Source organism: Eleutherodactylus coqui, chromosome 8 (assembly GCF_035609145.1).
Source record: "Eleutherodactylus coqui strain aEleCoq1 chromosome 8, aEleCoq1.hap1, whole genome shotgun sequence".
Classification (NCBI taxonomy): Eukaryota; Metazoa; Chordata; class Amphibia; order Anura; family Eleutherodactylidae; genus Eleutherodactylus; species Eleutherodactylus coqui.
In genome coordinates, this window is record NC_089844.1 from 188,113,730 (window position 1) to 188,185,818 (window position 72,089).

Below are 72,089 nucleotides of genomic sequence, written 5' to 3' on the forward strand. Positions count from 1 at the left end.
ACTGTTTTCACCGTCCTGTAACTCGGCACCTGAGAGATGTAGACCGTGTTTGAAAAAGCAATAAGCTTGCGCTCCCAGCCTAGAGCATGATTCAGAGCACGATTCGCGTCTAACACAAACTCACTGTTTTCACCGTCCTGTAACTCGGCACTTGAGAGGTGTAGACCGTGTTTGAAAAAGCAATAAGCTTGCGCTCCCAGCCTAAAACATGAATCAGAGCACGATTTGCGTCTAACACAAACTCACTGTTTTCACCGTCCTGTAACTCGGCACCTGAGAGATGTAGACCGTGTTTGAAAAAGCAATAAGCTTGCGCTCCCAGCCTAAAACATGAATCAGAGCACGATTTGCGTCTAACACAAACTCACTGTTTTCACCGTCCTGTAACTCGGCACCTGAGAGATGTAGACCGTGTTTGAAAAAGCAATAAGCTTGAGCTCCCAGCCTAGAGCAGGAATCAGAGCACGATTCGCGTCTAACACAAACTCACTGTTTTCACCGTCCTGTAACTCGGCACCTGAGAGGTGTAGACCGTGTTTGAAAAAGCAATAAGCATGCGCTCCCAGCCTAGAGCATGAATCAGAGCACGATTCGCGTCTAACACAAACTCACTGTTTTCACCGTCCTGTAACTCGGAACCTGAGAGGTGTAGACCGTGTTTGAAAAAGCAATAAGCTTGCGCTCCCAGCCTAGAGCATGAATCAGAGCACGATTCGCGTCTAACACAAACTCACTGTTTTCACTGTCCTGTAACTCGGCACTTGAGAGGTGTAGACCGTGTTTGAAAAAGCAATAAGCTTGCGCTCCCAGCCTAAAACATGAATCAGAGCACGATTCGCGTCTAACACAAACTCACTGTTTTCACCGTCCTGTACCTCGGCACATGAGAGGTGTAGACCGTGTTTTGAAAAAGCATTACGCTTGCGCTCCCAGCCTAGAGCATGAATCCCAGCATGATTCGCGTCTAACACAAACTCACTGTTTTCACCGTCCTGTAACTCGGCACTTGAGAGGTGTAGACCGTGTTTGAAAAAGCAAGAAGCTTGCGCTCCCAGCCTAGAACATGAATCAGAGCACGATTCGCGTCTAACACAATCTCACTGTTTTCACCGTCCTGTAACTCGGCACCTGAGAGATGTAGACCGTGTTTGAAAAAGCAATAAGCTTGCGCTCCCAGCCTAGAGCATGAATCAGAGCACGATTCGCGTCTAACACAAACTCACTGTTTTCACCGTCCTGTAACTCGGCACCTGAGAGATGTAGACCGTGTTTGAAAAAGCAATAAGCTTGCGCTCCCAGCCTAGAGCATGAATCAGAGCACGATTCGCGTCTAACACAAACTCACTGTTTTCACCGTCCTGTAACTCGGCACCTGAGAGGTGTAGACCGTGTTTGAAAAAGCAATAAGCTTGCGCTCCCAGCCTAGAGCATGAATCAGAGCACGATTCGCGTCTAACACAAACTCACTGTTTTCACCGTCCTGTAACTCGGAACCTGAGAGGTGTAGACCGTGTTTGAAAAAGCAATAAGCTTGAGCTCCCAGCCTAGAACATGAATCAGAGCACGATTCGCGTCTAACACAAACTCACTGTTTTCACCGTCCTGTAACTCGGCAGCTGAGAGATGTAGACCGTGTTTGAAAAAGCAATAAGCTTGCGCTCCCAGCCTAGAGCATGACTCAGAGCACGATTCGCGTCTAACACAAACTCACTGTTTTCACCGTCCTGTAACTCGGCACTTGAGAGGTGTAGACCGTGTTTGAAAAAGCAATAAGCTTGCACTCCCAGTCTAAAACATGAATCAGAGCACGATTTGCGTCTAACACAAACTCACTGTTTTCACCGTCCTGTAACTCGGCACCTGAGAGATGTAGACCGTGTTTGAAAAAGCAATAAGCTTGAGCTCCCAGCCTAAAGCATGAATCAGAGCACGATTCGCGTCTAACACAAACTCACTGTTTTCACCGTCCTGTACCTCGGCACCTGAGAGGTGTAGACCGTGTTTGAAAAAGCAAAAAGCTTGAACTCCCAGCCTAGAGCATGAATCAGAGCACGATTCGCGTCTAACACAAACTCACTGTTTTCACCGTCCTGTAACTCAGCACCTGAGAGATGTAGACCGTGATTGAAAAAGCAATAAGCTTGCGCTCCCAGCCTAGAGCATGAATCATATCACGATTCGCGTCTAACTCAAACTCACTGTTTTCACCGTCCTGTACCTCGGCACCTGAGAGGTGTAGACCGTGTTTGAAAAAGCAATAAGCATGCGCTCCCAGCCTAGAGCAGGAATCAGAGCACGATTCGCGTCTAACACAAACTCACCGTTTTCACCGTCCTGTAACTCGGCACCTGAGAGGTGTAGACCGTGTTTGAAAAAGCAATAAGCTTGCGCTCCCAGCCTAGAGCATGAATCAGAGCACGATTCGCGTCTAACACAAACTCACTGTTTTCACCGTCCTGTAACTCGGAACCTGAGAGGTGTAGACCGTGTTTGAAAAAGCAATAAGCTTGCTCTCCCAGCCTAGAGCATGAATCAGAGCACGATTCGCGTCTAACACAAACTCACTGTTTTCACTGTCCTGTAACTCGGCACTTGAGAGGTGTAGACCGTGTTTGAAAAAGCAATAAGCTTGCACTCCCAGCCTAAAACATGAATCAGAGCACGATTCGCGTCTAACACAAACTCACTGTTTTCACCGTCCTGTACCTCGGCACATGAGAGGTGTAGACCGTGTTTGAAAAAGCATTACGCTTGCGCTCCCAGCCTAGAGCATGAATCCCAGCACGATTCGCGTCTAACACAAACTCACTGTTTTCACCGTCCTGTAACTCGGCACTTGAGAGGTGTAGACCGTGTTTGAAAAAGCAAGAAGCTTGCGTTCCTAGCCTAGAGCATGAATCAGAGCACGATTCGCGTCTAACACAATCTCACTGTTTTCACCGTCCTGTAACTCGGCACCTGAGAGATGTAGACCGTGTTTGAAAAAGCAATAAGCTTGCGCTCCCAGCCTAGAGCATGAATCAGAGCACGATTCGCGTCTAACACAAACTCACTGTTTTCACCGTCCTGTAACTCGGCACCTGAGAGATGTAGACCGTGTTTGAAAAAGCAATAAGCTTGCGCTCCCAGCCTAGAGCATGAATCAGAGCACGATTCGCGTCTAACACAAACTCACTGTTTTCACCGTCCTGTAACTCGGCACCTGAGAGGTGTAGACCGTGTTTGAAAAAGCAATAAGCTTGCGCTCCCAGCCTAGAGCATGAATCAGAGCACGATTCGCGTCTAACACAAACTCACTGTTTTCACCGTCCTGTAACTCGGCACTTGAGAGGTGTAGACCGTGTTTGAAAAAGCAATAAGCTTGCGCTCCCAGCCTAGAACATGAATCAGAGCACGATTCGCGTCTAACACAATCTCACTGTTTTCACCGTCCTGTAACTCGGCACCTGAGAGATGTAGACCGTGTTTGAAAAAGCAATAAGCTTGCGCTCCCAGCCTAGAGCATGAATCAGAGCACGATTCGCGTCTAACACAAACTCACTGTTTTCACCGTCCTGTAACTCGGCACTTGAGAGGTGTAGACCGTGTTTGAAAAAGCAATAAGCTTGCGCTCCCAGCCTAAAACATGAATCAGAGCACGATTTGCGTCTAACACAAACTCACTGTTTTCACCGTCCTGTAACTCGGAACCTGAGAGGTGTAGACCGTGTTTGAAAAAGCAATAAGCTTGAGCTCCCAGCCTAGAACATGAATCAGAGCACGATTCGCGTCTAACACAAACTCACTGTTTTCACCGTCCTGTAACTCGGCAGCTGAGAGATGTAGACCGTGTTTGAAAAAGCAATAAGCTTGCGCTCCCAGCCTAGAGCATGACTCAGAGCACGATTCGCGTCTAACACAAACTCACTGTTTTCACCGTCCTGTAACTCGGCACTTGAGAGGTGTAGACCGTGTTTGAAAAAGCAATAAGCTTGCGCTCCCAGCCTAAAACATGAATCAGAGCACGATTTGCGTCTAACACAAACTCACTGTTTTCACCGTCCTGTAACTCGGCACCTGAGAGATGTAGACCGTGTTTGAAAAAGCAATAAGCTTGAGCTCCCAGCCTAAAGCATGAATCAGAGCACGATTCGCGTCTAACACAAACTCACTGTTTTCACTGTCCTGTACCTCGGCACCTGAGAGGTGTAGACCGTGTTTGAAAAAGCAAAAAGCTTGAACTCCCAGCCTAGAGCATGAATCAGAGCACGATTCGCGTCTAACACAAACTCACTGTTTTCACCGTCCTGTAACTCAGCACCTGAGAAATGTAGACCGTGATTGAAAAAGCAATAAGCTTGCGCTCCCAGCCTAGAGCATGAATCATATCACGATTCGCGTCTAACTCAAACTCACTGTTTTCACCGTCCTGTACCTCGGCACCTGAGAGGTGTAGACCGTGTTTGAAAAAGCAATAAGCATGCGCTCCCAGCCTAGAGCAGGAATCAGAGCACGATTCGCGTCTAACACAAACTCACTCTTTTCACCGTCCTGTAACTCGGCACCTGAGAGGTGTAGACCGTGTTTGAAAAAGCAATAAGCTTGCGCTCCCAGCCTAGAGCATGAATCAGAGCACGATTCGCGTCTAACACAAACTCACTGTTTTCACCGTCCTGTAACTCGGAACCTGAGAGGTGTAGACCGTGTTTGAAAAAGCAATAAGCTTGCTCTCCCAGCCTAGAGCATGAATCAGAGCACGATTCGCGTCTAACACAAACTCACTGTTTTCACTGTCCTGTAACTCGGCACTTGAGAGGTGTAGACCGTGTTTGAAAAAGCAATAAGCTTGCACTCCCAGCCTAAAACATGAATCAGAGCACGATTCGCGTCTAACACAAACTCACTGTTTTCACCGTCCTGTACCTCGGCACATGAGAGGTGTAGACCGTGTTTGAAAAAGCATTACGCTTGCGCTCCCAGCCTAGAGCATGAATCCCAGCACGATTCGCGTCTAACACAAACTCACTGTTTTCACCGTCCTGTAACTCGGCACTTGAGAGGTGTAGACCGTGTTTGAAAAAGCAAGAAGCTTGCGCTCCTAGCCTAGAACATGAATCAGAGCACGATTCGCGTCTAACACAATCTCACTGTTTTCACCGTCCTGTAACTCGGCACCTGAGAGATGTAGACCGTGTTTGAAAAAGCAATAAGCTTGCGCTCCCAGCCTAGAGCATGAATCAGAGCACGATTCGCGTCTAACACAAACTCACTGTTTTCACCGTCCTGTAACTCGGCACCTGAGAGATGTAGACCGTGTTTGAAAAAGCAATAAGCTTGCGCTCCCAGCCTAGAGCATGAATCAGAGCACGATTCGCGTCTAACACAAACTCACTGTTTTCACCGTCCTGTAACTCGGCACCTGAGAGGTGTAGACCGTGTTTGAAAAAGCAATAAGCTTGCGCTCCCAGCCTAGAGCATGAATCAGAGCACGATTCGCGTCTAACACAAACTCACTGTTTTCACCGTCCTGTAACTCGGCACTTGAGAGGTGTAGACCGTGTTTGAAAAAGCAATAAGCTTGCGCTCCCAGCCTAGAACATGAATCAGAGCACGATTCGCGTCTAACACAATCTCACTGTTTTCACCGTCCTGTAACTCGGCACCTGAGAGATGTAGACCGTGTTTGAAAAAGCAATAAGCTTGCGCTCCCAGCCTAGAGCATGAATCAGAGCACGATTCGCGTCTAACACAAACTCACTGTTTTCACCGTCCTGTAACTCGGAACCTGAGAGGTGTAGACCGTGTTTGAAAAAGCAATAAGCTTGAGCTCCCAGCCTAGAACATGAATCAGAGCACGATTCGCGTCTAACACAAACTCACTGTTTTCACCGTCCTGTAACTCGGCAGCTGAGAGATGTAGACCGTGTTTGAAAAAGCAATAAGCTTGCGCTCCCAGCCTAGAGCATGACTCAGAGCACGATTCGCGTCTAACACAAACTCACTGTTTTCACCGTCCTGTAACTCGGCACTTGAGAGGTGTAGACCGTGTTTGAAAAAGCAATAAGCTTGCGCTCCCAGCCTAAAACATGAATCAGAGCACGATTTGCGTCTAACACAAACTCACTGTTTTCACCGTCCTGTAACTCGGCACCTGAGAGATGTAGACCGTGTTTGAAAAAGCAATAAGCTTGAGCTCCCAGCCTAAAGCATGAATCAGAGCACGATTCGCGTCTAACACAAACTCACTGTTTTCACCGTCCTGTACCTCGGCACCTGAGAGGTGTAGACCGTGTTTGAAAAAGCAAAAAGCTTGAACTCCCAGCCTAGAGCATGAATCAGAGCACGATTCGCGTCTAACACAAACTCACTGTTTTCACCGTCCTGTAACTCAGCACCTGAGAGATGTAGACCGTGATTGAAAAAGCAATAAGCTTGCGCTCCCAGCCTAGAGCATGAATCATATCACGATTCGCGTCTAACTCAAACTCACTGTTTTCACCGTCCTGTACCTCGGCACCTGAGAGGTGTAGACCGTGTTTGAAAAAGCAATAAGCATGCGCTCCCAGCCTAGAGCAGGAATCAGAGCACGATTCGCGTCTAACACAAACTCACTCTTTTCACCGTCCTGTAACTCGGCACCTGAGAGGTGTACACCGTGTTTGAAAAAGCAATAAGCTTGCGCTCCCAGCCTAGAGCATGAATCAGAGCACGATTCGCGTCTAACACAAACTCACTGTTTTCACCGTCCTGTAACTCGGAACCTGAGAGGTGTAGACCGTGTTTGAAAAAGCAATAAGCTTGCTCTCCCAGCCTAGAGCATGAATCAGAGCACGATTCGCGTCTAACACAAACTCACTGTTTTCACTGTCCTGTAACTCGGCACTTGAGAGGTGTAGACCGTGTTTGAAAAAGCAATAAGCTTGCACTCCCAGCCTAAAACATGAATCAGAGCACGATTCGCGTCTAACACAAACTCACTGTTTTCACCGTCCTGTACCTCGGCACATGAGAGGTGTAGACCGTGTTTGAAAAAGCATTACGCTTGCGCTCCCAGCCTAGAGCATGAATCCCAGCACGATTCGCGTCTAACACAAACTCACTGTTTTCACCGTCCTGTAACTCGGCACTTGAGAGGTGTAGACCGTGTTTGAAAAAGCAAGAAGCTTGCGCTCCTAGCCTAGAACATGAATCAGAGCACGATTCGCGTCTAACACAATCTCACTGTTTTCACCGTCCTGTAACTCGGCACCTGAGAGATGTAGACCGTGTTTGAAAAAGCAATAAGCTTGCGCTCCCAGCCTAGAGCATGAATCAGAGCACGATTCGCGTCTAACACAAACTCACTGTTTTCACCGTCCTGTAACTCGGCACCTGAGAGATGTAGACCGTGTTTGAAAAAGCAATAAGCTTGCGCTCCCAGCCTAGAGCATGAATCAGAGCACGATTCGCGTCTAACACAAACTCACTGTTTTCACCGTCCTGTAACTCGGCACCTGAGAGGTGTAGACCGTGTTTGAAAAAGCAATAAGCTTGCGCTCCCAGCCTAGAGCATGAATCAGAGCACGATTCGCGTCTAACACAAACTCACTGTTTTCACCGTCCTGTAACTCGGCACTTGAGAGGTGTAGACCGTGTTTGAAAAAGCAATAAGCTTGCGCTCCCAGCCTAGAACATGAATCAGAGCACGATTCGCGTCTAACACAATCTCACTGTTTTCACCGTCCTGTAACTCGGCACCTGAGAGATGTAGACCGTGTTTGAAAAAGCAATAAGCTTGCGCTCCCAGCCTAGAGCATGAATCAGAGCACGATTCGCGTCTAACACAAACTCACTGTTTTCACCGTCCTGTAACTCGGCACCTGAGAGATGTAGACCGTGTTTGAAAAAGCAATAAGCTTGCGCTCCCAGCCTAGAGCATGAATCAGAGCACGATTCGCGTCTAACACAAACTCACTGTTTTCACCGTCCTGTAACTCGGAACCTGAGAGGTGTAGACCGTGTTTGAAAAAGCAATAAGCATGCGCTCCCAGCCTAGAGCAGGAATCAGAGCACGATTCGCGTCTAACACAAACTCACTGTTTTCACCGTCCTGTAACTCGGCACCTGAGAGATGTAGACCGTGTTTGAAAAAGCAATAAGCTTGCGCTCCCAGCCTAGAGCATGATTCAAAGCACGATTCGCGTCTAACACAAACTCACTGTTTTCACCGTCCTGTAACTCGGCACTTGAGAGGTGTAGACCGTGTTTGAAAAAGCAATAAGCTTGCGCTCCCAGCCTAAAACATGAATCAGAGCACGATTTGCGTCTAACACAAACTCACTGTTTTCACCGTCCTGTAACTCGGCACCTGAGAGATGTAGACCGTGTTTGAAAAAGCAATAAGCTTGAGCTCCCAGCCTAGAGCATGAATCAGAGCACGATTCGCGTCTAACACAAACTCACTGTTTTCACCGTCCTGTACTTCGGCACCTGAGAGGTGTAGACCGTGTTTGAAAAAGCAATAAGCTTGAACTCCCAGCCTAGAGCATGAATCATATCACGATTCGCGTCTAACACAAACTCACTGTTTTCACCGTCCTGTACCTCGGCACCTGAGAGGTGTAGACCGTGTTTGAAAAAGCAATAAGCATGCGCTCCCAGCCTAGAGCAGGAATCAGAGCACGATTCGCGTCTAACACAAACTCACTGTTTTCACCGTCCTGTAACTCGGCACCTGAGAGGTGTAGACCGTGTTTGAAAAAGCAATAAGCTTGCGCTCCCAGCCTAGAGCATGAATCAGAGCACGATTCGCGTCTAACACAAACTCACTGTTTTCACCGTCCTGTAACTCGGAACCTGAGAGGTGTAGACCGTGTTTGAAAAAGCAATAAGCTTGCGCTCCCAGCCTAGAGCATGAATCAGAGCACGATTCGCGTCTAACACAAACTCACTGTTTTCACTGTCCTGTAACTCGGCACTTGAGAGGTGTAGACCGAGTTTGAAAAAGCAATAAGCTTGCGCTCCCAGCCTAAAACATGAATCAGAGCACGATTCGCGTCTAACACAAACTCACTGTTTTCACCGTCCTGTACCTCGGCACATGAGAGGTGTAGACCGTGTTTGAAAAAGCATTACGCTTGCGCTCCCAGCCTAGAGCATGAATCCCAGCACGATTCGCGTCTAACACAAACTCACTGTTTTCACCGTCCTGTAACTCGGCACTTGAGAGGTGTAGACCGTGTTTAAAAAAGCAAGAAGCTTGCGCTCCCAGCCTAGAACATGAATCAGAGCACGATTCGCGTCTAACACAATCTCACTGTTTTCACCGTCCTGTAACTCGGCACCTGAGAGATGTAGACCGTGTTTGAAAAAGCAATAAGCTTGCGCTCCCAGCCTAGAGCATGAATCAGAGCACGATTCGCGTCTAACACAAACTCACTGTTTTCACCGTCCTGTAACTCGGCACCTGAGAGATGTAGACCGTGTTTGAAAAAGCAATAAGCTTGCGCTCCCAGCCTAGAGCATGAATCAGAGCACGATTCGCGTCTAACACAAACTCACTGTTTTCACCGTCCTGTAACTCGGCACCTGAGAGGTGTAGACCGTGTTTGAAAAAGCAATAAGCTTGCGCTCCCAGCCTAGAGCATGAATCAGAGCACGATTCGCGTCTAACACAAACTCACTGTTTTCACCGTCCTGTAACTCGGCACCTGAGAGATGTAGACCGTGTTTGAAAAAGCAATAAGCTTGCGCTCCCAGCCTAGAGCATGAATCAGAGCACGATTCGCGTCTAACACAAACTCACTGTTTTCACCGTCCTGTAACTCGGCACCTGAGAAGTGTAGACCGTGTTTGAAAAAGCAACAAGCTTTAGCTCCCAGCCTAGAGCATGAATCAGAGCACGATTCGCGTCTAACACAAACTCACTGTTTTCACCGTCCTGTAACTCGGCACCTGAGAGATGTAGACCGTGTTTGAAAAAGCAATAAGCTTGCGCTCCCAGCCTAGAGCATGAATCAGAGCACGATTCGCGTCTAACACAAACTCACTGTTTTCACCGTCCTGTAACTCGGCACCTGAGAGGTGTAGACCGTGTTTGAAAAAGCAATAAGCTTGCGCTCCCAGCCTAGAGCATGAATCATAGCACGATTCGCGTCTAACACAAACTCACTGTTTTCACCGTCCTGTAACTCGGCACCTGAGAGGTGTAGACCGTGTTTAAAAAAGCAATAAGCTTGCGCTCCCAGCCTAGAGCATGAATCAGAGCACGATTCGCGTCTAACACAAACTCACTGTTTTCACCGTCCTGTAACTCGGCACCTGAGAGATGTAGACCGTGTTTGAAAAAGCAATAAGCTTGCGCTCCCAGCCTAAAACATGAATCAGAGCACGATTTGCGTCTAACACAAACTCACTGTTTTCACCGTCCTGTAACTCGGCACCTGAGAGATGTAGACCGTGTTTGAAAAAGCAATAAGCTTGAGCTCCCAGCCTAGAGCAGGAATCAGAGCACGATTCGCGTCTAACACAAACTCACTGTTTTCACCGTCCTGTAACTCGGCACCTGAGAGGTGTAGACCGTGTTTGAAAAAGCAATAAGCTTGCGCTCCCAGCCTAGAGCATGAATCAGAGCACGATTTGCGTCTAACACAAACTCACTGTTTTCACCGTCCTGTAACTCGGCACCTGAGAGATGTAGACCGTGTTTGAAAAAGTAATAAGCTTGAGCTCCCAGCCTAGAGCATGAATCAGAGCACGATTCGCGTCTAACACAAACTCACTGTTTTCACCGTCCTGTACTTCGGCACCTGAGAGGTGTAGACCGTGTTTGAAAAAGCAATAAGCTTGAACTCCCAGCCTAGAGCATGAATCATATCACGATTCGCGTCTAACACAAACTCACTGTTTTCACCGTCCTGTACCTCGGCACCTGAGAGGTGTAGACCGTGTTTGAAAAAGCAATAAGCATGCGCTCCCAGCCTAGAGCAGGAATCAGAGCACGATTCGCGTCTAACACAAACTCACTGTTTTCACCGTCCTGTAACTCGGCACCTGAGAGGTGTAGACCGTGTTTGAAAAAGCAATAAGCTTGCGCTCCCAGCCTAGAGCATGAATCAGAGCACGATTCGCGTCTAACACAAACTCACTGTTTTCACCGTCCTGTAACTCGGAACCTGAGAGGTGTAGACCGTGTTTGAAAAAGCAATAAGCTTGCGCTCCCAGCCTAGAGCATGAATCAGAGCACGATTCGCGTCTAACACAAACTCACTGTTTTCACTGTCCTGTAACTCGGCACTTGAGAGGTGTAGACCGTGTTTGAAAAAGCAATAAGCTTGCGCTCCCAGCCTAAAACATGAATCAGAGCACGATTCGCGTCTAACACAAACTCACTGTTTTCACCGTCCTGTACCTCGGCACATGAGAGGTGTAGACCGTGTTTGAAAAAGCATTACGCTTGCGCTCCCAGCCTAGAGCATGAATCCCAGCACGATTCGCGTCTAACACAAACTCACTGTTTTCACCGTCCTGTAACTCGGCACTTGAGAGGTGTAGACCGTGTTTAAAAAAGCAAGAAGCTTGCGCTCCCAGCCTAGAACATGAATCAGAGCACGATTCGCGTCTAACACAATCTCACTGTTTTCACCGTCCTGTAACTCGGCACCTGAGAGATGTAGACCGTGTTTGAAAAAGCAATAAGCTTGCGCTCCCAGCCTAGAGCATGAATCAGAGCACGATTCGCGTCTAACACAAACTCACTGTTTTCACCGTCCTGTAACTCGGCACCTGAGAGATGTAGACCGTGTTTGAAAAAGCAACAAGCTTTAGCTCCCAGCCTAGAGCATGAATCAGAGCACGATTCGCGTCTAACACAAACTCACTGTTTTCACCGTCCTGTAACTCGGCACCTGAGAGATGTAGACCGTGTTTGAAAAAGCAATAAGCTTGCGCTCCCAGCCTAGAGCATGAATCAGAGCACGATTCGCGTCTAACACAAACTCACTGTTTTCACCGTCCTGTAACTCGGCACCTGAGAGGTGTAGACCGTGTTTGAAAAAGCAATAAGCTTGCGCTCCCAGCCTAGAGCATGAATCATAGCACGATTCGCGTCTAACACAAACTCACTGTTTTCACCGTCCTGTAACTCGGCACCTGAGAGGTGTAGACCGTGTTTAAAAAAGCAATAAGCTTGCGCTCCCAGCCTAGAGCATGAATCAGAGCACGATTCGCGTCTAACACAAACTCACTGTTTTCACCGTCCTGTAACTCGGCACCTGAGAGATGTAGACCGTGTTTGAAAAAGCAATAAGCTTGCGCTCCCAGCCTAAAACATGAATCAGAGCACGATTTGCGTCTAACACAAACTCACTGTTTTCACCGTCCTGTAACTCGGCACCTGAGAGATGTAGACCGTGTTTGAAAAAGCAATAAGCTTGAGCTCCCAGCCTAGAGCAGGAATCAGAGCACGATTCGCGTCTAACACAAACTCACTGTTTTCACCGTCCTGTAACTCGGCACCTGAGAGGTGTAGACCGTGTTTGAAAAAGCAATAAGCTTGCGCTCCCAGCCTAGAGCATGAATCAGAGCACGATTCGCGTCTAACACAAACTCACTGTTTTCACCGTCCTGTAACTCGGAACCTGAGAGGTGTAGACCGTGTTTGAAAAAGCAATAAGCTTGCGCTCCCAGCCTAGAGCATGAATCAGAGCACGATTCGCGTCTAACACAAACTCACTGTTTTCACTGTCCTGTAACTCGGCACTTGAGAGGTGTAGACCGTGTTTGAAAAAGCAATAAGCTTGCGCTCCCAGCCTAAAACATGAATCAGAGCACGATTCGCGTCTAACACAAACTCACTGTTTTCACCGTCCTGTACCTCGGCACATGAGAGGTGTAGACCGTGTTTGAAAAAGCATTACGCTTGCGCTCCCAGCCTAGAGCATGAATCCCAGCACGATTCGCGTCTAACACAAACTCACTGTTTTCACCGTCCTGTAACTCGGCACTTGAGAGGTGTAGACCGTGTTTGAAAAAGCAAGAAGCTTGCGCTCCCAGCCTAGAACATGAATCAGAGCACGATTCGCGTCTAACACAATCTCACTGTTTTCACCGTCCTGTAACTCGGCACCTGAGAGATGTAGACCGTGTTTGAAAAAGCAATAAGCTTGCGCTCCCAGCCTAGAGCATGAATCAGAGCACGATTCGCGTCTAACACAAACTCACTGTTTTCACCGTCCTGTAACTCGGCACCTGAGAGATGTAGACCGTGTTTGAAAAAGCAATAAGCTTGCGCTCCCAGCCTAGAGCATGAATCAGAGCACGATTCGCGTCTAACACAAACTCACTGTTTTCACCGTCCTGTAACTCGGCACCTGAGAGGTGTAGACCGTGTTTGAAAAAGCAATAAGCTTGCGCTCCCAGCCTAGAGCATGAATCAGAGCACGATTCGCGTCTAACACAAACTCACTGTTTCACCGTCCTGTAACTCGGCACCTGAGAGATGTAGACCGTGTTTGAAAAAGCAATAAGCTTGCGCTCCCAGCCTAGAGCATGAATCAGAGCACGATTCGCGTCTAACACAAACTCACTGTTTTCACCGTCCTGTAACTCGGCACCTGAGAGGTGTAGACCGTGTTTGAAAAAGCAATAAGCTTGCGCTCCCAGCCTAGAGCATGAATCAGAGCACGATTCGCGTCTAACACAAACTCACTGTTTTCACCGTCCTGTAACTCGGCACCTGAGAGGTGTAGACCGTGTTTGAAAAAGCAATAAGCTTGCGCTCCCAGCCTAGAGCATGAATCAGAGCACGATTCGCGTCTAACACAAACTCACTGTTTTCACCGTCCTGTAACTCGGCACCTGAGAGGTGTAGACCGTGTTTGAAAAAGCAATAAGCTTTAGCTCCCAGCCTAGAGCATGAATCAGAGCACGATTCGCGTCTAACACAAACTCACTGTTTTCACCGTCCTGTAACTCGGCACCTGAGAGATGTAGACCGTGTTTGAAAAAGCAATAAGCTTGAGCTCCCAGCCTAGAGCATGAATCAGAGCACGATTCGCGTCTAACACAAACTCACTGTTTTCACCGTCCTGTAACTCGGCACCTGAGAGATGTAGACCGTGTTTGAAAAAGCAATAAGCTTGCGCTCCCAGCCTAGAGCATGAATCAGAGCACGATTCGCGTCTAACACAAACTCACTGTTTTCACCGTCCTGTAACTCAGCACCTGAGAGATGTAGACCGTGTTTGAAAAAGCAATAAGCTTGCGCTCCCAGCCTAGAGCATGAATCATATCACGATTCGCGTCTAACACAAACTCACTGTTTTCACCGTCCTGTAACTAGGCACCTGAGAGGTGTAGACCGTGTTTGAAAAAGCAATAAGCATGCGCTCCCAGCCTAGAGCAGGAATCAGAGCACGATTCGCGTCTAACACAAACTCACTGTTTTCACCGTCCTGTAACTCGGCACCTGAGAGGTGTAGACCGTGTTTGAAAAAGCAATAAGCATGCGCTCCCAGCCTAGAGCATGAATCAGAGCACGATTCGCGTCTAATAAAAACTCACTGTTTTCACCGTCCTGTAACTCGGAACCTGAGAGGTGTAGACCGTGTTTGAAAAAGCAATAAGCTTGAGCTCCCAGCCTAGAACATGAATCAGAGCACGATTCGCGTCTAACACAAACTCACTGTTTTCACCGTCCTGTAACTCGGCACCTGAGAGATGTAGACCGTGTTTGAAAAAGCAATAAGCTTGCGCTCCCAGCCTAGAGCATGATTCAGCGCACGATTCGCGTCTAACACAAACTCACTGTTTTCACCGTCCTGTAACTCGGCACTTGAGAGGTGTAGACCGTGTTTGAAATAGCAATAAGCTTGCGCTCCCAGCCTAAAACATGAATCAGAGCACGATTTGCGTCTAACACAAACTCACTGTTTTCACCGTCCTGTAACTCGGCACCTGAGAGATGTAGACCGTGTTTGAAAAAGCAATAAGCTTGAGCTCCCAGCCTAGAGCATGAATCAGAGCACGATTCGCGTCTAACACAAACTCACTGTTTTCACCGTCCTGTACCTCGGCACCTGAGAGGTGTAGACCGTGTTTGAAAAAGCAATAAGCTTGAACTCCCAGCCTAGAGCATGAATCAGAGCACGATTCGCGTCTAACACAAACTCACTGTTTTCACCGTCCTGTAACTCGGCACCTGAGATGTGTAGACCGTGTTTGAAAAAGCAATAAGCTTGCGCTCCCAGCCTATAGCATGAATCAGAGCACGATTCGCGTCTAACACAAACTCACTGTTTTCACCGTCCTGTAACTCGGCACCTGAGAGATGTAGACCGTGTTTGAAAAAGCAATAAGCTTGCGCTCCCAGCCTAGAACAAGAATCAGAGCACGATTCGCGTCTAACACAAACTCACTGTTTTCACGGTCCTGTAACTCGGCACCTGAGAGGTGTAGACCGTGTTTGAAAAAGCAATAAGCTTGCGCTCCCAGCCTAGAGCATGAATCATATCACGATTCGCGTCTAACACAAACTCACTGTTTTCACCGTCCTGTACCTCGGCACCTGAGAGGTGTAGACCGTGTTTGAAAAAGCAATAAGCATGAGCTCCCAGCCTAGAGCAGGAATCAGAGCACGATTCGCGTCTAACACAAACTCACTGTTTTCACTGTCCTGTAACTCGGCACCTGAGAGGTGTAGACCGTGTTTGAAAAAGCAATAAGCTTGCGCTCCCAGCCTAGAGCATGAATCAGAGCACGATTCGCGTCTAACACAAACTCACTGTTTTCACCGTCCTGTAACTCGGCACCTGAGAGGTGTAGACCGTGTTTGAAAAAGCAATAAGCTTGCGCTCCCAGCCTAGAGCATGAATTGGAGCACGATTCGCGTCTAACACAAACTCACTGTTTTCACCGTCCTGTAACTCGGCACCTGAGAGATGTAGACCGTGTTTGAAAAAGCAATAAGCTTGCGCTCCCAGCCTAAAGCATGATTCAAAGCACGATTCGCGTCTAACACAAACTCACTGTTTTCACCGTCCTGTAACTCGGCACTTGAGAGGTGTAGACCGTGTTTGAAAAAGCAATAAGCTTGCGCTCCCAGCCTAAAACATGAATCAGAGCACGATTTGCGTCTAACACAAACTCACTGTTTTCACCGTCCTGTAACTCGGCACCTGAGAGATGTAGACCGTGTTTGAAAAAGTAATAAGCTTGAGCTCCCAGCCTGGAGCATGAATCAGAGCACGATTCGCGTCTAACACAAACTCACTGTTTTCACCGTCCTGTACTTCGGCACCTGAGAGGTGTAGACCGTGTTTGAAAAAGCAATAAGCTTGAACTCCCAGCCTAGAGCATGAATCAGAGCACGATTCGCGTCTAACACAAACTCACTGTTTTCACTGTCCTGTAACTCGGCACCTGAGAGGTGTAGACCGTGTTTGAAAAAGCAATAAGCTTGCGCTCCCAGCCTAGAACAAGAATCAGAGCACGATTCGCGTCTAACACAAACTCACTGTTTTCACCGTCCTGTAACTCGGCACCTGAGAGGTGTAGACCGTGTTTGAAAAAGCAATAAGCTTGCGCTCCCAGCCTAGAGCATGAATCAGAGCACGATTTGCGTCTAACACAAACTCACTGTTTTCACCGTCCTGTAACTCGGCACCTGAGAGGTGTAGACCGTGTTTGAAAAAGCAATAAGCTTTAGCTCCCAGCCTAGAGCATGAATCAGAGCACGATTCGCGTCTAACACAAACTCACTGTTTTCACCGTCCTGTAACTCGGCACCTGAGAGATGTAGACCGTGTTTGAAAAAGCATTACGCTTGCGCTCCCAGCCTAGAGCATGAATCCCAGCACGATTCGCGTCTAACAAAAACTCACTGTTTTCACCGTCCTGTAACTCGGCACTTGAGAGGTGTAGACCGTGTTTGAAAAAGCATTACGCTTGCGCTCCCAGCCTAGAATATGAATCAGAGCACGATTCGCGTCTAACACAATCTCACTGTATTCACCGTCCTGTAACTCGGCACCTGAGAGATGTAGACCGTGTTTGAAAAAGCAATAAGCTTGCGCTCCCAGCCTAGAGCATGAATCAGAGCACGATTCGCGTCTAACACAAACTCACTGTTTTCACCGTCCTGTAACTCGGCACCTGAGAGGTGTAGACCGTGTTTGAAAAAGCAATAAGCTTGCGCTCCCAGCCTAGAGCATGAATCAGAGCACGATTCGCGTCTAACACAAACTCACTGTTTTCACCGTCCTGTAACTCGGCACTTGAGAGGTGTAGACCGTGTTTGAAAAAGCAATAAGCTTGCGCTCCCAGCCTAGAACATGAATCAGAGCACGATTCGCGTCTAACACAATCTCACTGTTTTCACCGTCCTGTAACTCGGCACCTGAGAGATGTAGACCGTGTTTGAAAAAGCAATAAGCTTGCGCTCCCAGCCTAGAGCATGAATCAGAGCACGATTCGCGTCTAACACAAACTCACTGTTTTCACCGTCCTGTAACTCGGCAGCTGAGAGATGTAGACCGTGTTTGAAAAAGCAATAAGCTTGCGCTCCCAGCCTAGAGCATGACTCAGAGCACGATTCGCGTCTAACACAAACTCACTGTTTTCACCGTCCTGTAACTCGGCACTTGAGAGGTGTAGACCGTGTTTGAAAAAGCAATAAGCTTGCGCTCCCAGCCTAAAACATGAATCAGAGCACGATTTGCGTCTAACACAAACTCACTGTTTTCACCGTCCTGTAACTCGGCACCTGAGAGATGTAGACCGTGTTTGAAAAAGCAAGAAGCTTGCGCTCCTAGCCTAGAACATGAATCAGAGCACGATTCGCGTCTAACACAATCTCACTGTTTTCACCGTCCTGTAACTCGGCACCTGAGAGATGTAGACCGTGTTTGAAAAAGCAATAAGCTTGCGCTCCCAGCCTAGAGCATGAATCAGAGCACGATTCGCGTCTAACACAAACTCACTGTTTTCACCGTCCTGTAACTCGGCACCTGAGAGATGTAGACCGTGTTTGAAAAAGCAATAAGCTTGCGCTCCCAGCCTAGAGCATGAATCAGAGCACGATTCGCGTCTAACACAAACTCACTGTTTTCACCGTCCTGTAACTCGGCACCTGAGAGGTGTAGACCGTGTTTGAAAAAGCAATAAGCTTGCGCTCCCAGCCTAGAGCATGAATCAGAGCACGATTCGCGTCTAACACAAACTCACTGTTTTCACCGTCCTGTAACTCGGCACTTGAGAGGTGTAGACCGTGTTTGAAAAAGCAATAAGCTTGCGCTCCCAGCCTAGAACATGAATCAGAGCACGATTCGCGTCTAACACAATCTCACTGTTTTCACCGTCCTGTAACTCGGCACCTGAGAGATGTAGACCGTGTTTGAAAAAGCAATAAGCTTGCGCTCCCAGCCTAAAGCATGAATCAGAGCACGATTCGCGTCTAACACAAACTCACTGTTTTCACCGTCCTGTACCTCGGCACCTGAGAGGTGTAGACCGTGTTTGAAAAAGCAAAAAGCTTGAACTCCCAGCCTAGAGCATGAATCAGAGCACGATTCGCGTCTAACACAAACTCACTGTTTTCACCGTCCTGTAACTCAGCACCTGAGAGATGTAGACCGTGATTGAAAAAGCAATAAGCTTGCGCTCCCAGCCTAGAGCATGAATCATATCACGATTCGCGTCTAACTCAAACTCACTGTTTTCACCGTCCTGTACCTCGGCACCTGAGAGGTGTAGACCGTGTTTGAAAAAGCAATAAGCATGCGCTCCCAGCCTAGAGCAGGAATCAGAGCACGATTCGCGTCTAACACAAACTCACTCTTTTCACCGTCCTGTAACTCGGCACCTGAGAGGTGTAGACCGTGTTTGAAAAAGCAATAAGCTTGCGCTCCCAGCCTAGAGCATGAATCAGAGCACGATTCGCGTCTAACACAAACTCACTGTTTTCACCGTCCTGTAACTCGGAACCTGAGAGGTGTAGACCGTGTTTGAAAAAGCAATAAGCTTGCACTCCCAGCCTAGAGCATGAATCAGAGCACGATTCGCGTCTAACACAAACTCACTGTTTTCACTGTCCTGTAACTCGGCACTTGAGAGGTGTAGACCGTGTTTGAAAAAGCAATAAGCTTGCACTCCCAGCCTAAAACATGAATCAGAGCACGATTCGCGTCTAACACAAACTCACTGTTTTCACCGTCCTGTACCTCGGCACATGAGAGGTGTAGACCGTGTTTGAAAAAGCATTACGCTTGCGCTCCCAGCCTAGAGCATGAATCCCAGCACGATTCGCGTCTAACACAAACTCACTGTTTTCACCGTCCTGTAACTCGGCACTTGAGAGGTGTAGACCGTGTTTGAAAAAGCAATAAGCTTGCGCTCCCAGCCTAGAGCATGAATCAGAGCACGATTCGCGTCTAACACAAACTCACTGTTTTCACCGTCCTGTAACTCGGCACCTGAGAGATGTAGACCGTGTTTGAAAAAGCAATAAGCTTGCGCTCCCAGCCTAGAGCATGAATCAGAGCACGATTCGCGTCTAACACAAACTCACTGTTTTCACCGTCCTGTAACTCGGCACCTGAGAAGTGTAGACCGTGTTTGAAAAAGCAACAAGCTTTAGCTCCCAGCCTAGAGCATGAATCAGAGCACGATTCGCGTCTAACACAAACTCACTGTTTTCACCGTCCTGTAACTCGGCACCTGAGAGATGTAGACCGTGTTTGAAAAAGCAATAAGCTTGCGCTCCCAGCCTAGAGCATGAATCAGAGCACGATTCGCGTCTAACACAAACTCACTGTTTTCACCGTCCTGTAACTCGGCACCTGAGAGGTGTAGACCGTGTTTGAAAAAGCAATAAGCTTGCGCTCCCAGCCTAGAGCATGAATCATAGCACGATTCGCGTCTAACACAAACTCACTGTTTTCACCGTCCTGTAACTCGGCACCTGAGAGGTGTAGACCGTGTTTAAAAAAGCAATAAGCTTGCGCTCCCAGCCTAGAGCATGAATCAGAGCACGATTCGCGTCTAACACAAACTCACTGTTTTCACCGTCCTGTAACTCGGCACCTGAGAGATGTAGACCGTGTTTGAAAAAGCAATAAGCTTGCGCTCCCAGCCTAAAACATGAATCAGAGCACGATTTGCGTCTAACACAAACTCACTGTTTTCACCGTCCTGTAACTCGGCACCTGAGAGATGTAGACCGTGTTTGAAAAAGCAATAAGCTTGAGCTCCCAGCCTAGAGCAGGAATCAGAGCACGATTCGCGTCTAACACAAACTCACTGTTTTCACCGTCCTGTAACTCGGCACCTGAGAGGTGTAGACCGTGTTTGAAAAAGCAATAAGCTTGCGCTCCCAGCCTAGAGCATGAATCAGAGCACGATTCGCGTCTAACACAAACTCACTGTTTTCACCGTCCTGTAACTCGGAACCTGAGAGGTGTAGACCGTGTTTGAAAAAGCAATAAGCTTGCGCTCCCAGCCTAGAGCATGAATCAGAGCACGATTCGCGTCTAACACAAACTCACTGTTTTCACTGTCCTGTAACTCGGCACTTGAGAGGTGTAGACCGTGTTTGAAAAAGCAATAAGCTTGCGCTCCCAGCCTAAAACATGAATCAGAGCACGATTCGCGTCTAACACAAACTCACTGTTTTCACCGTCCTGTACCTCGGCACATGAGAGGTGTAGACCGTGTTTGAAAAAGCATTACGCTTGCGCTCCCAGCCTAGAGCATGAATCCCAGCACGATTCGCGTCTAACACAAACTCACTGTTTTCACCGTCCTGTAACTCGGCACTTGAGAGGTGTAGACCGTGTTTGAAAAAGCAAGAAGCTTGCGCTCCCAGCCTAGAACATGAATCAGAGCACGATTCGCGTCTAACACAATCTCACTGTTTTCACCGTCCTGTAACTCGGCACCTGAGAGATGTAGACCGTGTTTGAAAAAGCAATAAGCTTGCGCTCCCAGCCTAGAGCATGAATCAGAGCACGATTCGCGTCTAACACAAACTCACTGTTTTCACCGTCCTGTAACTCGGCACCTGAGAGATGTAGACCGTGTTTGAAAAAGCAATAAGCTTGCGCTCCCAGCCTAGAGCATGAATCAGAGCACGATTCGCGTCTAACACAAACTCACTGTTTTCACCGTCCTGTAACTCGGCACCTGAGAGGTGTAGACCGTGTTTGAAAAAGCAATAAGCTTGCGCTCCCAGCCTAGAGCATGAATCAGAGCACGATTCGCGTCTAACACAAACTCACTGTTTTCACCGTCCTGTAACTCGGCACCTGAGAGATGTAGACCGTGTTTGAAAAAGCAATAAGCTTGCGCTCCCAGCCTAGAGCATGAATCAGAGCACGATTCGCGTCTAACACAAACTCACTGTTTTCACCGTCCTGTAACTCGGTACCTGAGAGGTGTAGACCGTGTTTGAAAAAGCAATAAGCTTGCGCTCCCAGCCTAGAGCATGAATCAGAGCACGATTCGCGTCTAACACAAACTCACTGTTTTCACCGTCCTGTAACTCGGCACCTGAGAGGTGTAGACCGTGTTTGAAAAAGCAATAAGCTTGCGCTCCCAGCCTAGAGCATGAATCAGAGCACGATTCGCGTCTAACACAAACTCACTGTTTTCACCGTCCTGTAACTCGGCACCTGAGAGGTGTAGACCGTGTTTGAAAAAGCAATAAGCTTTAGCTCCCAGCCTAGAGCATGAATCAGAGCACGATTCGCGTCTAACACAAACTCACTGTTTTCACCGTCCTGTAACTCGGCACCTGAGAGATGTAGACCGTGTTTGAAAAAGCAATAAGCTTGAGCTCCCAGCCTAGAGCATGAATCAGAGCACGATTCGCGTCTAACACAAACTCACTGTTTTCACCGTCCTGTAACTCGGCACCTGAGAGATGTAGACCGTGTTTGAAAAAGCAATAAGCTTGCGCTCCCAGCCTAGAGCATGAATCAGAGCACGATTCGCGTCTAACACAAACTCACTGTTTTCACCGTCCTGTAACTCAGCACCTGAGAGATGTAGACCGTGTTTGAAAAAGCAATAAGCTTGCGCTCCCAGCCTAGAGCATGAATCATATCACGATTCGCGTCTAACACAAACTCACTGTTTTCACCGTCCTGTAACTAGGCACCTGAGAGGTGTAGACCGTGTTTGAAAAAGCAATAAGCATGCGCTCCCAGCCTAGAGCAGGAATCAGAGCACGATTCGCGTCTAACACAAACTCACTGTTTTCACCGTCCTGTAACTCGGCACCTGAGAGGTGTAGACCGTGTTTGAAAAAGCAATAAGCATGCGCTCCCAGCCTAGAGCATGAATCAGAGCACGATTCGCGTCTAATAAAAACTCACTGTTTTCACCGTCCTGTAACTCGGAACCTGAGAGGTGTAGACCGTGTTTGAAAAAGCAATAAGCTTGAGCTCCCAGCCTAGAACATGAATCAGAGCACGATTCGCGTCTAACACAAACTCACTGTTTTCACCGTCCTGTAACTCGGCACCTGAGAGATGTAGACCGTGTTTGAAAAAGCAATAAGCTTGCGCTCCCAGCCTAGAGCATGATTCAGCGCACGATTCGCGTCTAACACAAACTCACTGTTTTCACCGTCCTGTAACTCGGCACTTGAGAGGTGTAGACCGTGTTTGAAATAGCAATAAGCTTGCGCTCCCAGCCTAAAACATGAATCAGAGCACGATTTGCGTCTAACACAAACTCACTGTTTTCACCGTCCTGTAACTCGGCACCTGAGAGATGTAGACCGTGTTTGAAAAAGCAATAAGCTTGAGCTCCCAGCCTAGAGCATGAATCAGAGCACGATTCGCGTCTAACACAAACTCACTGTTTTCACCGTCCTGTACCTCGGCACCTGAGAGGTGTAGACCGTGTTTGAAAAAGCAATAAGCTTGAACTCCCAGCCTAGAGCATGAATCAGAGCACGATTCGCGTCTAACACAAACTCACTGTTTTCACCGTCCTGTAACTCGGCACCTGAGATGTGTAGACCGTGTTTGAAAAAGCAATAAGCTTGCGCTCCCAGCCTATAGCATGAATCAGAGCACGATTCGCGTCTAACACAAACTCACTGTTTTCACCGTCCTGTAACTCGGCACCTGAGAGATGTAGACCGTGTTTGAAAAAGCAATAAGCTTGCGCTCCCAGCCTAGAACAAGAATCAGAGCACGATTCGCGTCTAACACAAACTCACTGTTTTCACGGTCCTGTAACTCGGCACCTGAGAGGTGTAGACCGTGTTTGAAAAAGCAATAAGCTTGCGCTCCCAGCCTAGAGCATGAATCATATCACGATTCGCGTCTAACACAAACTCACTGTTTTCACCGTCCTGTACCTCGGCACCTGAGAGGTGTAGACCGTGTTTGAAAAAGCAATAAGCATGAGCTCCCAGCCTAGAGCAGGAATCAGAGCACGATTCGCGTCTAACACAAACTCACTGTTTTCACTGTCCTGTAACTCGGCACCTGAGAGGTGTAGACCGTGTTTGAAAAAGCAATAAGCTTGCGCTCCCAGCCTAGAGCATGAATCAGAGCACGATTCGCGTCTAACACAAACTCACTGTTTTCACCGTCCTGTAACTCGGCACCTGAGAGGTGTAGACCGTGTTTGAAAAAGCAATAAGCTTGCGCTCCCAGCCTAGAGCATGAATTGGAGCACGATTCGCGTCTAACACAAACTCACTGTTTTCACCGTCCTGTAACTCGGCACCTGAGAGATGTAGACCGTGTTTGAAAAAGCAATAAGCTTGCGCTCCCAGCCTAAAGCATGATTCAAAGCACGATTCGCGTCTAACACAAACTCACTGTTTTCACCGTCCTGTAACTCGGCACTTGAGAGGTGTAGACCGTGTTTGAAAAAGCAATAAGCTTGCGCTCCCAGCCTAAAACATGAATCAGAGCACGATTTGCGTCTAACACAAACTCACTGTTTTCACCGTCCTGTAACTCGGCACCTGAGAGATGTAGACCGTGTTTGAAAAAGTAATAAGCTTGAGCTCCCAGCCTGGAGCATGAATCAGAGCACGATTCGCGTCTAACACAAACTCACTGTTTTCACCGTCCTGTACTTCGGCACCTGAGAGGTGTAGACCGTGTTTGAAAAAGCAATAAGCTTGAACTCCCAGCCTAGAGCATGAATCAGAGCACGATTCGCGTCTAACACAAACTCACTGTTTTCACTGTCCTGTAACTCGGCACCTGAGAGGTGTAGACCGTGTTTGAAAAAGCAATAAGCTTGCGCTCCCAGCCTAGAACAAGAATCAGAGCACGATTCGCGTCTAACACAAACTCACTGTTTTCACCGTCCTGTAACTCGGCACCTGAGAGGTGTAGACCGTGTTTGAAAAAGCAATAAGCTTGCGCTCCCAGCCTAGAGCATGAATCAGAGCACGATTTGCGTCTAACACAAACTCACTGTTTTCACCGTCCTGTAACTCGGCACCTGAGAGGTGTAGACCGTGTTTGAAAAAGCAATAAGCTTTAGCTCCCAGCCTAGAGCATGAATCAGAGCACGATTCGCGTCTAACACAAACTCACTGTTTTCACCGTCCTGTAACTCGGCACCTGAGAGATGTAGACCGTGTTTGAAAAAGCATTACGCTTGCGCTCCCAGCCTAGAGCATGAATCCCAGCACGATTCGCGTCTAACAAAAACTCACTGTTTTCACCGTCCTGTAACTCGGCACTTGAGAGGTGTAGACCGTGTTTGAAAAAGCATTACGCTTGCGCTCCCAGCCTAGAATATGAATCAGAGCACGATTCGCGTCTAACACAATCTCACTGTATTCACCGTCCTGTAACTCGGCACCTGAGAGATGTAGACCGTGTTTGAAAAAGCAATAAGCTTGCGCTCCCAGCCTAGAGCATGAATCAGAGCACGATTCGCGTCTAACACAAACTCACTGTTTTCACCGTCCTGTAACTCGGCACCTGAGAGGTGTAGACCGTGTTTGAAAAAGCAATAAGCTTGCGCTCCCAGCCTAGAGCATGAATCAGAGCACGATTCGCGTCTAACACAAACTCACTGTTTTCACCGTCCTGTAACTCGGCACCTGAGAGATGTAGACCGTGTTTGAAAAAGCAATAAGCTTGCGCTCCCAGCCTAGAGCATGAATCAGAGCACGATTCGCGTCTAACACAAACTCACTGTTTTCACCGTCCTGTAACTCGGCACCTGAGAGGTGTAGACCGTGTTTGAAAAAGCAATAAGCTTGCGCTCCCAGCCTAGAGCATGAATCAGAGCACGATTCGCGTCTAACACAAACTCACTGTTTTCACCGTCCTGTAACTCGGCACCTGAGAGGTGTAGACCGTGTTTGAAAAAGCAATAAGCTTGCGCTCCCAGCCTAGAGCATGAATCAGAGCACGATTCGCGTCTAACACAAACTCACTGTTTTCACCGTCCTGTAACTCGGCACCTGAGAGGTGTAGACCGTGTTTGAAAAAGCAATAAGCTTTAGCTCCCAGCCTAGAGCATGAATCAGAGCACGATTCGCGTCTAACACAAACTCACTGTTTTCACCGTCCTGTAACTCGGCACCTGAGAGATGTAGACCGTGTTTGAAAAAGCAATAAGCTTGAGCTCCCAGCCTAGAGCATGAATCAGAGCACGATTCGCGTCTAACACAAACTCACTGTTTTCACCGTCCTGTAACTCGGCACCTGAGAGATGTAGACCGTGTTTGAAAAAGCAATAAGCTTGCGCTCCCAGCCTAGAGCATGAATCAGAGCACGATTCGCGTCTAACACAAACTCACTGTTTTCACCGTCCTGTAACTCAGCACCTGAGAGATGTAGACCGTGTTTGAAAAAGCAATAAGCTTGCGCTCCCAGCCTAGAGCATGAATCATATCACGATTCGCGTCTAACACAAACTCACTGTTTTCACCGTCCTGTAACTAGGCACCTGAGAGGTGTAGACCGTGTTTGAAAAAGCAATAAGCATGCGCTCCCAGCCTAGAGCAGGAATCAGAGCACGATTCGCGTCTAACACAAACTCACTGTTTTCACCGTCCTGTAACTCGGCACCTGAGAGGTGTAGACCGTGTTTGAAAAAGCAATAAGCATGCGCTCCCAGCCTAGAGCATGAATCAGAGCACGATTCGCGTCTAATAAAAACTCACTGTTTTCACCGTCCTGTAACTCGGAACCTGAGAGGTGTAGACCGTGTTTGAAAAAGCAATAAGCTTGAGCTCCCAGCCTAGAACATGAATCAGAGCACGATTCGCGTCTAACACAAACTCACTGTTTTCACCGTCCTGTAACTCGGCACCTGAGAGATGTAGACCGTGTTTGAAAAAGCAATAAGCTTGCGCTCCCAGCCTAGAGCATGATTCAGCGCACGATTCGCGTCTAACACAAACTCACTGTTTTCACCGTCCTGTAACTCGGCACTTGAGAGGTGTAGACCGTGTTTGAAATAGCAATAAGCTTGCGCTCCCAGCCTAAAACATGAATCAGAGCACGATTTGCGTCTAACACAAACTCACTGTTTTCACCGTCCTGTAACTCGGCACCTGAGAGATGTAGACCGTGTTTGAAAAAGCAATAAGCTTGAGCTCCCAGCCTAGAGCATGAATCAGAGCACGATTCGCGTCTAACACAAACTCACTGTTTTCACCGTCCTGTACCTCGGCACCTGAGAGGTGTAGACCGTGTTTGAAAAAGCAATAAGCTTGAACTCCCAGCCTAGAGCATGAATCAGAGCACGATTCGCGTCTAACACAAACTCACTGTTTTCACCGTCCTGTAACTCGGCACCTGAGATGTGTAGACCGTGTTTGAAAAAGCAATAAGCTTGCGCTCCCAGCCTATAGCATGAATCAGAGCACGATTCGCGTCTAACACAAACTCACTGTTTTCACCGTCCTGTAACTCGGCACCTGAGAGATGTAGACCGTGTTTGAAAAAGCAATAAGCTTGCGCTCCCAGCCTAGAACAAGAATCAGAGCACGATTCGCGTCTAACACAAACTCACTGTTTTCACGGTCCTGTAACTCGGCACCTGAGAGGTGTAGACCGTGTTTGAAAAAGCAATAAGCTTGCGCTCCCAGCCTAGAGCATGAATCATATCACGATTCGCGTCTAACACAAACTCACTGTTTTCACCGTCCTGTACCTCGGCACCTGAGAGGTGTAGACCGTGTTTGAAAAAGCAATAAGCATGAGCTCCCAGCCTAGAGCAGGAATCAGAGCACGATTCGCGTCTAACACAAACTCACTGTTTTCACTGTCCTGTAACTCGGCACCTGAGAGGTGTAGACCGTGTTTGAAAAAGCAATAAGCTTGCGCTCCCAGCCTAGAGCATGAATCAGAGCACGATTCGCGTCTAACACAAACTCACTGTTTTCACCGTCCTGTAACTCGGCACCTGAGAGGTGTAGACCGTGTTTGAAAAAGCAATAAGCTTGCGCTCCCAGCCTAGAGCATGAATTGGAGCACGATTCGCGTCTAACACAAACTCACTGTTTTCACCGTCCTGTAACTCGGCACCTGAGAGATGTAGACCGTGTTTGAAAAAGCAATAAGCTTGCGCTCCCAGCCTAAAGCATGATTCAAAGCACGATTCGCGTCTAACACAAACTCACTGTTTTCACCGTCCTGTAACTCGGCACTTGAGAGGTGTAGACCGTGTTTGAAAAAGCAATAAGCTTGCGCTCCCAGCCTAAAACATGAATCAGAGCACGATTTGCGTCTAACACAAACTCACTGTTTTCACCGTCCTGTAACTCGGCACCTGAGAGATGTAGACCGTGTTTGAAAAAGTAATAAGCTTGAGCTCCCAGCCTGGAGCATGAATCAGAGCACGATTCGCGTCTAACACAAACTCACTGTTTTCACCGTCCTGTACTTCGGCACCTGAGAGGTGTAGACCGTGTTTGAAAAAGCAATAAGCTTGAACTCCCAGCCTAGAGCATGAATCAGAGCACGATTCGCGTCTAACACAAACTCACTGTTTTCACTGTCCTGTAACTCGGCACCTGAGAGGTGTAGACCGTGTTTGAAAAAGCAATAAGCTTGCGCTCCCAGCCTAGAACAAGAATCAGAGCACGATTCGCGTCTAACACAAACTCACTGTTTTCACCGTCCTGTAACTCGGCACCTGAGAGGTGTAGACCGTGTTTGAAAAAGCAATAAGCTTGCGCTCCCAGCCTAGAGCATGAATCAGAGCACGATTTGCGTCTAACACAAACTCACTGTTTTCACCGTCCTGTAACTCGGCACCTGAGAGGTGTAGACCGTGTTTGAAAAAGCAATAAGCTTTAGCTCCCAGCCTAGAGCATGAATCAGAGCACGATTCGCGTCTAACACAAACTCACTGTTTTCACCGTCCTGTAACTCGGCACCTGAGAGATGTAGACCGTGTTTGAAAAAGCATTACGCTTGCGCTCCCAGCCTAGAGCATGAATCCCAGCACGATTCGCGTCTAACAAAAACTCACTGTTTTCACCGTCCTGTAACTCGGCACTTGAGAGGTGTAGACCGTGTTTGAAAAAGCATTACGCTTGCGCTCCCAGCCTAGAATATGAATCAGAGCACGATTCGCGTCTAACACAATCTCACTGTATTCACCGTCCTGTAACTCGGCACCTGAGAGATGTAGACCGTGTTTGAAAAAGCAATAAGCTTGCGCTCCCAGCCTAGAGCATGAATCAGAGCACGATTCGCGTCTAACACAAACTCACTGTTTTCACCGTCCTGTAACTCGGCACCTGAGAGGTGTAGACCGTGTTTGAAAAAGCAATAAGCTTGCGCTCCCAGCCTAGAGCATGAATCAGAGCACGATTCGCGTCTAACACAAACTCACTGTTTTCACCGTCCTGTAACTCGGCACTTGAGAGGTGTAGACCGTGTTTGAAAAAGCAATAAGCTTGCGCTCCCAGCCTAGAACATGAATCAGAGCACGATTCGCGTCTAACACAATCTCACTGTTTTCACCGTCCTGTAACTCGGCACCTGAGAGATGTAGACCGTGTTTGAAAAAGCAATAAGCTTGCGCTCCCAGCCTAGAGCATGAATCAGAGCACGATTCGCGTCTAACACAAACTCACTGTTTTCACCGTCCTGTAACTCGGCAGCTGAGAGATGTAGACCGTGTTTGAAAAAGCAATAAGCTTGCGCTCCCAGCCTAGAGCATGACTCAGAGCACGATTCGCGTCTAACACAAACTCACTGTTTTCACCGTCCTGTAACTCGGCACTTGAGAGGTGTAGACCGTGTTTGAAAAAGCAATAAGCTTGCGCTCCCAGCCTAAAACATGAATCAGAGCACGATTTGCGTCTAACACAAACTCACTGTTTTCACCGTCCTGTAACTCGGCACCTGAGAGATGTAGACCGTGTTTGAAAAAGCAAGAAGCTTGCGCTCCTAGCCTAGAACATGAATCAGAGCACGATTCGCGTCTAACACAATCTCACTGTTTTCACCGTCCTGTAACTCGGCACCTGAGAGATGTAGACCGTGTTTGAAAAAGCAATAAGCTTGCGCTCCCAGCCTAGAGCATGAATCAGAGCACGATTCGCGTCTAACACAAACTCACTGTTTTCACCGTCCTGTAACTCGGCACCTGAGAGATGTAGACCGTGTTTGAAAAAGCAATAAGCTTGCGCTCCCAGCCTAGAGCATGAATCAGAGCACGATTCGCGTCTAACACAAACTCACTGTTTTCACCGTCCTGTAACTCGGCACCTGAGAGGTGTAGACCGTGTTTGAAAAAGCAATAAGCTTGCGCTCCCAGCCTAGAGCATGAATCAGAGCACGATTCGCGTCTAACACAAACTCACTGTTTTCACCGTCCTGTAACTCGGCACTTGAGAGGTGTAGACCGTGTTTGAAAAAGCAATAAGCTTGCGCTCCCAGCCTAGAACATGAATCAGAGCACGATTCGCGTCTAACACAATCTCACTGTTTTCACCGTCCTGTAACTCGGCACCTGAGAGATGTAGACCGTGTTTGAAAAAGCAATAAGCTTGCGCTCCCAGCCTAGAGCATGAATCAGAGCACGATTCGCGTCTAACACAAACTCACTGTTTTCACCGTCCTGTAACTCGGCAGCTGAGAGATGTAGACCGTGTTTGAAAAAGCAATAAGCTTGCGCTCCCAGCCTAGAGCATGACTCAGAGCACGATTCGCGTCTAACACAAACTCACTGTTTTCACCGTCCTGTAACTCGGCACTTGAGAGGTGTAGACCGTGTTTGAAAAAGCAATAAGCTTGCGCTCCCAGCCTAAAACATGAATCAGAGCACGATTTGCGTCTAACACAAACTCACTGTTTTCACCGTCCTGTAACTCGGCACCTGAGAGATGTAGACCGTGTTTGAAAAAGCAATAAGCTTGAGCTCCCAGCCTAAAGCATGAATCAGAGCACGATTCGCGTCTAACACAAACTCACTGTTTTCACCGTCCTGTACCTCGGCACCTGAGAGGTGTAGACCGTGTTTGAAAAAGCAAAAAGCTTGAACTCCCAGCCTAGAGCATGAATCAGAGCACGATTCGCGTCTAACACAAACTCACTGTTTTCACCGTCCTGTAACTCAGCACCTGAGAGATGTAGACCGTGATTGAAAAAGCAATAAGCTTGCGCTCCCAGCCTAGAGCATGAATCATATCACGATTCGCGTCTAACTCAAACTCACTGTTTTCACCGTCCTGTACCTCGGCACCTGAGAGGTGTAGACCGTGTTTGAAAAAGCAATAAGCATGCGCTCCCAGCCTAGAGCAGGAATCAGAGCACGATTCGCGTCTAACACAAACTCACTCTTTTCACCGTCCTGTAACTCGGCACCTGAGAGGTGTAGACCGTGTTTGAAAAAGCAATAAGCTTGCGCTCCCAGCCTAGAGCATGAATCAGAGCACGATTCGCGTCTAACACAAACTCACTGTTTTCACCGTCCTGTAACTCGGAACCTGAGAGGTGTAGACCGTGTTTGAAAAAGCAATAAGCTTGCACTCCCAGCCTAGAGCATGAATCAGAGCACGATTCGCGTCTAACACAAACTCACTGTTTTCACTGTCCTGTAACTCGGCACTTGAGAGGTGTAGACCGTGTTTGAAAAAGCAATAAGCTTGCACTCCCAGCCTAAAACATGAATCAGAGCACGATTCGCGTCTAACACAAACTCACTGTTTTCACCGTCCTGTACCTCGGCACATGAGAGGTGTAGACCGTGTTTGAAAAAGCATTACGCTTGCGCTCCCAGCCTAGAGCATGAATCCCAGCACGATTCGCGTCTAACACAAACTCACTGTTTTCACCGTCCTGTAACTCGGCACTTGAGAGGTGTAGACCGTGTTTGAAAAAGCAAGAAGCTTGCGCTCCTAGCCTAGAACATGAATCAGAGCACGATTCGCGTCTAACACAATCTCACTGTTTTCACCGTCCTGTAACTCGGCACCTGAGAGATGTAGACCGTGTTTGAAAAAGCAATAAGCTTGCGCTCCCAGCCTAGAGCATGAATCAGAGCACGATTCGCGTCTAACACAAACTCACTGTTTTCACCGTCCTGTAACTCGGCACCTGAGAGATGTAGACCGTGTTTGAAAAAGCAATAAGCTTGCGCTCCCAGCCTAGAGCATGAATCAGAGCACGATTCGCGTCTAACACAAACTCACTGTTTTCACCGTCCTGTAACTCGGCACCTGAGAGGTGTAGACCGTGTTTGAAAAAGCAATAAGCTTGAACTCCCAGCCTAGAGCATGAATCATATCACGATTCGCGTCTAACACAAACTCACTGTTTTCACCGTCCTGTACCTCGGCACCTGAGAGGTGTAGACCGTGTTTGAAAAAGCATTACGCTTGCGCTCCCAGCCTAGAGCATCAATCCCAGCACGATTCGCGTCTAACACAAACTCACTGTTTTGACCGTCCTGTACCTCGGCACCTGAGAGGTGTAGACCGTGTTTGAAAAAGCAATAAGCATGCGCTCCCAGCCTAGAGCATGAATCAGAGCACGATTCGCGTCTAACACAAACTCACTGTTTTCACCGTCCTGTAACTCGGCACCTGAGAGATGTAGACCGTGTTTGAAAAAGCAATAAGCTTGCGCTCCCAGCCTAGAGCATGAATCAGAGCACGATTCGCGTCTAACACAAACTCACTGTTTTCACTGTCCTGTAACTCGGCACTTGAGAGGTGTAGACCGTGTTTGAAAAAGCAATAAGCTTGCACTCCCAGCCTAAAACATGAATCAGAGCACGATTCGCGTCTAACACAAACTCACTGTTTTCACCGTCCTGTACCTCGGCACATGAGAGGTGTAGACCGTGTTTGAAAAAGCATTACGCTTGCGCTCCCAGCCTAGAGCATGAATCCCAGCACGATTCGCGTCTAACACAAACTCACTGTTTTCACCGTCCTGTAACTCGGCACTTGAGAGGTGTAGACCGTGTTTGAAAAAGCAAGAAGCTTGCGCTCCTAGCCTAGAACATGAATCAGAGCACGATTCGCGTCTAACACAATCTCACTGTTTTCACCGTCCTGTAACTCGGCACCTGAGAGATGTAGACCGTGTTTGAAAAAGCAATAAGCTTGCGCTCCCAGCCTAGAGCATGAATCAGAGCACGATTCGCGTCTAACACAAACTCACTGTTTTCACCGTCCTGTAACTCGGCACCTGAGAGATGTAGACCGTGTTTGAAAAAGCAATAAGCTTGCGCTCCCAGCCTAGAGCATGAATCAGAGCACGATTCGCGTCTAACACAAACTCACTGTTTTCACCGTCCTGTAACTCGGCACCTGAGAGGTGTAGACCGTGTTTGAAAAAGCAATAAGCTTGCGCTCCCAGCCTAGAACATGAATCAGAGCACGATTCGCGTCTAACACAATCTCACTGTTTTCACCGTCCTGTAACTCGGCACCTGAGAGATGTAGACCGTGTTTGAAAAAGCAATAAGCTTGCGCTCCCAGCCTAGAGCATGAATCAGAGCACGATTCGCGTCTAACACAAACTCACTGTTTTCACCGTCCTGTAACTCGGCACCTGAGAGATGTAGACCGTGTTTGAAAAAGCAATAAGCTTGCGCTCCCAGCCTAGAGCATGAATCAGAGCACGATTCGCGTCTAACACAAACTCACTGTTTTCACCGTCCTGTAACTCGGCACCTGAGAGATGTAGACCGTGTTTGAAAAAGCAATAAGCTTGCGCTCCCAGCCTAGAGCATGAATCAGAGCACGATTCGCGTCTAACACAAACTCACTGTTTTCACCGTCCTGTAACTCGGCACCTGAGAAGTGTAGACCGTGTTTGAAAAAGCAACAAGCTTTAGCTCCCAGCCTAGAGCATGAATCAGAGCACGATTCGCGTCTAACACAAACTCACTGTTTTCACCGTCCTGTAACTCGGCACCTGAGAGATGTAGACCGTGTTTGAAAAAGCAATAAGCTTGCGCTCCCAGCCTAGAGCATGAATCAGAGCACGATTCGCGTCTAACACAAACTCACTGTTTTCACCGTCCTGTAACTCGGCACCTGAGAGATGTAGACCGTGTTTGAAAAAGCAATAAGCTTGCGCTCCCAGCCTAGAGCATGATTCAGAGCACGATTCGCGTCTAACACAAACTCACTGTTTTCACCGTCCTGTAACTCGGCACTTGAGAGGTGTAGACCGTGTTTGAAAAAGCAATACGCTTGCGCTCCCAGCCTAGAGCATGAATCATAGCACGATTCGCGTCTAACACAAACTCACTGTTTTCACCGTCCTGTAACTCGGCACCTGAGAGGTGTAGACCGTGTTTAAAAAAGCAATAAGCTTGCGCTCCCAGCCTAGAGCATGAATCAGAGCACGATTCGCGTCTAACACAAACTCACTGTTTTCACCGTCCTGTACCTCGGCACCTGAGAGATGTAGACCGTGTTTGAAAAAGCATTACGCTTGCGCTCCCAGCCTAGAGCATCAATCCCAGCACGATTCGCGTCTAACACAAACTCACTGTTTTGACCGTCCTGTACCTCGGCACCTGAGAGGTGTAGACCGTGTTTGAAAAAGCAATAAGCATGCGCTCCCAGCCTAGAGCATGAATCAGAACACGATTCGCGTCTAACACAAACTCACTGTTTTGACCGTCCTGTACCTCGGCACCTGAGAGGTGTAGACCGTGTTTGAAAAAGCAATAAGCATGCGCTCCCAGCCTAGAGCATGAATCAGAACACGATTCGCGTCTAACACAAACTCACTGTTTTCACCGTCCTGTAACTCGGCACTTGAGAGGTGTAGACCGTGTTTGAAAAAGCAAGAAGCTTGCGCTCCTAGCCTAGAACATGAATCAGAGCACGATTCGCGTCTAACACAATCTCACTGTTTTCACCGTCCTGTAACTCGGCACCTGAGAGATGTAGACCGTGTTTGAAAAAGCAATAAGCTTGCGCTCCCAGCCTAGAGCATGAATCAGAGCACGATTCGCGTCTAACACAAACTCACTGTTTTCACCGTCCTGTAACTCGGCACCTGAGAGATGTAGACCGTGTTTGAAAAAGCAATAAGCTTGCGCTCCCAGCCTAGAGCATGAATCAGAGCACGATTCGCGTCTAACACAAACTCACTGTTTTCACCGTCCTGTAACTCGGCACCTGAGAGGTGTAGACCGTGTTTGAAAAAGCAATAAGCTTGCGCTCCCAGCCTAGAACATGAATCAGAGCACGATTCGCGTCTAACACAATCTCACTGTTTTCACCGTCCTGTAACTCGGCACCTGAGAGATGTAGACCGTGTTTGAAAAAGCAATAAGCTTGCGCTCCCAGCCTAGAGCATGAATCAGAGCACGATTCGCGTCTAACACAAACTCACTGTTTTCACCGTCCTGTACCTCGGCACCTGAGAGATGTAGACCGTGTTTGAAAAAGCATTACGCTTGCGCTCCCAGCCTAGAGCATCAATCCCAGCACGATTCGCGTCTAACACAAACTCACTGTTTTGACCGTCCTGTACCTCGGCACCTGAGAGGTGTAGACCGTGTTTGAAAAAGCAATAAGCATGCGCTCCCAGCCTAGAGCATGAATCAGAGCACGATTCGCGTCTAACACAAACTCACTGTTTTCACCGTCCTGTAACTCGGCACCTGAGAGATGTAGACCGTGTTTGAAAAAGCAATAAGCTTGCGCTCCCAGCCTAAAACATGAATCAGAGCACGATTTGCGTCTAACACAAACTCACTGTTTTCACCGTCCTGTAACTCGGCACCTGAGAGATGTAGACCGTGTTTGAAAAAGCAACAAGCTTTAGCTCCCAGCCTAGAGCATGAATCAGAGCACGATTCGCGTCTAACACAAACTCACTGTTTTCACCGTCCTGTAACTCGGCACCTGAGAGATGTAGACCGTGTTTGAAAAAGCAATAAGCTTGCGCTCCCAGCCTAGAGCATGAATCAGAGCACGATTCGCGTCTAACACAAACTCACTGTTTTCACCGTCCTGTAACTCGGCACCTGAGAGGTGTAGACCGTGTTTGAAAAAGCAATAAGCTTGCGCTCCCAGCCTAGAGCATGAATCAGAGCACGATTCGCGTCTAACACAAACTCACTGTTTTCACCGTCCTGTAACTCGGAACCTGAGAGGTGTAGACCGTGTTTGAAAAAGCAATAAGCTTGCGCTCCCAGCCTAGAGCATGAATCAGAGCACGATTCGCGTCTAACACAAACTCACTGTTTTCACTGTCCTGTAACTCGGCACTTGAGAGGTGTAGACCGTGTTTGAAAAAGCAATAAGCATGCGCTCCCAGCCTAGAGCAGGAATCAGAGCACGATTCGCGTCTAACACAAACTCACTGTTTTCACCGTCCTGTAACTCGGCACCTGAGAGGTGTAGACCGTGTTTGAAAAAGCAATAAGCATGCGCTCCCAGCCTAGAGCATGAATCAGAGCACGATTCGCGTCTAATAAAAACTCACTGTTTTCACCGTCCTGTAACTCGGAACCTGAGAGGTGTAGACCGTGTTTGAAAAAGCAATAAGCTTGAGCTCCCAGCCTAGAACATGAATCAGAGCACGATTCGCGTCTAACACAAACTCACTGTTTTCACCGTCCTGTAACTCGGCACCTGAGAGATGTAGACCGTGTTTGAAAAAGCAATAAGCTTGCGCTCCCAGCCTAGAGCATGATTCAGCGCACGATTCGCGTCTAACACAAACTCACTGTTTTCACCGTCCTGTAACTCGGCACTTGAGAGGTGTAGACCGTGTTTGAAATAGCAATAAGCTTGCGCTCCCAGCCTAAAACATGAATCAGAGCACGATTTGCGTCTAACACAAACTCACTGTTTTCACCGTCCTGTAACTCGGCACCTGAGAGATGTAGACCGTGTTTGAAAAAGCAATAAGCTTGAGCTCCCAGCCTAGAGCATGAATCAGAGCACGATTCGCGTCTAACACAAACTCACTGTTTTCACCGTCCTGTACCTCGGCACCTGAGAGGTGTAGACCGTGTTTGAAAAAGCAATAAGCTTGAACTCCCAGCCTAGAGCATGAATCAGAGCACGATTCGCGTCTAACACAAACTCACTGTTTTCACCGTCCTGTAACTCGGCACCTGAGATGTGTAGACCGTGTTTGAAAAAGCAATAAGCTTGCGCTCCCAGCCTATAGCATGAATCAGAGCACGATTCGCGTCTAACACAAACTCACTGTTTTCACCGTCCTGTAACTCGGCACCTGAGAGATGTAGACCGTGTTTGAAAAAGCAATAAGCTTGCGCTCCCAGCCTAGAACAAGAATCAGAGCACGATTCGCGTCTAACACAAACTCACTGTTTTCACGGTCCTGTAACTCGGCACCTGAGAGGTGTAGACCGTGTTTGAAAAAGCAATAAGCTTGCGCTCCCAGCCTAGAGCATGAATCATATCACGATTCGCGTCTAACACAAACTCACTGTTTTCACCGTCCTGTACCTCGGCACCTGAGAGGTGTAGACCGTGTTTGAAAAAGCAATAAGCATGAGCTCCCAGCCTAGAGCAGGAATCAGAGCACGATTCGCGTCTAACACAAACTCACTGTTTTCACTGTCCTGTAACTCGGCACCTGAGAGGTGTAGACCGTGTTTGAAAAAGCAATAAGCTTGCGCTCCCAGCCTAGAGCATGAATCAGAGCACGATTCGCGTCTAACACAAACTCACTGTTTTCACCGTCCTGTAACTCGGCACCTGAGAGGTGTAGACCGTGTTTGAAAAAGCAATAAGCTTGCGCTCCCAGCCTAGAGCATGAATTGGAGCACGATTCGCGTCTAACACAAACTCACTGTTTTCACCGTCCTGTAACTCGGCACCTGAGAGATGTAGACCGTGTTTGAAAAAGCAATAAGCTTGCGCTCCCAGCCTAAAGCATGATTCAAAGCACGATTCGCGTCTAACACAAACTCACTGTTTTCACCGTCCTGTAACTCGGCACTTGAGAGGTGTAGACCGTGTTTGAAAAAGCAATAAGCTTGCGCTCCCAGCCTAAAACATGAATCAGAGCACGATTTGCGTCTAACACAAACTCACTGTTTTCACCGTCCTGTAACTCGGCACCTGAGAGATGTAGACCGTGTTTGAAAAAGTAATAAGCTTGAGCTCCCAGCCTGGAGCATGAATCAGAGCACGATTCGCGTCTAACACAAACTCACTGTTTTCACCGTCCTGTACTTCGGCACCTGAGAGGTGTAGACCGTGTTTGAAAAAGCAATAAGCTTGAACTCCCAGCCTAGAGCATGAATCAGAGCACGATTCGCGTCTAACACAAACTCACTGTTTTCACTGTCCTGTAACTCGGCACCTGAGAGGTGTAGACCGTGTTTGAAAAAGCAATAAGCTTGCGCTCCCAGCCTAGAACAAGAATCAGAGCACGATTCGCGTCTAACACAAACTCACTGTTTTCACCGTCCTGTAACTCGGCACCTGAGAGGTGTAGACCGTGTTTGAAAAAGCAATAAGCTTGCGCTCCCAGCCTAGAGCATGAATCAGAGCACGATTTGCGTCTAACACAAACTCACTGTTTTCACCGTCCTGTAACTCGGCACCTGAGAGGTGTAGACCGTGTTTGAAAAAGCAATAAGCTTTAGCTCCCAGCCTAGAGCATGAATCAGAGCACGATTCGCGTCTAACACAAACTCACTGTTTTCACCGTCCTGTAACTCGGCACCTGAGAGATGTAGACCGTGTTTGAAAAAGCATTACGCTTGCGCTCCCAGCCTAGAGGATGAATCCCAGCACGATTCGCGTCTAACAAAAACTCACTGTTTTCACCGTCCTGTAACTCGGCACTTGAGAGGTGTAGACCGTGTTTGAAAAAGCATTACGCTTGCGCTCCCAGCCTAGAATATGAATCAGAGCACGATTCGCGTCTAACACAATCTCACTGTATTCACCGTCCTGTAACTCGGCACCTGAGAGATGTAGACCGTGTTTGAAAAAGCAATAAGCTTGCGCTCCCAGCCTAGAGCATGAATCAGAGCACGATTCGCGTCTAACACAAACTCACTGTTTTCACCGTCCTGTAACTCGGCACCTGAGAGGTGTAGACCGTGTTTGAAAAAGCAATAAGCTTGCGCTCCCAGCCTAGAGCATGAATCAGAGCACGATTCTCGTCTAACACAAACTCACTGTTTTCACCGTCCTGTAACTCGGCACCTGAGAGATGTAGACCGTGTTTGAAAAAGCAATAAGCTTGCGCTCCCAGCCTAGAGCATGAATCAGAGCACGATTCGCGTCTAACACAAACTCACTGTTTTCACCGTCCTGTAACTCGGCACCTGAGAGGTGTAGACCGTGTTTGAAAAAGCAATAAGCTTGCGCTCCCAGCCTAGAGCATGAATCAGAGCACGATTCGCGTCTAACACAAACTCACTGTTTTCACCGTCCTGTAACTCGGCACCTGAGAGGTGTAGACCGTGTTTGAAAAAGCAATAAGCTTGCGCTCCCAGCCTAGAGCATGAATCAGAGCACGATTCGCGTCTAACACAAACTCACTGTTTTCACCGTCCTGTAACTCGGCACCTGAGAGGTGTAGACCGTGTTTGAAAAAGCAATAAGCTTTAGCTCCCAGCCTAGAGCATGAATCAGAGCACGATTCGCGTCTAACACAAACTCACTGTTTTCACCGTCCTGTAACTCGGCACCTGAGAGATGTAGACCGTGTTTGAAAAAGCAATAAGCTTGAGCTCCCAGCCTAGAGCATGAATCAGAGCACGATTCGCGTCTAACACAAACTCACTGTTTTCACCGTCCTGTAACTCGGCACCTGAGAGATGTAGACCGTGTTTGAAAAAGCAATAAGCTTGCGCTCCCAGCCTAGAGCATGAATCAGAGCACGATTCGCGTCTAACACAAACTCACTGTTTTCACCGTCCTGTAACTCAGCACCTGAGAGATGTAGACCGTGTTTGAAAAAGCAATAAGCTTGCGCTCCCAGCCTAGAGCATGAATCATATCACGATTCGCGTCTAACACAAACTCACTGTTTTCACCGTCCTGTAACTAGGCACCTGAGAGGTGTAGACCGTGTTTGAAAAAGCAATAAGCATGCGCTCCCAGCCTAGAGCAGGAATCAGAGCACGATTCGCGTCTAACACAAACTCACTGTTTTCACCGTCCTGTAACTCGGCACCTGAGAGGTGTAGACCGTGTTTGAAAAAGCAATAAGCATGCGCTCCCAGCCTAGAGCATGAATCAGAGCACGATTCGCGTCTAATAAAAACTCACTGTTTTCACCGTCCTGTAACTCGGAACCTGAGAGGTGTAGACCGTGTTTGAAAAAGCAATAAGCTTGAGCTCCCAGCCTAGAACATGAATCAGAGCACGATTCGCGTCTAACACAAACTCACTGTTTTCACCGTCCTGTAACTCGGCACCTGAGAGATGTAGACCGTGTTTGAAAAAGCAATAAGCTTGCGCTCCCAGCCTAGAGCATGATTCAGCGCACGATTCGCGTCTAACACAAACTCACTGTTTTCACCGTCCTGTAACTCGGCACTTGAGAGGTGTAGACCGTGTTTGAAATAGCAATAAGCTTGCGCTCCCAGCCTAAAACATGAATCAGAGCACGATTTGCGTCTAACACAAACTCACTGTTTTCACCGTCCTGTAACTCGGCACCTGAGAGATGTAGACCGTGTTTGAAAAAGCAATAAGCTTGAGCTCCCAGCCTAGAGCATGAATCAGAGCACGATTCGCGTCTAACACAAACTCACTGTTTTCACCGTCCTGTACCTCGGCACCTGAGAGGTGTAGACCGTGTTTGAAAAAGCAATAAGCTTGAACTCCCAGCCTAGAGCATGAATCAGAGCACGATTCGCGTCTAACACAAACTCACTGTTTTCACCGTCCTGTAACTCGGCACCTGAGATGTGTAGACCGTGTTTGAAAAAGCAATAAGCTTGCGCTCCCAGCCTATAGCATGAATCAGAGCACGATTCGCGTCTAACACAAACTCACTGTTTTCACCGTCCTGTAACTCGGCACCTGAGAGATGTAGACCGTGTTTGAAAAAGCAATAAGCTTGCGCTCCCAGCCTAGAACAAGAATCAGAGCACGATTCGCGTCTAACACAAACTCACTGTTTTCACGGTCCTGTAACTCGGCACCTGAGAGGTGTAGACCGTGTTTGAAAAAGCAATAAGCTTGCGCTCCCAGCCTAGAGCATGAATCATATCACGATTCGCGTCTAACACAAACTCACTGTTTTCACCGTCCTGTACCTCGGCACCTGAGAGGTGTAGACCGTGTTTGAAAAAGCAATAAGCATGAGCTCCCAGCCTAGAGCAGGAATCAGAGCACGATTCGCGTCTAACACAAACTCACTGTTTTCACTGTCCTGTAACTCGGCACCTGAGAGGTGTAGACCGTGTTTGAAAAAGCAATAAGCTTGCGCTCCCAGCCTAGAGCATGAATCAGAGCACGATTCGCGTCTAACACAAACTCACTGTTTTCACCGTCCTGTAACTCGGCACCTGAGAGGTGTAGACCGTGTTTGAAAAAGCAATAAGCTTGCGCTCCCAGCCTAGAGCATGAATTGGAGCACGATTCGCGTCTAACACAAACTCACTGTTTTCACCGTCCTGTAACTCGGCACCTGAGAGATGTAGACCGTGTTTGAAAAAGCAATAAGCTTGCGCTCCCAGCCTAAAGCATGATTCAAAGCACGATTCGCGTCTAACACAAACTCACTGTTTTCACCGTCCTGTAACTCGGCACTTGAGAGGTGTAGACCGTGTTTGAAAAAGCAATAAGCTTGCGCTCCCAGCCTAAAACATGAATCAGAGCACGATTTGCGTCTAACACAAACTCACTGTTTTCACCGTCCTGTAACTCGGCACCTGAGAGATGTAGACCGTGTTTGAAAAAGTAATAAGCTTGAGCTCCCAGCCTGGAGCATGAATCAGAGCACGATTCGCGTCTAACAAACTCACTGTTTTCACCGTCCTGTACTTCGGCACCTGAGAGGTGTAGACCGTGTTTGAAAAAGCAATAAGCTTGAACTCCCAGCCTAGAGCATGAATCAGAGCACGATTCGCGTCTAACACAAACTCACTGTTTTCACTGTCCTGTAACTCGGCACCTGAGAGGTGTAGACCGTGTTTGAAAAAGCAATAAGCTTGCGCTCCCAGCCTAGAACAAGAATCAGAGCACGATTCGCGTCTAACACAAACTCACTGTTTTCACCGTCCTGTAACTCGGCACCTGAGAGGTGTAGACCGTGTTTGAAAAAGCAATAAGCTTGCGCTCCCAGCCTAGAGCATGAATCAGAGCACGATTTGCGTCTAACACAAACTCACTGTTTTCACCGTCCTGTAACTCGGCACCTGAGAGGTGTAGACCGTGTTTGAAAAAGCAATAAGCTTTAGCTCCCAGCCTAGAGCATGAATCAGAGCACGATTCGCGTCTAACACAAACTCACTGTTTTCACCGTCCTGTAACTCGGCACCTGAGAGATGTAGACCGTGTTTGAAAAAGCATTACGCTTGCGCTCCCAGCCTAGAGCATGAATCCCAGCACGATTCGCGTCTAACAAAAACTCACTGTTTTCACCGTCCTGTAACTCGGCACTTGAGAGGTGTAGACCGTGTTTGAAAAAGCATTACGCTTGCGCTCCCAGCCTAGAATATGAATCAGAGCACGATTCGCGTCTAACACAATCTCACTGTATTCACCGTCCTGTAACTCGGCACCTGAGAGATGTAGACCGTGTTTGAAAAAGCAATAAGCTTGCGCTCCCAGCCTAGAGCATGAATCAGAGCACGATTCGCGTCTAACACAAACTCACTGTTTTCACCGTCCTGTAACTCGGCACCTGAGAGGTGTAGACCGTGTTTGAAAAAGCAATAAGCTTGCACTCCCAGCCTAGAGCATGAATCAGAGCACGATTCGCGTCTAACACAAACTCACTGTTTTCACCGTCCTGTAACTCGGCACTTGAGAGGTGTAGACCGTGTTTGAAAAAGCAATAAGCTTGCGCTCCCAGCCTAGAACATGAATCAGAGCACGATTCGCGTCTAACACAATCTCACTGTTTTCACCGTCCTGTAACTCGGCACCTGAGAGATGTAGACCGTGTTTGAAAAAGCAATAAGCTTGCGCTCCCAGCCTAGAGCATGAATCAGAGCACGATTCGCGTCTAACACAAACTCACTGTTTTCACCGTCCTGTAACTCGGCAGCTGAGAGATGTAGACCGTGTTTGAAAAAGCAATAAGCTTGCGCTCCCAGCCTAGAGCATGACTCAGAGCACGATTCGCGTCTAACACAAACTCACTGTTTTCACCGTCCTGTAACTCGGCACTTGAGAGGTGTAGACCGTGTTTGAAAAAGCAATAAGCTTGCGCTCCCAGCCTAAAACATGAATCAGAGCACGATTTGCGTCTAACACAAACTCACTGTTTTCACCGTCCTGTAACTCGGCACCTGAGAGATGTAGACCGTGTTTGAAAAAGCAAGAAGCTTGCGCTCCTAGCCTAGAACATGAATCAGAGCACGATTCGCGTCTAACACAATCTCACTGTTTTCACCGTCCTGTAACTCGGCACCTGAGAGATGTAGACCGTGTTTGAAAAAGCAATAAGCTTGCGCTCCCAGCCTAGAGCATGAATCAGAGCACGATTCGCGTCTAACACAAACTCACTGTTTTCACCGTCCTGTAACTCGGCACCTGAGAGATGTAGACCGTGTTTGAAAAAGCAATAAGCTTGCGCTCCCAGCCTAGAGCATGAATCAGAGCACGATTCGCGTCTAACACAAACTCACTGTTTTCACCGTCCTGTAACTCGGCACCTGAGAGGTGTAGACCGTGTTTGAAAAAGCAATAAGCTTGCGCTCCCAGCCTAGAGCATGAATCAGAGCACGATTCGCGTCTAACACAAACTCACTGTTTTCACCGTCCTGTAACTCGGCACTTGAGAGGTGTAGACCGTGTTTGAAAAAGCAATAAGCTTGCGCTCCCAGCCTAGAACATGAATCAGAGCACGATTCGCGTCTAACACAATCTCACTGTTTTCACCGTCCTGTAACTCGGCACCTGAGAGATGTAGACCGTGTTTGAAAAAGCAATAAGCTTGCGCTCCCAGCCTAGAGCATGAATCAGAGCACGATTCGCGTCTAACACAAACTCACTGTTTTCACCGTCCTGTAACTCGGCAGCTGAGAGATGTAGACCGTGTTTGAAAAAGCAATAAGCTTGCGCTCCCAGCCTAGAGCATGACTCAGAGCACGATTCGCGTCTAACACAAACTCACTGTTTTCACCGTCCTGTAACTCGGCACTTGAGAGGTGTAGACCGTGTTTGAAAAAGCAATAAGCTTGCGCTCCCAGCCTAAAACATGAATCAGAGCACGATTTGCGTCTAACACAAACTCACTGTTTTCACCGTCCTGTAACTCGGCACCTGAGAGATGTAGACCGTGTTTGAAAAAGCAATAAGCTTGAGCTCCCAGCCTAAAGCATGAATCAGAGCACGATTCGCGTCTAACACAAACTCACTGTTTTCACCGTCCTGTACCTCGGCACCTGAGAGGTGTAGACCGTGTTTGAAAAAGCAAAAAGCTTGAACTCCCAGCCTAGAGCATGAATCAGAGCACGATTCGCGTCTAACACAAACTCACTGTTTTCACCGTCCTGTAACTCAGCACCTGAGAGATGTAGACCGTGATTGAAAAAGCAATAAGCTTGCGCTCCCAGCCTAGAGCATGAATCATATCACGATTCGCGTCTAACTCAAACTCACTGTTTTCACCGTCCTGTACCTCGGCACCTGAGAGGTGTAGACCGTGTTTGAAAAAGCAATAAGCATGCGCTCCCAGCCTAGAGCAGGAATCAGAGCACGATTCGCGTCTAACACAAACTCACTCTTTTCACCGTCCTGTAACTCGGCACCTGAGAGGTGTAGACCGTGTTTGAAAAAGCAATAAGCTTGCGCTCCCAGCCTAGAGCATGAATCAGAGCACGATTCGCGTCTAACACAAACTCACTGTTTTCACCGTCCTGTAACTCGGAACCTGAGAGGTGTAGACCGTGTTTGAAAAAGCAATAAGCTTGCACTCCCAGCCTAGAGCATGAATCAGAGCACGATTCGCGTCTAACACAAACTCACTGTTTTCACTGTCCTGTAACTCGGCACTTGAGAGGTGTAGACCGTGTTTGAAAAAGCAATAAGCTTGCACTCCCAGCCTAAAACATGAATCAGAGCACGATTCGCGTCTAACACAAACTCACTGTTTTCACCGTCCTGTACCTCGGCACATGAGAGGTGTAGACCGTGTTTGAAAAAGCATTACGCTTGCGCTCCCAGCCTAGAGCATGAATCCCAGCACGATTCGCGTCTAACACAAACTCACTGTTTTCACCGTCCTGTAACTCGGCACTTGAGAGGTGTAGACCGTGTTTGAAAAAGCAAGAAGCTTGCGCTCCTAGCCTAGAACATGAATCAGAGCACGATTCGCGTCTAACACAATCTCACTGTTTTCACCGTCCTGTAACTCGGCACCTGAGAGATGTAGACCGTGTTTGAAAAAGCAATAAGCTTGCGCTCCCAGCCTAGAGCATGAATCAGAGCACGATTCGCGTCTAACACAAACTCACTGTTTTCACCGTCCTGTAACTCGGCACCTGAGAGATGTAGACCGTGTTTGAAAAAGCAATAAGCTTGCGCTCCCAGCCTAGAGCATGAATCAGAGCACGATTCGCGTCTAACACAAACTCACTGTTTTCACCGTCCTGTAACTCGGCACCTGAGAGGTGTAGACCGTGTTTGAAAAAGCAATAAGCTTGAACTCCCAGCCTAGAGCATGAATCATATCACGATTCGCGTCTAACACAAACTCACTGTTTTCACCGTCCTGTACCTCGGCACCTGAGAGGTGTAGACCGTGTTTGAAAAAGCATTACGCTTGCGCTCCCAGCCTAGAGCATCAATCCCAGCACGATTCGCGTCTAACACAAACTCACTGTTTTGACCGTCCTGTACCTCGGCACCTGAGAGGTGTAGACCGTGTTTGAAAAAGCAATAAGCATGCGCTCCCAGCCTAGAGCATGAATCAGAGCACGATTCGCGTCTAACACAAACTCACTGTTTTCACCGTCCTGTAACTCGGCACCTGAGAGATGTAGACCGTGTTTGAAAAAGCAATAAGCTTGCGCTCCCAGCCTAGAGCATGAATCAGAGCACGATTCGCGTCTAACACAAACTCACTGTTTTCACTGTCCTGTAACTCGGCACTTGAGAGGTGTAGACCGTGTTTGAAAAAGCAATAAGCTTGCACTCCCAGCCTAAAACATGAATCAGAGCACGATTCGCGTCTAACACAAACTCACTGTTTTCACCGTCCTGTACCTCGGCACATGAGAGGTGTAGACCGTGTTTGAAAAAGCATTACGCTTGCGCTCCCAGCCTAGAGCATGAATCCCAGCACGATTCGCGTCTAACACAAACTCACTGTTTTCACCGTCCTGTAACTCGGCACTTGAGAGGTGTAGACCGTGTTTGAAAAAGCAAGAAGCTTGCGCTCCTAGCCTAGAACATGAATCAGAGCACGATTCGCGTCTAACACAATCTCACTGTTTTCACCGTCCTGTAACTCGGCACCTGAGAGATGTAGACCGTGTTTGAAAAAGCAATAAGCTTGCGCTCCCAGCCTAGAGCATGAATCAGAGCACGATTCGCGTCTAACACAAACTCACTGTTTTCACCGTCCTGTAACTCGGCACCTGAGAGATGTAGACCGTGTTTGAAAAAGCAATAAGCTTGCGCTCCCAGCCTAGAGCATGAATCAGAGCACGATTCGCGTCTAACACAAACTCACTGTTTTCACCGTCCTGTAACTCGGCACCTGAGAGGTGTAGACCGTGTTTGAAAAAGCAATAAGCTTGCGCTCCCAGCCTAGAACATGAATCAGAGCACGATTCGCGTCTAACACAATCTCACTGTTTTCACCGTCCTGTAACTCGGCACCTGAGAGATGTAGACCGTGTTTGAAAAAGCAATAAGCTTGCGCTCCCAGCCTAGAGCATGAATCAGAGCACGATTCGCGTCTAACACAAACTCACTGTTTTCACCGTCCTGTAACTCGGCACCTGAGAGATGTAGACCGTGTTTGAAAAAGCAATAAGCTTGCGCTCCCAGCCTAGAGCATGAATCAGAGCACGATTCGCGTCTAACACAAACTCACTGTTTTCACCGTCCTGTAACTCGGCACCTGAGAGATGTAGACCGTGTTTGAAAAAGCAATAAGCTTGCGCTCCCAGCCTAGAGCATGAATCAGAGCACGATTCGCGTCTAACACAAACTCACTGTTTTCACCGTCCTGTAACTCGGCACCTGAGAAGTGTAGACCGTGTTTGAAAAAGCAACAAGCTTTAGCTCCCAGCCTAGAGCATGAATCAGAGCACGATTCGCGTCTAACACAAACTCACTGTTTTCACCGTCCTGTAACTCGGCACCTGAGAGATGTAGACCGTGTTTGAAAAAGCAATAAGCTTGCGCTCCCAGCCTAGAGCATGAATCAGAGCACGATTCGCGTCTAACACAAACTCACTGTTTTCACCGTCCTGTAACTCGGCACCTGAGAGATGTAGACCGTGTTTGAAAAAGCAATAAGCTTGCGCTCCCAGCCTAGAGCATGATTCAGAGCACGATTCGCGTCTAACACAAACTCACTGTTTTCACCGTACTGTAACTCGGCACTTGAGAGGTGTAGACCGTGTTTGAAAAAGCAATACGCTTGCGCTCCCAGCCTAGAGCATGAATCATAGCACGATTCGCGTCTAACACAAACTCACTGTTTTCACCGTCCTGTAACTCGGCACCTGAGAGGTGTAGACCGTGTTTAAAAAAGCAATAAGCTTGCGCTCCCAGCCTAGAGCATGAATCAGAGCACGATTCGCGTCTAACACAAACTCACTGTTTTCACCGTCCTGTACCTCGGCACCTGAGAGATGTAGACCGTGTTTGAAAAAGCATTACGCTTGCGCTCCCAGCCTAGAGCATCAATCCCAGCACGATTCGCGTCTAACACAAACTCACTGTTTTGACCGTCCTGTACCTCGGCACCTGAGAGGTGTAGACCGTGTTTGAAAAAGCAATAAGCATGCGCTCCCAGCCTAGAGCATGAATCAGAGCACGATTCGCGTCTAACACAAACTCACTGTTTTCACCGTCCTGTAACTCGGCACCTGAGAGATGTAGACCGTGTTTGAAAAAGCAATAAGCTTGCGCTCCCAGCCTAGAGCATGAATCAGAGCACGATTTGCGTCTAACACAAACTCACTGTTTTCACTGTCCTGTAACTCGGCACTTGAGAGGTGTAGACCGTGTTTGAAAAAGCAATAAGCTTGCACTCCCAGCCTAAAACATGAATCAGAGCACGATTCGCGTCTAACACAAACTCACTGTTTTCACCGTCCTGTACCTCGGCACATGAGAGGTGTAGACCGTGTTTGAAAAAGCATTACGCTTGCGCTCCCAGCCTAGAGCATGAATCCCAGCACGATTCGCGTCTAACACAAACTCACTGTTTTCACCGTCCTGTAACTCGGCACTTGAGAGGTGTAGACCGTGTTTGAAAAAGCAAGAAGCTTGCGCTCCTAGCCTAGAACATGAATCAGAGCACGATTCGCGTCTAACACAATCTCACTGTTTTCACCGTCCTGTAACTCGGCACCTGAGAGATGTAGACCGTGTTTGAAAAAGCAATAAGCTTGCGCTCCCAGCCTAGAGCATGAATCAGAGCACGATTCGCGTCTAACACAAACTCACTGTTTTCACCGTCCTGTAACTCGGCACCTGAGAGATGTAGACCGTGTTTGAAAAAGCAATAAGCTTGCGCTCCCAGCCTAGAGCATGAATCAGAGCACGATTCGCGTCTAACACAAACTCACTGTTTTCACCGTCCTGTAACTCGGCACCTGAGAGGTGTAGACCGTGTTTGAAAAAGCAATAAGCTTGCGCTCCCAGCCTAGAACATGAATCAGAGCACGATTCGCGTCTAACACAATCTCACTGTTTTCACCGTCCTGTAACTCGGCACCTGAGAGATGTAGACCGTGTTTGAAAAAGCAATAAGCTTGCGCTCCCAGCCTAGAGCATGAATCAGAGCACGATTCGCGTCTAACACAAACTCACTGTTTTCACCGTCCTGTACCTCGGCACCTGAGAGATGTAGACCGTGTTTGAAAAAGCATTACGCTTGCGCTCCCAGCCTAGAGCATCAATCCCAGCACGATTCGCGTCTAACACAAACTCACTGTTTTGACCGTCCTGTACCTCGGCACCTGAGAGGTGTAGACCGTGTTTGAAAAAGCAATAAGCATGCGCTCCCAGCCTAGAGCATGAATCAGAGCACGATTCGCGTCTAACACAAACTCACTGTTTTCACCGTCCTGTAACTCGGCACCTGAGAGATGTAGACCGTGTTTGAAAAAGCAATAAGCTTGCGCTCCCAGCCTAAAACATGAATCAGAGCACGATTTGCGTCTAACACAAACTCACTGTTTTCACCGTCCTGTAACTCGGCACCTGAGAGATGTAGACCGTGTTTGAAAAAGCAACAAGCTTTAGCTCCCAGCCTAGAGCATGAATCAGAGCACGATTCGCGTCTAACACAAACTCACTGTTTTCACCGTCCTGTAACTCGGCACCTGAGAGATGTAGACCGTGTTTGAAAAAGCAATAAGCTTGCGCTCCCAGCCTAGAGCATGAATCAGAGCACGATTCGCGTCTAACACAAACTCACTGTTTTCACCGTCCTGTAACTCGGCACCTGAGAGGTGTAGACCGTGTTTGAAAAAGCAATAAGCTTGCGCTCCCAGCCTAGAGCATGAATCAGAGCACGATTCGCGTCTAACACAAACTCACTGTTTTCACCGTCCTGTAACTCGGAACCTGAGAGGTGTAGACCGTGTTTGAAAAAGCAATAAGCTTGCGCTCCCAGCCTAGAGCATGAATCAGAGCACGATTCGCGTCTAACACAAACTCACTGTTTTCACTGTCCTGTAACTCGGCACTTGAGAGGTGTAGACCGTGTTTGAAAAAGCAATAAGCTTGCGCTCCCAGCCTAAAACATGAATCAGAGCACGATTCGCGTCTAACACAAACTCACTGTTTTCACCGTCCTGTACCTCGGCACATGAGAGGTGTAGACCGTGTTTTGAAAAAGCATTACGCTTGCGCTCCCAGCCTAGAGCATGAATCCCAGCACGATTCGCGTCTAACACAAACTCACTGTTTTCACCGTCCTGTAACTCGGCACTTGAGAGGTGTAGACCGTGTTTGAAAAAGCAAGAAGCTTGCGCTCCCAGCCTAGAACATGAATCAGAGCACGATTCGCGTCTAACACAATCTCACTGTTTTCACCGTCCTGTAACTCGGCACCTGAGAGATGTAGACCGTGTTTGAAAAAGCAATAAGCTTGCGCTCCCAGCCTAGAGCATGAATCAGAGCACGATTCGCGTCTAACACAAACTCACTGTTTTCACCGTCCTGTAACTCGGCACCTGAGAGATGTAGACCGTGTTTGAAAAAGCAATAAGCTTGCGCTCCCAGCCTAGAGCATGAATCAGAGCACGATTCGCGTCTAACACAAACTCACTGTTTTCACCGTCCTGTAACTCGGCACCTGAGAGGTGTAGACCGTGTTTGAAAAAGCAATAAGCTTGCGCTCCCAGCCTAGAGCATGAATCAGAGCACGATTCGCGTCTAACACAAACTCACTGTTTTCACCGTCCTGTAACTCGGAACCTGAGAGGTGTAGACCGTGTTTGAAAAAGCAATAAGCTTGAGCTCCCAGCCTAGAACATGAATCAGAGCACGATTCGCGTCTAACACAAACTCACTGTTTTCACCGTCCTGTAACTCGGCAGCTGAGAGATGTAGACCGTGTTTGAAAAAGCAATAAGCTTGCGCTCCCAGCCTAGAGCATGACTCAGAGCACGATTCGCGTCTAACACAAACTCACTGTTTTCACCGTCCTGTAACTCGGCACTTGAGAGGTGTAGACCGTGTTTGAAAAAGCAATAAGCTTGCGCTCCCAGTCTAAAACATGAATCAGAGCACGATTTGCGTCTAACACAAACTCACTGTTTTCACCGTCCTGTAACTCGGCACCTGAGAGATGTAGACCGTGTTTGAAAAAGCAATAAGCTTGAGCTCCCAGCCTAAAGCATGAATCAGAGCACGATTCGCGTCTAACACAAACTCACTGTTTTCACCGTCCTGTACCTCGGCACCTGAGAGGTGTAGACCGTGTTTGAAAAAGCAAAAAGCTTGAACTCCCAGCCTAGAGCATGAATCAGAGCACGATTCGCGTCTAACACAAACTCACTGTTTTCACCGTCCTGTAACTCAGCACCTGAGAGATGTAGACCGTGATTGAAAAAGCAATAAGCTTGCGCTCCCAGCCTAGAGCATGAATCATATCACGATTCGCGTCTAACTCAAACTCACTGTTTTCACCGTCCTGTACCTCGGCACCTGAGAGGTGTAGACCGTGTTTGAAAAAGCAATAAGCATGCGCTCCCAGCCTAGAGCAGGAATCAGAGCACGATTCGCGTCTAACACAAACTCACCGTTTTCACCGTCCTGTAACTCGGCACCTGAGAGGTGTAGACCGTGTTTGAAAAAGCAATAAGCTTGCGCTCCCAGCCTAGAGCATGAATCAGAGCACGATTTGCGTCTAACACAAACTCACTGTTTTCACCGTCCTGTAACTCGGAACCTGAGAGGTGTAGACCGTGTTTGAAAAAGCAATAAGCTTGCTCTCCCAGCCTAGAGCATGAATCAGAGCACGATTCGCGTCTAACACAAACTCACTGTTTTCACTGTCCTGTAACTCGGCACTTGAGAGGTGTAGACCGTGTTTGAAAAAGCAATAAGCTTGCACTCCCAGCCTAAAACATGAATCAGAGCACGATTCGCGTCTAACACAAACTCACTGTTTTCACCGTCCTGTACCTCGGCACATGAGAGGTGTAGACCGTGTTTGAAAAAGCATTACGCTTGCGCTCCCAGCCTAGAGCATGAATCCCAGCACGATTCGCGTCTAACACAAACTCACTGTTTTCACCGTCCTGTAACTCGGCACTTGAGAGGTGTAGACCGTGTTTGAAAAAGCAAGAAGCTTGCGTTCCTAGCCTAGAACATGAATCAGAGCACGATTCGCGTCTAACACAATCTCACTGTTTTCACCGTCCTGTAACTCGGCACCTGAGAGATGTAGACCGTGTTTGAAAAAGCAATAAGCTTGCGCTCCCAGCCTAGAGCATGAATCAGAGCACGATTCGCGTCTAACACAAACTCACTGTTTTCACCGTCCTGTAACTCGGCACCTGAGAGATGTAGACCGTGTTTGAAAAAGCAATAAGCTTGCGCTCCCAGCCTAGAGCATGAATCAGAGCACGATTCGCGTCTAACACAAACTCACTGTTTTCACCGTCCTGTAACTCGGCACCTGAGAGGTGTAGACCGTGTTTGAAAAAGCAATAAGCTTGCGCTCCCAGCCTAGAGCATGAATCAGAGCACGATTCGCGTCTAACACAAACTCACTGTTTTCACCGTCCTGTAACTCGGCACTTGAGAGGTGTAGACCGTGTTTGAAAAAGCAATAAGCTTGCGCTCCCAGCCTAGAACATGAATCAGAGCACGATTCGCGTCTAACACAATCTCACTGTTTTCACCGTCCTGTAACTCGGCACCTGAGAGATGTAGACCGTGTTTGAAAAAGCAATAAGCTTGCGCTCCCAGCCTAGAGCATGAATCAGAGCACGATTCGCGTCTAACACAAACTCACTGTTTTCACCGTCCTGTAACTCGGCACTTGAGAGGTGTAGACCGTGTTTGAAAAAGCAATAAGCTTGCGCTCCCAGCCTAAAACATGAATCAGAGCACGATTTGCGTCTAACACAAACTCACTGTTTTCACCGTCCTGTAACTCGGAACCTGAGAGGTGTAGACCGTGTTTGAAAAAGCAATAAGCTTGAGCTCCCAGCCTAGAACATGAATCAGAGCACGATTCGCGTCTAACACAAACTCACTGTTTTCACCGTCCTGTAACTCGGCAGCTGAGAGATGTAGACCGTGTTTGAAAAAGCAATAAGCTTGCGCTCCCAGCCTAGAGCATGACTCAGAGCACGATTCGCGTCTAACACAAACTCACTGTTTTCACCGTCCTGTAACTCGGCACTTGAGAGGTGTAGACCGTGTTTGAAAAAGCAATAAGCTTGCGCTCCCAGCCTAAAACATGAATCAGAGCACGATTTGCGTCTAACACAAACTCACTGTTTTCACCGTCCTGTAACTCGGCACCTGAGAGATGTAGACCGTGTTTGAAAAAGCAATAAGCTTGAGCTCCCAGCCTAAAGCATGAATCAGAGCACGATTCGCGTCTAACACAAACTCACTGTTTTCACCGTCCTGTACCTCGGCACCTGAGAGGTGTAGACCGTGTTTGAAAAAGCAAAAAGCTTGAACTCCCAGCCTAGAGCATGAATCAGAGCACGATTCGCGTCTAACACAAACTCACTGTTTTCACCGTCCTGTAACTCAGCACCTGAGAAATGTAGACCGTGATTGAAAAAGCAATAAGCTTGCGCTCCCAGCCTAGAGCATGAATCATATCACGATTCGCGTCTAACTCAAACTCACTGTTTTCACCGTCCTGTACCTCGGCACCTGAGAGGTGTAGACCGTGTTTGAAAAAGCAATAAGCATGCGCTCCCAGCCTAGAGCAGGAATCAGAGCACGATTCGCGTCTAACACAAACTCACTCTTTTCACCGTCCTGTAACTCGGCACCTGAGAGGTGTAGACCGTGTTTGAAAAAGCAATAAGCTTGCGCTCCCAGCCTAGAGCATGAATCAGAGCACGATTCGCGTCTAACACAAACTCACTGTTTTCACCGTCCTGTAACTCGGAACCTGAGAGGTGTAGACCGTGTTTGAAAAAGCAATAAGCTTGCTCTCCCAGCCTAGAGCATGAATCAGAGCACGATTCGCGTCTAACACAAACTCACTGTTTTCACTGTCCTGTAACTCGGCACTTGAGAGGTGTAGACCGTGTTTGAAAAAGCAATAAGCTTGCACTCCCAGCCTAAAACATGAATCAGAGCACGATTCGCGTCTAACACAAACTCACTGTTTTCACCGTCCTGTACCTCGGCACATGAGAGGTGTAGACCGTGTTTGAAAAAGCATTACGCTTGCGCTCCCAGCCTAGAGCATGAATCCCAGCACGATTCGCGTCTAACACAAACTCACTGTTTTCACCGTCCTGTAACTCGGCACTTGAGAGGTGTAGACCGTGTTTGAAAAAGCAAGAAGCTTGCGCTCCTAGCCTAGAACATGAATCAGAGCACGATTCGCGTCTAACACAATCTCACTGTTTTCACCGTCCTGTAACTCGGCACCTGAGAGATGTAGACCGTGTTTGAAAAAGCAATAAGCTTGCGCTCCCAGCCTAGAGCATGAATCAGAGCACGATTCGCGTCTAACACAAACTCACTGTTTTCACCGTCCTGTAACTCGGCACCTGAGAGATGTAGACCGTGTTTGAAAAAGCAATAAGCTTGCGCTCCCAGCCTAGAGCATGAATCAGAGCACGATTCGCGTCTAACACAAACTCACTGTTTTCACCGTCCTGTAACTCGGCACCTGAGAGGTGTAGACCGTGTTTGAAAAAGCAATAAGCTTGCGCTCCCAGCCTAGAGCATGAATCAGAGCACGATTCGCGTCTAACACAAACTCACTGTTTTCACCGTCCTGTAACTCGGCACTTGAGAGGTGTAGACCGTGTTTGAAAAAGCAATAAGCTTGCGCTCCCAGCCTAGAACATGAATCAGAGCACGATTCGCGTCTAACACAATCTCACTGTTTTCACCGTCCTGTAACTCGGCACCTGAGAGATGTAGACCGTGTTTGAAAAAGCAATAAGCTTGCGCTCCCAGCCTAGAGCATGAATCAGAGCACGATTCGCGTCTAACACAAACTCACTGTTTTCACCGTCCTGTAACTCGGAACCTGAGAGGTGTAGACCGTGTTTGAAAAAGCAATAAGCTTGAGCTCCCAGCCTAGAACATGAATCAGAGCACGATTCGCGTCTAACACAAACTCACTGTTTTCACCGTCCTGTAACTCGGCAGCTGAGAGATGTAGACCGTGTTTGAAAAAGCAATAAGCTTGCGCTCCCAGCCTAGAGCATGACTCAGAGCACGATTCGCGTCTAACACAAACTCACTGTTTTCACCGTCCTGTAACTCGGCACTTGAGAGGTGTAGACCGTGTTTGAAAAAGCAATAAGCTTGCGCTACCAGCCTAAAACATGAATCAGAGCACGATTTGCGTCTAACACAAACTCACTGTTTTCACCGTCCTGTAACTCGGCACCTGAGAGATGTAGACCGTGTTTGAAAAAGCAATAAGCTTGAGCTCCCAGCCTAAAGCATGAATCAGAGCACGATTCGCGTCTAACACAAACTCACTGTTTTCACCGTCCTGTACCTCGGCACCTGAGAGGTGTAGACCGTGTTTGAAAAAGCAAAAAGCTTGAACTCCCAGCCTAGAGCATGAATCAGAGCACGATTCGCGTCTAACACAAACTCACTGTTTTCACCGTCCTGTAACTCAGCACCTGAGAGATGTAGACCGTGATTGAAAAAGCAATAAGCTTGCGCTCCCAGCCTAGAGCATGAATCATATCACGATTCGCGTCTAACTCAAACTCACTGTTTTCACCGTCCTGTACCTCGGCACCTGAGAGGTGTAGACCGTGTTTGAAAAAGCAATAAGCATGCGCTCCCAGCCTAGAGCAGGAATCAGAGCACGATTCGCGTCTAACACAAACTCACTCTTTTCACCGTCCTGTAACTCGGCACCTGAGAGGTGTACACCGTGTTTGAAAAAGCAATAAGCTTGCGCTCCCAGCCTAGAGCATGAATCAGAGCACGATTCGCGTCTAACACAAACTCACTGTTTTCACCGTCCTGTAACTCGGAACCTGAGAGGTGTAGACCGTGTTTGAAAAAGCAATAAGCTTGCTCTCCCAGCCTAGAGCATGAATCAGAGCACGATTCGCGTCTAACACAAACTCACTGTTTTCACTGTCCTGTAACTCGGCACTTGAGAGGTGTAGACCGTGTTTGAAAAAGCAATAAGCTTGCACTCCCAGCCTAAAACATGAATCAGAGCACGATTCGCGTCTAACACAAACTCACTGTTTTCACCGTCCTGTACCTCGGCACATGAGAGGTGTAGACCGTGTTTGAAAAAGCATTACGCTTGCGCTCCCAGCCTAGAGCATGAATCCCAGCACGATTCGCGTCTAACACAAACTCACTGTTTTCACCGTCCTGTACCTCGGCACTTGAGAGGTGTAGACCGTGTTTGAAAAAGCAAGAAGCTTGCGCTCCTAGCCTAGAACATGAATCAGAGCACGATTCGCGTCTAACACAATCTCACTGTTTTCACCGTCCTGTAACTCGGCACCTGAGAGATGTAGACCGTGTTTGAAAAAGCAATAAGCTTGCGCTCCCAGCCTAGAGCATGAATCAGAGCACGATTCGCGTCTAACACAAACTCACTGTTTTCACCGTCCTGTAACTCGGCACCTGAGAGATGTAGACCGTGTTTGAAAAAGCAATAAGCTTGCGCTCCCAGCCTAGAGCATGAATCAGAGCACGATTCGCGTCTAACACAAACTCACTGTTTTCACCGTCCTGTAACTCGGCACCTGAGAGGTGTAGACCGTGTTTGAAAAAGCAATAAGCTTGCGCTCCCAGCCTAGAGCATGAATCAGAGCACAATTCGCGTCTAACACAAACTCACTGTTTTCACCGTCCTGTAACTCGGCACTTGAGAGGTGTAGACCGTGTTTGAAAAAGCAATAAGCTTGCGCTCCCAGCCTAGAACATGAATCAGAGCACGATTCGCGTCTAACACAATCTCACTGTTTTCACCGTCCTGTAACTCGGCACCTGAGAGATGTAGACCGTGTTTGAAAAAGCAATAAGCTTGCGCTCCCAGCCTAGAGCATGAATCAGAGCACGATTCGCGTCTAACACAAACTCACTGTTTTCACCGTCCTGTAACTCGGCACCTGAGAGATGTAGACCGTGTTTGAAAAAGTAATAAGCTTGAGCTCCCAGCCTAGAGCATGAATCAGAGCACGATTCGCGTCTAACACAAACTCACTGTTTTCACCGTCCTGTACTTCGGCACCTGAGAGGTGTAGACCGTGTTTGAAAAAGCAATAAGCTTGAACTCCCAGCCTAGAGCATGAATCATATCACGATTCGCGTCTAACACAAACTCACTGTTTTCACCGTCCTGTACCTCGGCACCTGAGAGGTGTAGACCGTGTTTGAAAAAGCAATAAGCATGCGCTCCCAGCCTAGAGCAGGAATCAGAGCACGATTCGCGTCTAACACAAACTCACTGTTTTCACCGTCCTGTAACTCGGCACCTGAGAGGTGTAGACCGTGTTTGAAAAAGCAATAAGCTTGCGCTCCCAGCCTAGAGCATGAATCAGAGCACGATTCGCGTCTAACACAAACTCACTGTTTTCACCGTCCTGTAACTCGGAACCTGAGAGGTGTAGACCGTGTTTGAAAAAGCAATAAGCTTGCGCTCCCAGCCTAGAGCATGAATCAGAGCACGATTCGCGTCTAACACAAACTCACTGTTTTCACTGTCCTGTAACTCGGCACTTGAGAGGTGTAGACCGAGTTTGAAAAAGCAATAAGCTTGCGCTCCCAGCCTAAAACATGAATCAGAGCACGATTCGCGTCTAACACAAACTCACTGTTTTCACCGTCCTGTACCTCGGCACATGAGAGGTGTAGACCGTGTTTGAAAAAGCATTACGCTTGCGCTCCCAGCCTAGAGCATGAATCCCAGCACGATTCGCGTCTAACACAAACTCACTGTTTTCACCGTCCTGTAACTCGGCACTTGAGAGGTGTAGACCGTGTTTAAAAAAGCAAGAAGCTTGCGCTCCCAGCCTAGAACATGAATCAGAGCACGATTCGCGTCTAACACAATCTCACTGTTTTCACCGTCCTGTAACTCGGCACCTGAGAGATGTAGACCGTGTTTGAAAAAGCAATAAGCTTGCGCTCCCAGCCTAGAGCATGAATCAGAGCACGATTCGCGTCTAACACAAACTCACTGTTTTCACCGTCCTGTAACTCGGCACCTGAGAGATGTAGACCGTGTTTGAAAAAGCAATAAGCTTGCGCTCCCAGCCTAGAGCATGAATCAGAGCACGATTCGCGTCTAACACAAACTCACTGTTTTCACCGTCCTGTAACTCGGCACCTGAGAGGTGTAGACCGTGTTTGAAAAAGCAATAAGCTTGCGCTCCCAGCCTAGAGCATGAATCAGAGCACGATTCGCGTCTAACACAAACTCACTGTTTTCACCGTCCTGTAACTCGGCACCTGAGAGATGTAGACCGTGTTTGAAAAAGCAATAAGCTTGCGCTCCCAGCCTAGAGCATGAATCAGAGCACGATTCGCGTCTAACACAAACTCACTGTTTTCACCGTCCTGTAACTCGGCACCTGAGAAGTGTAGACCGTGTTTGAAAAAGCAACAAGCTTTAGCTCCCAGCCTAGAGCATGAATCAGAGCACGATTCGCGTCTAACACAAACTCACTGTTTTCACCGTCCTGTAACTCGGCACCTGAGAGATGTAGACCGTGTTTGAAAAAGCAATAAGCTTGCGCTCCCAGCCTAGAGCATGAATCAGAGCACGATTCGCGTCTAACACAAACTCACTGTTTTCACCGTCCTGTAACTCGGCACCTGAGAGGTGTAGACCGTGTTTGAAAAAGCAATAAGCTTGCGCTCCCAGCCTAGAGCATGAATCATAGCACGATTCGCGTCTAACACAAACTCACTGTTTTCACCGTCCTGTAACTCGGCACCTGAGAGGTGTAGACCGTGTTTAAAAAAGCAATAAGCTTGCGCTCCCAGCCTAGAGCATGAATCAGAGCACGATTCGCGTCTAACACAAACTCACTGTTTTCACCGTCCTGTAACTCGGCACCTGAGAGATGTAGACCGTGTTTGAAAAAGCAATAAGCTTGCGCTCCCAGCCTAAAACATGAATCAGAGCACGATTTGCGTCTAACACAAACTCACTGTTTTCACCGTCCTGTAACTCGGCACCTGAGAGATGTAGACCGTGTTTGAAAAAGCAATAAGCTTGAGCTCCCAGCCTAGAGCAGGAATCAGAGCACGATTCGCGTCTAACACAAACTCACTGTTTTCACCGTCCTGTAACTCGGCACCTGAGAGGTGTAGACCGTGTTTGAAAAAGCAATAAGCTTGCGCTCCCAGCCTAGAGCATGAATCAGAGCACGATTCGCGTCTAACACAAACTCACTGTTTTCACCGTCCTGTAACTCGGAACCTGAGAGGTGTAGACCGTGTTTGAAAAAGCAATAAGCTTGCGCTCCCAGCCTAGAGCATGAATCAGAGCACGATTCGCGTCTAACACAAACTCACTGTTTTCACTGTCCTGTAACTCGGCACTTGAGAGGTGTAGACCGTGTTTGAAAAAGCAATAAGCTTGCGCTCCCAGCCTAAAACATGAATCAGAGCACGATTCGCGTCTAACACAAACTCACTGTTTTCACCGTCCTGTAACTCGGCACTTGAGAGGTGTAGACCGTGTTTGAAAAAGCAATAAGCTTGCGCTCCCAGCCTAAAACATGAATCAGAGCACGATTTGCGTCTAACACAAACTCACTGTTTTCACCGTCCTGTAACTCGGCACCTGAGAGATGTAGACCGTGTTTGAAAAAGTAATAAGCTTGAGCTCCCAGCCTAGAGCATGAATCAGAGCACGATTCGCGTCTAACACAAACTCACTGTTTTCACCGTCCTGTACTTCGGCACCTGAGAGGTGTAGACCGTGTTTGAAAAAGCAATAAGCTTGAACTCCCAGCCTAGAGCATGAATCATATCACGATTCGCGTCTAACACAAACTCACTGTTTTCACCGTCCTGTACCTCGGCACCTGAGAGGTGTAGACCGTGTTTGAAAAAGCAATAAGCATGCGCTCCCAGCCTAGAGCAGGAATCAGAGCACGATTCGCGTCTAACACAAACTCACTGTTTTCACCGTCCTGTAACTCGGCACCTGAGAGGTGTAGACCGTGTTTGAAAAAGCAATAAGCTTGCGCTCCCAGCCTAGAGCATGAATCAGAGCACGATTCGCGTCTAACACAAACTCACTGTTTTCACCGTCCTGTAACTCGGAACCTGAGAGGTGTAGACCGTGTTTGAAAAAGCAATAAGCTTGCGCTCCCAGCCTAGAGCATGAATCAGAGCACGATTCGCGTCTAACACAAACTCACTGTTTTCACTGTCCTGTAACTCGGCACTTGAGAGGTGTAGACCGTGTTTGAAAAAGCAATAAGCTTGCGCTCCCAGCCTAAAACATGAATCAGAGCACGATTCGCGTCTAACACAAACTCACTGTTTTCACCGTCCTGTACCTCGGCACATGAGAGGTGTAGACCGTGTTTGAAAAAGCATTACGCTTGCGCTCCCAGCCTAGAGCATGAATCCCAGCACGATTCGCGTCTAACACAAACTCACTGTTTTCACCGTCCTGTAACTCGGCACTTGAGAGGTGTAGACCGTGTTTAAAAAAGCAAGAAGCTTGCGCTCCCAGCCTAGAACATGAATCAGAGCACGATTCGCGTCTAACACAATCTCACTGTTTTCACCGTCCTGTAACTCGGCACCTGAGAGATGTAGACCGTGTTTGAAAAAGCAATAAGCTTGCGCTCCCAGCCTAGAGCATGAATCAGAGCACGATTCGCGTCTAACACAAACTCACTGTTTTCACCGTCCTGTAACTCGGCACCTGAGAGATGTAGACCGTGTTTGAAAAAGCAATAAGCTTGCGCTCCCAGCCTAGAGCATGAATCAGAGCACGATTCGCGTCTAACACAAACTCACTGTTTTCACCGTCCTGTAACTCGGCACCTGAGAGGTGTAGACCGTGTTTGAAAAAGCAATAAGCTTGCGCTCCCAGCCTAGAGCATGAATCAGAGCACGATTCGCGTCTAACACAAACTCACTGTTTTCACCGTCCTGTAACTCGGCACCTGAGAGATGTAGACCGTGTTTGAAAAAGCAATAAGCTTGCGCTCCCAGCCTAGAGCATGAATCAGAGCACGATTCGCGTCTAACACAAACTCACTGTTTTCACCGTCCTGTAACTCGGCACCTGAGAAGTGTAGACCGTGTTTGAAAAAGCAACAAGCTTTAGCTCCCAGCCTAGAGCATGAATCAGAGCACGATTCGCGTCTAACACAAACTCACTGTTTTCACCGTCCTGTAACTCGGCACCTGAGAGATGTAGACCGTGTTTGAAAAAGCAATAAGCTTGCGCTCCCAGCCTAGAGCATGAATCAGAGCACGATTCGCGTCTAACACAAACTCACTGTTTTCACCGTCCTGTAACTCGGCACCTGAGAGGTGTAGACCGTGTTTGAAAAAGCAATAAGCTTGCGCTCCCAGCCTAGAGCATGAATCATAGCACGATTCGCGTCTAACACAAACTCACTGTTTTCACCGTCCTGTAACTCGGCACCTGAGAGGTGTAGACCGTGTTTAAAAAAGCAATAAGCTTGCGCTCCCAGCCTAGAGCATGAATCAGAGCACGATTCGCGTCTAACACAAACTCACTGTTTTCACCGTCCTGTAACTCGGCACCTGAGAGATGTAGACCGTGTTTGAAAAAGCAATAAGCTTGCGCTCCCAGCCTAAAACATGAATCAGAGCACGATTTGCGTCTAACACAAACTCACTGTTTTCACCGTCCTGTAACTCGGCACCTGAGAGATGTAGACCGTGTTTGAAAAAGCAATAAGCTTGAGCTCCCAGCCTAGAGCAGGAATCAGAGCACGATTCGCGTCTAACACAAACTCACTGTTTTCACCGTCCTGTAACTCGGCACCTGAGAGGTGTAGACCGTGTTTGAAAAAGCAATAAGCTTGCGCTCCCAGCCTAGAGCATGAATCAGAGCACGATTCGCGTCTAACACAAACTCACTGTTTTCACCGTCCTGTAACTCGGAACCTGAGAGGTGTAGACCGTGTTTGAAAAAGCAATAAGCTTGCGCTCCCAGCCTAGAGCATGAATCAGAGCACGATTCGCGTCTAACACAAACTCACTGTTTTCACTGTCCTGTAACTCGGCACTTGAGAGGTGTAGACCGTGTTTGAAAAAGCAATAAGCTTGCGCTCCCAGCCTAAAACATGAATCAGAGCACGATTCGCGTCTAACACAAACTCACTGTTTTCACCGTCCTGTACCTCGGCACATGAGAGGTGTAGACCGTGTTTGAAAAAGCATTACGCTTGCGCTCCCAGCCTAGAGCATGAATCCCAGCACGATTCGCGTCTAACACAAACTCACTGTTTTCACCGTCCTGTAACTCGGCACTTGAGAGGTGTAGACCGTGTTTGAAAAAGCAAGAAGCTTGCGCTCCCAGCCTAGAACATGAATCAGAGCACGATTCGCGTCTAACACAATCTCACTGTTTTCACCGTCCTGTAACTCGGCACCTGAGAGATGTAGACCGTGTTTGAAAAAGCAATAAGCTTGCGCTCCCAGCCTAGAGCATGAATCAGAGCACGATTCGCGTCTAACACAAACTCACTGTTTTCACCGTCCTGTAACTCGGCACCTGAGAGATGTAGACCGTGTTTGAAAAAGCAATAAGCTTGCGCTCCCAGCCTAGAGCATGAATCAGAGCACGATTCGCGTCTAACACAAACTCACTGTTTTCACCGTCCTGTAACTCGGCACCTGAGAGGTGTAGACCGTGTTTGAAAAAGCAATAAGCTTGCGCTCCCAGCCTAGAGCATGAATCAGAGCACGATTCGCGTCTAACACAAACTCACTGTTTTCACCGTCCTGTAACTCGGCACCTGAGAGATGTAGACCGTGTTTGAAAAAGCAATAAGCTTGCGCTCCCAGCCTAGAGCATGAATCAGAGCACGATTCGCGTCTAACACAAACTCACTGTTTTCACCGTCCTGTAACTCGGCACCTGAGAGGTGTAGACCGTGTTTGAAAAAGCAATAAGCTTGCGCTCCCAGCCTAGAGCATGAATCAGAGCACGATTCGCGTCTAACACAAACTCACTGTTTTCACCGTCCTGTAACTCGGCACCTGAGAGGTGTAGACCGTGTTTGAAAAAGCAATAAGCTTGCGCTCCCAGCCTAGAGCATGAATCAGAGCACGATTCGCGTCTAACACAAACTCACTGTTTTCACCGTCCTGTAACTCGGCACCTGAGAGGTGTAGACCGTGTTTGAAAAAGCAATAAGCTTTAGCTCCCAGCCTAGAGCATGAATCAGAGCACGATTCGCGTCTAACACAAACTCACTGTTTTCACCGTCCTGTAACTCGGCACCTGAGAGATGTAGACCGTGTTTGAAAAAGCAATAAGCTTGAGCTCCCAGCCTAGAGCATGAATCAGAGCACGATTCGCGTCTAACACAAACTCACTGTTTTCACCGTCCTGTAACTCGGCACCTGAGAGATGTAGACCGTGTTTGAAAAAGCAATAAGCTTGCGCTCCCAGCCTAGAGCATGAATCAGAGCACGATTCGCGTCTAACACAAACTCACTGTTTTCACCGTCCTGTAACTCAGCACCTGAGAGATGTAGACCGTGTTTGAAAAAGCAATAAGCTTGCGCTCCCAGCCTAGAGCATGAATCATATCACGATTCGCGTCTAACACAAACTCACTGTTTTCACCGTCCTGTAACTAGGCACCTGAGAGGTGTAGACCGTGTTTGAAAAAGCAATAAGCATGCGCTCCCAGCCTAGAGCAGGAATCAGAGCACGATTCGCGTCTAACACAAACTCACTGTTTTCACCGTCCTGTAACTCGGCACCTGAGAGGTGTAGACCGTGTTTGAAAAAGCAATAAGCATGCGCTCCCAGCCTAGAGCATGAATCAGAGCACGATTCGCGTCTAATAAAAACTCACTGTTTTCACCGTCCTGTAACTCGGAACCTGAGAGGTGTAGACCGTGTTTGAAAAAGCAATAAGCTTGAGCTCCCAGCCTAGAACATGAATCAGAGCACGATTCGCGTCTAACACAAACTCACTGTTTTCACCGTCCTGTAACTCGGCACCTGAGAGATGTAGACCGTGTTTGAAAAAGCAATAAGCTTGCGCTCCCAGCCTAGAGCATGATTCAGCGCACGATTCGCGTCTAACACAAACTCACTGTTTTCACCGTCCTGTAACTCGGCACTTGAGAGGTGTAGACCGTGTTTGAAATAGCAATAAGCTTGCGCTCCCAGCCTAAAACATGAATCAGAGCACGATTTGCGTCTAACACAAACTCACTGTTTTCACCGTCCTGTAACTCGGCACCTGAGAGATGTAGACCGTGTTTGAAAAAGCAATAAGCTTGAGCTCCCAGCCTAGAGCATGAATCAGAGCACGATTCGCGTCTAACACAAACTCACTGTTTTCACCGTCCTGTACCTCGGCACCTGAGAGGTGTAGACCGTGTTTGAAAAAGCAATAAGCTTGAACTCCCAGCCTAGAGCATGAATCAGAGCACGATTCGCGTCTAACACAAACTCACTGTTTTCACCGTCCTGTAACTCGGCACCTGAGATGTGTAGACCGTGTTTGAAAAAGCAATAAGCTTGCGCTCCCAGCCTATAGCATGAATCAGAGCACGATTCGCGTCTAACACAAACTCACTGTTTTCACCGTCCTGTAACTCGGCACCTGAGAGATGTAGACCGTGTTTGAAAAAGCAATAAGCTTGCGCTCCCAGCCTAGAACAAGAATCAGAGCACGATTCGCGTCTAACACAAACTCACTGTTTTCACGGTCCTGTAACTCGGCACCTGAGAGGTGTAGACCGTGTTTGAAAAAGCAATAAGCTTGCGCTCCCAGCCTAGAGCATGAATCATATCACGATTCGCGTCTAACACAAACTCACTGTTTTCACCGTCCTGTACCTCGGCACCTGAGAGGTGTAGACCGTGTTTGAAAAAGCAATAAGCATGAGCTCCCAGCCTAGAGCAGGAATCAGAGCACGATTCGCGTCTAACACAAACTCACTGTTTTCACTGTCCTGTAACTCGGCACCTGAGAGGTGTAGACCGTGTTTGAAAAAGCAATAAGCTTGCGCTCCCAGCCTAGAGCATGAATCAGAGCACGATTCGCGTCTAACACAAACTCACTGTTTTCACCGTCCTGTAACTCGGCACCTGAGAGGTGTAGACCGTGTTTGAAAAAGCAATAAGCTTGCGCTCCCAGCCTAGAGCATGAATTGGAGCACGATTCGCGTCTAACACAAACTCACTGTTTTCACTGTCCTGTAACTCGGCACTTGAGAGGTGTAGACCGTGTTTGAAAAAGCAATAAGCTTGCGCTCCCAGCCTAAAACATGAATCAGAGCACGATTCGCGTCTAACACAAACTCACTGTTTTCACCGTCCTGTACCTCGGCACATGAGAGGTGTAGACCGTGTTTGAAAAAGCATTACGCTTGCGCTCCCAGCCTAGAGCATGAATCCCAGCACGATTCGCGTCTAACACAAACTCACTGTTTTCACCGTCCTGTAACTCGGCACTTGAGAGGTGTAGACCGTGTTTAAAAAAGCAAGAAGCTTGCGCTCCCAGCCTAGAACATGAATCAGAGCACGATTCGCGTCTAACACAATCTCACTGTTTTCACCGTCCTGTAACTCGGCACCTGAGAGATGTAGACCGTGTTTGAAAAAGCAATAAGCTTGCGCTCCCAGCCTAGAGCATGAATCAGAGCACGATTCGCGTCTAACACAAACTCACTGTTTTCACCGTCCTGTAACTCGGCACCTGAGAGATGTAGACCGTGTTTGAAAAAGCAATAAGCTTGCGCTCCCAGCCTAGAGCATGAATCAGAGCACGATTCGCGTCTAACACAAACTCACTGTTTTCACCGTCCTGTAACTCGGCACCTGAGAGGTGTAGACCGTGTTTGAAAAAGCAATAAGCTTGCGCTCCCAGCCTAGAGCATGAATCAGAGCACGATTCGCGTCTAACACAAACTCACTGTTTTCACCGTCCTGTAACTCGGCACCTGAGAGATGTAGACCGTGTTTGAAAAAGCAATAAGCTTGCGCTCCCAGCCTAGAGCATGAATCAGAGCACGATTCGCGTCTAACACAAACTCACTGTTTTCACCGTCCTGTAACTCGGCACCTGAGAAGTGTAGACCGTGTTTGAAAAAGCAACAAGCTTTAGCTCCCAGCCTAGAGCATGAATCAGAGCACGATTCGCGTCTAACACAAACTCACTGTTTTCACCGTCCTGTAACTCGGCACCTGAGAGATGTAGACCGTGTTTGAAAAAGCAATAAGCTTGCGCTCCCAGCCTAGAGCATGAATCAGAGCACGATTCGCGTCTAACACAAACTCACTGTTTTCACCGTCCTGTAACTCGGCACCTGAGAGGTGTAGACCGTGTTTGAAAAAGCAATAAGCTTGCGCTCCCAGCCTAGAGCATGAATCATAGCACGATTCGCGTCTAACACAAACTCACTGTTTTCACCGTCCTGTAACTCGGCACCTGAGAGGTGTAGACCGTGTTTAAAAAAGCAATAAGCTTGCGCTCCCAGCCTAGAGCATGAATCAGAGCACGATTCGCGTCTAACACAAACTCACTGTTTTCACCGTCCTGTAACTCGGCACCTGAGAGATGTAGACCGTGTTTGAAAAAGCAATAAGCTTGCGCTCCCAGCCTAAAACATGAATCAGAGCACGATTTGCGTCTAACACAAACTCACTGTTTTCACCGTCCTGTAACTCGGCACCTGAGAGATGTAGACCGTGTTTGAAAAAGCAATAAGCTTGAGCTCCCAGCCTAGAGCAGGAATCAGAGCACGATTCGCGTCTAACACAAACTCACTGTTTTCACCGTCCTGTAACTCGGCACCTGAGAGGTGTAGACCGTGTTTGAAAAAGCAATAAGCTTGCGCTCCCAGCCTAGAGCATGAATCAGAGCACGATTCGCGTCTAACACAAACTCACTGTTTTCACCGTCCTGTAACTCGGAACCTGAGAGGTGTAGACCGTGTTTGAAAAAGCAATAAGCTTGCGCTCCCAGCCTAGAGCATGAATCAGAGCACGATTCGCGTCTAACACAAACTCACTGTTTTCACTGTCCTGTAACTCGGCACTTGAGAGGTGTAGACCGTGTTTGAAAAAGCAATAAGCTTGCGCTCCCAGCCTAAAACATGAATCAGAGCACGATTCGCGTCTAACACAAACTCACTGTTTTCACCGTCCTGTACCTCGGCACATGAGAGGTGTAGACCGTGTTTGAAAAAGCATTACGCTTGCGCTCCCAGCCTAGAGCATGAATCCCAGCACGATTCGCGTCTAACACAAACTCACTGTTTTCACCGTCCTGTAACTCGGCACTTGAGAGGTGTAGACCGTGTTTGAAAAAGCAAGAAGCTTGCGCTCCCAGCCTAGAACATGAATCAGAGCACGATTCGCGTCTAACACAATCTCACTGTTTTCACCGTCCTGTAACTCGGCACCTGAGAGATGTAGACCGTGTTTGAAAAAGCAATAAGCTTGCGCTCCCAGCCTAGAGCATGAATCAGAGCACGATTCGCGTCTAACACAAACTCACTGTTTTCACCGTCCTGTAACTCGGCACCTGAGAGATGTAGACCGTGTTTGAAAAAGCAATAAGCTTGCGCTCCCAGCCTAGAGCATGAATCAGAGCACGATTCGCGTCTAACACAAACTCACTGTTTTCACCGTCCTGTAACTCGGCACCTGAGAGGTGTAGACCGTGTTTGAAAAAGCAATAAGCTTGCGCTCCCAGCCTAGAGCATGAATCAGAGCACGATTCGCGTCTAACACAAACTCACTGTTTTCACCGTCCTGTAACTCGGCACCTGAGAGATGTAGACCGTGTTTGAAAAAGCAATAAGCTTGCGCTCCCAGCCTAGAGCATGAATCAGAGCACGATTCGCGTCTAACACAAACTCACTGTTTTCACCGTCCTGTAACTCGGCACCTGAGAGGTGTAGACCGTGTTTGAAAAAGCAATAAGCTTGCGCTCCCAGCCTAGAGCATGAATCAGAGCACGATTCGCGTCTAACACAAACTCACTGTTTTCACCGTCCTGTAACTCGGCACCTGAGAGGTGTAGACCGTGTTTGAAAAAGCAATAAGCTTGCGCTCCCAGCCTAGAGCATGAATCAGAGCACGATTCGCGTCTAACACAAACTCACTGTTTTCACCGTCCTGTAACTCGGCACCTGAGAGGTGTAGACCGTGTTTGAAAAAGCAATAAGCTTTAGCTCCCAGCCTAGAGCATGAATCAGAGCACGATTCGCGTCTAACACAAACTCACTGTTTTCACCGTCCTGTAACTCGGCACCTGAGAGATGTAGACCGTGTTTGAAAAAGCAATAAGCTTGAGCTCCCAGCCTAGAGCATGAATCAGAGCACGATTCGCGTCTAACACAAACTCACTGTTTTCACCGTCCTGTAACTCGGCACCTGAGAGATGTAGACCGTGTTTGAAAAAGCAATAAGCTTGCGCTCCCAGCCTAGAGCATGAATCAGAGCACGATTCGCGTCTAACACAAACTCACTGTTTTCACCGTCCTGTAACTCAGCACCTGAGAGATGTAGACCGTGTTTGAAAAAGCAATAGGCTTGCGCTCCCAGCCTAGAGCATGAATCATATCACGATTCGCGTCTAACACAAACTCACTGTTTTCACCGTCCTGTAACTAGGCACCTGAGAGGTGTAGACCGTGTTTGAAAAAGCAATAAGCATGCGCTCCCAGCCTAGAGCAGGAATCAGAGCACGATTCGCGTCTAACACAAACTCACTGTTTTCACCGTCCTGTAACTCGGCACCTGAGAGGTGTAGACCGTGTTTGAAAAAGCAATAAGCATGCGCTCCCAGCCTAGAGCATGAATCAGAGCACGATTCGCGTCTAATAAAAACTCACTGTTTTCACCGTCCTGTAACTCGGAACCTGAGAGGTGTAGACCGTGTTTGAAAAAGCAATAAGCTTGAGCTCCCAGCCTAGAACATGAATCAGAGCACGATTCGCGTCTAACACAAACTCACTGTTTTCACCGTCCTGTAACTCGGCACCTGAGAGATGTAGACCGTGTTTGAAAAAGCAATAAGCTTGCGCTCCCAGCCTAGAGCATGATTCAGCGCACGATTCGCGTCTAACACAAACTCACTGTTTTCACCGTCCTGTAACTCGGCACTTGAGAGGTGTAGACCGTGTTTGAAATAGCAATAAGCTTGCGCTCCCAGCCTAAAACATGAATCAGAGCACGATTTGCGTCTAACACAAACTCACTGTTTTCACCGTCCTGTAACTCGGCACCTGAGAGATGTAGACCGTGTTTGAAAAAGCAATAAGCTTGCGCTCCCAGCCTAGAGCATGATTCAGCGCACGATTCGCGTCTAACACAAACTCACTGTTTTCACCGTCCTGTAACTCGGCACTTGAGAGGTGTAGACCGTGTTTGAAATAGCAATAAGCTTGCGCTCCCAGCCTAAAACATGAATCAGAGCACGATTTGCGTCTAACACAAACTCACTGTTTTCACCGTCCTGTAACTCGGCACCTGAGAGATGTAGACCGTGTTTGAAAAAGCAATAAGCTTGAGCTCCCAGCCTAGAGCATGAATCAGAGCACGATTCGCGTCTAACACAAACTCACTGTTTTCACCGTCCTGTACCTCGGCACCTGAGAGGTGTAGACCGTGTTTGAAAAAGCAATAAGCTTGAACTCCCAGCCTAGAGCATGAATCAGAGCACGATTCGCGTCTAACACAAACTCACTGTTTTCACCGTCCTGTAACTCGGCACCTGAGATGTGTAGACCGTGTTTGAAAAAGCAATAAGCTTGCGCTCCCAGCCTATAGCATGAATCAGAGCACGATTCGCGTCTAACACAAACTCACTGTTTTCACCGTCCTGTAACTCGGCACCTGAGAGATGTAGACCGTGTTTGAAAAAGCAATAAGCTTGCGCTCCCAGCCTAGAACAAGAATCAGAGCACGATTCGCGTCTAACACAAACTCACTGTTTTCACGGTCCTGTAACTCGGCACCTGAGAGGTGTAGACCGTGTTTGAAAAAGCAATAAGCTTGCGCTCCCAGCCTAGAGCATGAATCATATCACGATTCGCGTCTAACACAAACTCACTGTTTTCACCGTCCTGTACCTCGGCACCTGAGAGGTGTAGACCGTGTTTGAAAAAGCAATAAGCATGAGCTCCCAGCCTAGAGCAGGAATCAGAGCACGATTCGCGTCTAACACAAACTCACTGTTTTCACTGTCCTGTAACTCGGCACCTGAGAGGTGTAGACCGTGTTTGAAAAAGCAATAAGCTTGCGCTCCCAGCCTAGAGCATGAATCAGAGCACGATTCGCGTCTAACACAAACTCACTGTTTTCACCGTCCTGTAACTCGGCACCTGAGAGGTGTAGACCGTGTTTGAAAAAGCAATAAGCTTGCGCTCCCAGCCTAGAGCATGAATTGGAGCACGATTCGCGTCTAACACAAACTCACTGTTTTCACCGTCCTGTAACTCGGCACCTGAGAGATGTAGACCGTGTTTGAAAAAGCAATAAGCTTGCGCTCCCAGCCTAAAGCATGATTCAAAGCACGATTCGCGTCTAACACAAACTCACTGTTTTCACCGTCCTGTAACTCGGCACTTGAGAGGTGTAGACCGTGTTTGAAAAAGCAATAAGCTTGCGCTCCCAGCCTAAAACATGAATCAGAGCACGATTTGCGTCTAACACAAACTCACTGTTTTCACCGTCCTGTAACTCGGCACCTGAGAGATGTAGACCGTGTTTGAAAAAGTAATAAGCTTGAGCTCCCAGCCTGGAGCATGAATCAGAGCACGATTCGCGTCTAACACAAACTCACTGTTTTCACCGTCCTGTACTTCGGCACCTGAGAGGTGTAGACCGTGTTTGAAAAAGCAATAAGCTTGAACTCCCAGCCTAGAGCATGAATCAGAGCACGATTCGCGTCTAACACAAACTCACTGTTTTCACTGTCCTGTAACTCGGCACCTGAGAGGTGTAGACCGTGTTTGAAAAAGCAATAAGCTTGCGCTCCCAGCCTAGAACAAGAATCAGAGCACGATTCGCGTCTAACACAAACTCACTGTTTTCACCGTCCTGTAACTCGGCACCTGAGAGGTGTAGACCGTGTTTGAAAAAGCAATAAGCTTGCGCTCCCAGCCTAGAGCATGAATCAGAGCACGATTTGCGTCTAACACAAACTCACTGTTTTCACCGTCCTGTAACTCGGCACCTGAGAGGTGTAGACCGTGTTTGAAAAAGCAATAAGCTTTAGCTCCCAGCCTAGAGCATGAATCAGAGCACGATTCGCGTCTAACACAAACTCACTGTTTTCACCGTCCTGTAACTCGGCACCTGAGAGATGTAGACCGTGTTTGAAAAAGCATTACGCTTGCGCTCCCAGCCTAGAGCATGAATCCCAGCACGATTCGCGTCTAACAAAAACTCACTGTTTTCACCGTCCTGTAACTCGGCACTTGAGAGGTGTAGACCGTATTTGAAAAAGCATTACGCTTGCGCTCCCAGCCTAGAATATGAATTAGAGCACGTTTCGCGTCTAACACAATCTCACTGTATTCACCGTCCTGTAACTCGGCACCTGAGAGATGTAGACCGTGTTTGAAAAAGCAATAAGCTTGCGCTCCCAGCCTAGAGCATGAATCAGAGCACGATTCGCGTCTAACACAAACTCACTGTTTTCACCGTCCTGTAACTCGGCACCTGAGAGGTGTAGACCGTGTTTGAAAAAGCAATAAGCTTGCGCTCCCAGCCTAGAGCATGAATCAGAGCACGATTCGCGTCTAACACAAACTCACTGTTTTCACCGTCCTGTAACTCGGCACCTGAGAGATGTAGACCGTGTTTGAAAAAGCAATAAGCTTGCGCTCCCAGCCTAGAGCATGAATCAGAGCACGATTCGCGTCTAACACAAACTCACTGTTTTCACCGTCCTGTAACTCGGCACCTGAGAGATGTAGACCGTGTTTGAAAAAGCAATAAGCTTGCGCTCCCAGCCTAGAGCATGAATCAGAGCACGATTCGCGTCTAACACAAACTCACTGTTTTCACCGTCCTGTAACTCGGCACCTGAGAGGTGTAGACCGTGTTTGAAAAAGCAATAAGCTTGCGCTCCCAGCCTAGAGCATGAATCAGAGCACGATTCGCGTCTAACACAAACTCACTGTTTTCACCGTCCTGTAACTCGGCACCTGAGAGGTGTAGACCGTGTTTGAAAAAGCAATAAGCTTTAGCTCCCAGCCTAGAGCATGAATCAGAGCACGATTCGCGTCTAACACAAACTCACTGTTTTCACCGTCCTGTAACTCGGCACCTGAGAGATGTAGACCGTGTTTGAAAAAGCAATAAGCTTGCGCTCCCAGCCTAGAGCATGAATCAGAGCACGATTCGCGTCTAACACAAACTCACTGTTTTCACCGTCCTGTAACTCGGCACCTGAGAGATGTAGACCGTGTTTGAAAAAGCAATAAGCTTGAGCTCCCAGCCTAGAGCATGAATCAGAGCACGATTTGCGTC